The sequence below is a fragment of the Somniosus microcephalus genome, unplaced genomic scaffold (assembly GCF_052327205.1).
Source record: "Somniosus microcephalus isolate GS21.2 unplaced genomic scaffold, FLI_Smic_1.0 unresolved_chr5, whole genome shotgun sequence".
NCBI classification, from domain to species: domain Eukaryota; kingdom Metazoa; phylum Chordata; class Chondrichthyes; order Squaliformes; family Somniosidae; genus Somniosus; species Somniosus microcephalus.
Window position 1 is genome coordinate 17,764,560 of NW_028225183.1, and position 72,089 is coordinate 17,836,648.

Sequence of the window (72,089 nt, forward strand, 5' to 3'; positions counted from 1 at the left end):
AACATGGATAGAAGCAAAAGACAGGAAGGAGAAAAGCAAAGGGGGCAGTCAGAGAATTCAAGGGTTTAACTCAAACATGGCCACGGTAAATAATAACTCTAAAAGGTCTAAGAGTGTTAAAAAAACAAGCCTGAAGGCTTTGTGTCTTAATGCAAGGAGAATTCATAATAAGGTGGATGAATTAGCTGTGCAAATAGATGTAAATGGTTATTATATGTTTGGGAGTACGGAAACATGGCTCCAGGGTGACCAAGGCTTGGAACTAAACATCCAGAGGTATTCAATATTCAGGAAAGAAAGGCAAAAAGGAAAAGGTGGTGGGGTAGCATTGCTGGTTAAAGAGGAGATTAACAAAATAGTAAGGGAGGATATTAGCTCTGATGATGTGGAATCTGTATTGGTAGAGCTGAGAAATACCATGGGGCAGAAATCGTTAGTGAGAGTTGTATACAGACACTCAAACATTAATGCTGAGGTTGGTGATGGCATTAAATGGGAAACTAGAGATGCGTGCAGTAAGGACACAGCAGTTATCATGTGTGACTTTAATCTACAATTAATTTGGGCTATCCAAATTAGTAACAATATTGTGGAGGAGGAAATCCTGGAGTGCATACGGGATGGTATTCTGGACCAATATGTCGAGGAACCAACTGGAGATCAGGCCATCTTAGACTGGGTATTATGTAATGAGAAAGGATTAATTAGCAATCATGTTGTGCGAGGCCCCTTGGGGCGGAGAGATCATAATTTGATAGAATTCTTAATTAAGATGGAGAGTCAAGTATTTAACTCAGGGACTAGGGTTCTGAATTTAAATAAAGGTAACTACGGTTGTATGAGGCATGAGTTGGGTAGGATGGATTGGGGAACTTTGCTTAAAGGGTTGACGGTGGATAGGCAATGGCAAACCTTTAAAGATCGCATGGATGATTTACCGAATTTGTTCATCCCTGTTTGGCATGCAAACAAAACAAAAAAGTGCCTCAACCGTGGCTAAGAAGGGAAATTGGGATAGCATAAGATCCAAGGAGAGCACATATAAATTGGCCAGAAAAAGCAGCAACCCTGAGGATAGGGAGCAGTTTAGCATTCAGCAAAGGAGGAGAAAGGGATTAATTAAGAGGGGGATATTAGAGTATGAAAGTAAGCTTACAGGGAACATACAACGTGAATGTCAAAGCTTCTATAGATATGTGAAGAGAAAAGCATTGGTGAAGAAAAGCGTAGGTCCATTGCCGCCAGAATCAGGGGAATTACTAATGGGGAACAAAGAAATTGCATATCAATTAAATACATAATTTGGATATGTCTTCAATAAGGAGGACACAAATAACTTCCCAGAGATTTCGGGGAACATAGGGTCTAATGAGAGGGCGAAACTTATGAAATAGTATTTGTAGGAAAATGTTGTAGGGAAACTGACGGGACTGAAGGCCGATAAATCCCCAGGGCCTGATAATCTCCATCCTAGAGTACTTACAAAATTGGCCCTAGAGATAGTAAATGCATTGCTGGTCATCTTACAAAATTCTTTAGACTCTGGAACAGCTCCCATGGATTGGAGGGTAGCTAATGTCACTTCCCTATTCATAAAAGGTGGTAGAGAGAAAACGTGGAATTATAGACCGGTAAGCCTGACATCGGTAATGAGGAAAATGCTACAGTCCATTATAAAGGATGTAATCAAAGAGCACTTGGAAAACAGTGACAGGATCGGACAAAGTCAACATGGATTTACAAAAGGTAAATCGTGCTTGAATAGTCTACTGAAATTTATGGAGGATGTAACTGGTAGAATAGATAAGGGAGAACCAGTGGATGTGGTGTATTTGGACTTTCAGAAGGATATCGATAAGGTCCCGCCTAAGAGATTAGCATGTAAGTTAAAGAACATGGGATTGGGGGTAAGGTACTGACTTGGATAGAGAACTGGTTGGCAGACAGGAAGCAAAGAGTTGGAATAAATGGGTCTTTTTCCAAGTGGCAGCAAGTGACTAGTGTGGTACCGCAGGGATCGGTGCTTGGACCCCAGCTATTCACGATATATATTAATGATCTAGACGAGGGAACTTGATGTAATATGTACACGTGTGCAGACGACACAAAGCAGGGCGGGCGCGTGTGCTGTTAGGTGGATGCAGATAAACTCCAGTATGATTTGGACAGGTTGGGTGATTGGCAGATGCATGGCAGATGCAGATTAATGTTAATAAATGCGAGGTTATCCAATTTCGTGGCAAAAACAGGAAGGCAGTTTATTATCTGAACGGCATTAGATTGGTAGAAGGGGAAGTGCAACGAGACCTGGGTGTCCTTGTGCACCAGTCGCCGAAGGTATGCATGCAGGTGCAGCATTCGTTTGAGAAGGCAAATGGTATGTTGGCCTTCGTAGCGACAGAGTTTGAGTACAGGAGCAACGATGTCTTGCTGCAGTTCTACAGGGCCTTGGTGAGAGCACACCTTTAGTATTGTGTGCAGTTTTGGTCGCCTTATCTGAGGATGGATGTTCTTGCCATGGAGGGAGTGCAGCGAAGATTCACCAGACTGATACCTGGGATGGCAGTAATGACGTATGAAGAGAGATTGGGTCGATTAGGCATATATTCGCTGGAGTTTAGAAGAATGAGAGGGGATCTCATTGAAACTTCTAAAATTCTAACATGATCATACAGAATAGATACAGGAAGGATGGTCCCGATGGCGGGGGAGTCCAGAAACAGGGCTCAGAGTCTAAAGATAAGGGGTAAGCCATTTTGGACAGAGATGAGGAGGAATTTCTTCACCCAGATAGTGGTGAACCTGTGGAATTCTCTACCACAGAAGGCAGTTGAGGCCAATTCATTAAACATATTCAAGAAGGAGTTAAATATATTTCTTAAGCCTAAAGGGACCAAGGGAGATGAGGAGAATGCAGGGACAGGCTACTGAATTTTCATGATTCGCCATGATCTCATTAAATGGTGGAGCAGGCTCGAGGGGCCGAATGGCCTACTCCTGCTCCTATCTTCTATGTTTCTATGTTTCTTCCCCCACCCCAAGTATTGTACCACCCGTCTCGCCCCTCCCACCTCAGCGACCCAGCCAACATTGGAGCACCAGTTGCGGTGGGATAGGGTCGTGGTTGTGTTGGGGGTGGTGTGCTGGTGGGTGGAGGTGAAAGAGTTTACCGGAGCCTCCAGCACGAGTTTGACGATCCGGCTCAGACCCATAACAACACAAGAAATAGGAGCAGGAGTAGACAATTTAGCCCTTTGTACCTGCTCCGCCATTCAATATGTTCATGGCAAAATTCTACCTCATCTCCACTTTAATCCATTGTCCCCATATCCCTTGATTCCCTTAATATTCAAAAATCTATCGATTTCTGTCTTGAATAACTTCAACGACTGAGCCTCCACAGCCTTCTGGGGTAGAGAATTTCAATGATTCCCCTCCCTCTGAGTGAAGAGTTTTCTCCTCATCTCAGTCCTAAATTGTCAACCCCGTATTCTATGAATGTGAACCCTGGTTCTAGCCTTACGAGTCAGGGAAACAGCCTTCCTTATTCTACCCTGTCAAGCCCTATAAGAATTTGGCATGATTCAATGAGATCACCTCTCATTCTTCTGAACTCTTGAGAATATAAGCCTAGTCTGCTCAATCCCTCCTCATAGGGCAATCCCCTAATCAAAGGAACCAGTCTGGTCAACCTTCGTTGCACTATCCCTATGGCAAGTATATCCTTCCTTAGGTAAGCTGACCAAAACTGTACCCAAATACTCCAGGTGTGGGCTCAACAGGGTCCTATATAATTGCAGAAAGACGTCTTTACAGTTGCACTCAAATTCCCTTGTAATAAAGGCCAACATACCATTTGCTCTCCTAATTCCTTGCTCTACCTGCATGATAACTTTCAGTGATTCGCGTACAAGGACACCAAGGCTCCTCGGAACACCAACATTTTCCAATCTCTCACAATTTAAAAAATACTCTGCTTTTCTATTTTTTCTACCAATGTTGATAACTTCATATTTCTCCACGTTATATTCCACATGCCATGTTGATTCTCACTCACATAGCCTGTCTATATGCCCTGAAGCCTCCTTACATCCTCTTCACACCTTACATTGCCACCCAGCTTTGTGTCCTCAGTAATCTTACATATATTACATTTGTTCTCCGCCTCCAAATCATTGATATAGATTGTGAATAGCTGAGGATCAAGCACTGACTCTTGCGGTACCCCACCATTTATAGCCAGCCAACGCAAACATGACCCGTTTATTCCTACTTTCTGTTATCTCCCCGTTATGCAATCTTCAATCCACAATCCATGCTCGTATATTATCCCCAATCCAATAAGCCCTAATTTCGTTCCATAACCTCTCGTGTGGCACCTTAGCAAATGCCTTCTGAAAATCCAAATACCACATCCACTGGTAGTTACAACCTGAAAAATCTGTAACAGATTGATAAAACGCGATTTCCCTTTCATAAACCACTGTTGACTCTTCCCAATCCTATCATTATTTTGTAAGTGCTATTTTACCACGTCCTTAATAATAGATTCTCGTATTTTCCCTACTAGTGATGTCAATCTAACTGTTCTTTAATTTCCCGTTTTCTCTCTCCCTCCTTTCTTAAATAGTGGGGTCATATTTATTAACTTCCAACCTGAAGGAACCCTTCCAAAATCTATGGAATTCTTGACAAAGGCAACCACTGCATCCAGCCTCTCTATCATCACCTTTTTCACAACCCTAGGATGTAGGCCATCAGGTGCAGGTAATTTAGCGGTATTCAGTCCCATTAATTTCTCCAGTACTATTTTTTTACAAATACGGCTTTCTTTTAGTTTCTCATCTCGCCAGAGCCTTGGTTCTCAACTATTTCCGGGAAGTTTTTTGCGTCTTCTTCCTTCAAGACAAAGCATTTCTTTAATTTCTCTGCCATTTCCTTGTTCCTCATGATCATTTTTCCTATTTCAGCCTGTACGGGACCCACGTTTACTTTCACCAATTTGTTCCTTTTTACAGACCAATATAAGCATTTAGAGCCGTTTTTTATGTATCTTGCTAATTTACACTCATACTCTGTTTTCCCTTTTTTTTAACAATGTCTTGGTCATCCTTTGCTGATTTCTAAAATCCACCCAATCCGTAGGTGTACTACTCTTCTTGCTAACATTATAAGCCTCTTCCTTTGATCTAATACTATCTTTATCTTCTCTTGTTAGCCACGGTGGGACCACATTTCCTGCGTGGTTTTTGTGCCGTAATAGAATGCATATTTGCTGTAAACTGGTATTAAGTCTTTAAATGCGAGCCATTGCTTATCTGCCTTCACACCTTTTAATGTAGTTTCCCAAACTACCGTAGCCAACTAGCCTCTCATATATATATAGTTGGCGTTGTTTAGATATAAGAACCTAGTTTCGGATTTAGCAAAATCACATTAAATCTCAATATAAAATTTTATCATATTATGGTCATTCTTCCCTAAAGGCCCCTTTACAACAAAGTTATTAATTAACCCTTTCTCATTGAACAATACTAGAACTAAAATATCCTGTTTCCTAGTTGGTTTCTCAACATCGTGATCTAGAATACCATAGAGTCATAACGGCGCATAAGAAGGCCATTTGGCTCATCGAATCCATGCCGGATAACTGCAGAGCAATCCAGTCAGCTCCACTCCTCTGCTCTATCCCCGTAGCGCTGCAAGTTTATTTCCCTCAAGTGCCTATCCAGTCCCCCCTTGCAAACATTAAGTGTCATCTCTTCCACCACTTCCGCTCGCAGCCAGTTCCAGGTTCTCACCACTCGCTGCTTAAAATTTTTTCCTCACATCCCCCCTATAACTCTTGCCCAAAACCTTAAATCTGTGGCCCCTTTTCCTCGTACCATCAACTACTGGGGACAGCCTTTTTCTTTCTAGCCTATCCAACCCCGTCATTATGTTTTACACCTTTATCAAATCACCCCTCAAGCTCCTTTGCTCTAATGAAAACAAATCCTGAATATGAATAACATTTAATAAATGGAGATACCATGCCCCGAACCCCAGAAACATCTTGGTGAATCTCCTCTGCAACATCTCAAGCACCTTAACATCCTTCCAAACATTTTTTGTTGACTAGAACTGGCGCAATACTCCAGTTGTGCTCTTACCAGCGCTTTATAAATGTTTAGCATAATTTCTCTAATTTTGTACTCAATAGCTCTATTTAGGACGACCAAGATACCATATGCTTTGCTAACCACTCTCTCAATATGGCCTGCCACCTTCAGGAACCTATCCACATTGACTCCCGGGCCTCTCTGTCCCTGCACACTCTTTAGAACTGTTCCATTAAGTGTATATTGCCACTACACTGTTCCTACTGGCAAAAGGCAACACCTCACACTTTTCCATATTAAATTCCATCTGTCACTTTTCTGTCCAGTCTGCTAGCCTATCTATGTCCTGTTGCAGTCGATCGGTATCATCTTCACTGTTTGCCACGCCCACAACTTTTGGAGTCATCGGCAAATTTCGAAATTCTACTCTGAACTCCAATATCTAGGACTTTTATATATATATGACAGAAGCAGTGGCCCCAACACATACCCTTGGGGAGCAGCACTGTCTACCATCCTCTCGTCTGAATACCAGCCACTTTCTACAACTCGCTGTTTTCTGTTCTGAAGCCAATTCATTATCCAAGCTGTCACTGACCCACCTATTCCGCGAGCCTCAATTTTGTTAAGCAGCCTTCTATGTGGCACATTGTCGATCGCCTTCCGAAAATCCATGTAGACAACGTCCATTGCAATCCCTTCATCAATCATCCTTGTTAATTCATCAAAAAGTTCAAGTAGATGAGTCAAACAGTATCGTGTATACATTCCACGAATTCGCCCTCCACACTTTTGCAGCATATTTGGTTTGTACAGTCTCTACGTAGAATAAATTCCCTCATGATTACTCTATTACCCTTGTTACATGAGGCTCTAATTTCCTGATTTATACTCTGCCCTACATTACAACTAATGTTTGGAGGCCGATAAACAATTCCCAAAAATATTTTCTGCCCTTGCTCTTTCTTAGCTCCACCCAAACTGAAGCAACTTCTTGATTTTCGGAGATAAGATCCTTTCTCTCTACTGTCTTTATCACATCCGTTATTATTAGGTCTACCACTCCTCCTTTGCCATTTTGCCCATCTCTTCTAACTTTAAGTGTCCTGGAATATTTATTTCACAACCGCGGCCACATTGCAACCATGTCTCCCTAATGGCTATTAAATCACACCTCTTACGTTCTATCTGCACTCTTAGTTCATCTATTTTGTTGCAGATGAGATTTACCAGAATGGTCCCAGGGATGAGGGATTGGATATAGGTGGACGTATGGAGAAACTGGGGCTACTCTTCTGACAGCAGAGAAGGCTAAGTGGAGATATGGTAGAGGTGTTTTAAATCGTGAAGGCTTTAAGATATATTAAATAAAGCTAAACAGTTTCCAATGGCTGACGTGCCTATAACGAGAAAGCACAGATTTAATTTGTTTGGCAAAAGAAACAGATGCGAGTTGAGGAAAAATGGAACGAGTGTCTATAATTTGAAATTCACTGCCTGATAGGGTGTTGGTTAGAGATTCAATACTAGCCTTTGAATCGTCATTGGACAATAGTTGAAGTGGATAAAATGATTTGCTATGGGGAAAGAGTGGGAGTGTGGGACTAAGTGGATTGCTCGTCAAAAGAGCGGGCACAGATTCATTTGGGTGAATGGCCTCCATCTGCGATGTACTATTCTATAATTCCATGATTGATGGAGATGGCGAGTTAAAACTGGTGTCATCAGCGTACGTGTAAATGCTGCTCACATATCTGATTTAGACACCAATGGGAAGCATGTTAATGAGGAAGTGGAGAGAGCTAGGATAGATCCTTGGGAGGCATCAAAGGTAATGGGGCGGCGGGGAGGGAGAGAAGCAATTGCTGGAGATCCTCCTGCTCCAATCAAATAGTTAAACGTTAAAACAAGCAAGGGAAGTCCCACCAAAAGAGAGGCCAGTGACAGAGGTTTGAAGAGGAGACGGAGTGGAGGAGAGAACTGAGAGACTGGAGCTGATCAATGCATGATTGAGGTGTTCAGTGCCAGATCAGAGACAAGTAGTCGTCAGAGGTTACAAAGCAGCTTACTGAGCCTGTGACAACAGCCAGGGAGGGGGATGGAATAGGCGACATGGGCTTGGAGTTTGTGGTGGGGCAGATATGATGGCTTCCGTCTTCCTCATGTTTAATTGGGGCAAATCGCAGCTCATGCAGAACTGTGGCAGTCTGATAACACAGAGATAGTGGAGGGTGGGGAGATGGTGGAGAGCTGGTGCTGGGTGTTGTCAGCAGATATGTGGAAGCTGGCCCCATGTGTGTATATGATTTCATGAAGGGCAGTACGTAAATGAGGATGAGGGCGAGGAAAGGGGCAAGATTGCAAAGTTCAGAGACTCGAGAGTGAACGGTGCTGGTGTGGGAAGAGAAGCCATTGCTGGAGATGATCTGGTTACCTACAGATCGGTAACATTGCGGCCAAGAGAGGACAGTCCCAACGAAAGAAGCCAGTGTCAGATGTGCGGAGATATCACGGGTAGATTTGCTGCGGGTTTGGAGGAGAGAGTGGAGATGGCAAGGAGATAATGCCATGGATAGATTTAAACCCAAGAATCAGAATATTAAATTTAATGCTTTGGGCGTATTGAGAGCAAATTCGGGTCATTGAGGGCGAGAGTGGTTGGCGAGCAGTACTTTGGTGGACGGAAATGGAGAGCATACATTTGGAGCGGTTGACATTGATTGAAGGTGGAGGTTGGTGGACTGGCCAGGAAACAACAGGAGGAAAAGGGTCAGCAGGAGGAACAGTCCTAATTTTGCTGTACTTTATAAACTTTGTACAATAAACAGGTAAACATCTGCAGTAGAATATTGGAGAGAGGACTGTCAATGGGGCACGTTCAGTGTCCGTCCCCTAAAATCACCCACAGTAATTTCTCGGCTCCAATCCTGAACATGGCCTTTAACTTTCCCTGTGTCAGGAACTGAAACATCATAATTGCATTGGGAAACTGCAGAGACAAAGTGAAAGGTGTCTGCTTTAGTCCCTGGATTCAGCGAACACTGCGGAGATTTAGTTAAAATGTATTAATCTTTTGATAGCAGGGAAGTTGTTCAATGTAATTACATGAAAGCTGTAAAGGAAGCCGATCATTATTGTTGGGTCTGTCCTGTATGATGAGATCTTTCAGCCTTATTCCCGAGAGAGGGCTGATTAAGATGCGGTCATTGAGATGTTAATGTTTTATCGACCACATTATTCACTTCGGAATCAAAGGTCCTGATGTAATGTGTTTGTTCAAGTGACTGTAACTAATATCAATGATAATATCAAAGGCTCGAGGGGCTGACGGCCCACTCCTGCTCCTATTTCTTCTGTTCTCATTATTATTTCTGTCCCTTCTGCCTCTTTGTCCCTCTGTTCACAGGTCGATTCTTGCTATGACAGGCGCGGCATAACTCAGTTCCTCGTTAGTACAGTGGTGAGTTTCCCCACCTGTCACGTGGGAGACCGGGGTCCAATCCCCGACGAGGAGGATTTTTAACATCCCCAGTTTTAAACCTATGGATAGCTCCTCGGACCACCCTGTAAGACGTGAAACTGAGGCTCACTCTCTATGTCTATCTTTGTCTCTGTATATGATTCTGAGGGGCCTTGACAGGGTAAATGCAGGGAGGATGTTTACCATCCTGGGGGAATCTAGAACTCGTGCCTTTTGCAGCTGTTTTGAAATGCCACCAATCGAAGCACTCGTGCGAAGTAATGCTTACTCCTGATCAACCTTTGAACTTTCCACACCGCTGCTGCTGCCGATGTACAAAATTAATTTCATTGCTTTCTGTAAAATGCCTGCTGTTTCAGTCAGCAGAAAATGCCATTTGGAACTAGACACTTTAAATGTTTACATGCCCACATTTAACTGTAGCTCACAGTGACAGAACAGTCATGGTTATTATCTGTCTTCCGTGTATTTTCCTGCCGACTGCATCTCCCTAACAAACTTAGCTTATCACAGCACAGCTATCAATCAACTCATTGCCAGTGTGGAAAATGCCACATTAGCAAAGTGTGCAAGACTGGAATGAGAGAGCGCCTGGGCAGTGATAACTTATCCTGAGCAGTAAGATATTCTTTAGGCCTGAGCCCTTGCTGCGTAAGACAATCCTTCCCATACTGGTTCTTTTGCCGGTTATCTTAAATCGTTGTCCTCTGGTAACTTTCCTTCCTGTCACTGGAAAACGTTTCTCCTTATTTCCTCTAACAAAACCCCTTGTAATTTTGAAAGCCTCTATTAAATTTTCTCTTAACCTTCTGAGGAAAACAATCCCAGGTTCTGCAAACTCTCAACATAACCGAAGTCCCTTATCCCTCGGACCACTCTGTAAGACTTGATACTGAGGCTCGCTCTCTATGTCTATCTTTGTCCCTGCATATGATTCTGAGGGGGCTTGACAGGGTAGATGCAGGGAGGATGTTTCCCCTCCTGAGGGAATCTAGAATTATGGGGCAAAGATTCAGGAACACGGTCCGCCTATTTAAAACGGAAAAGAGGATGTTCTCTTCCTCAGAGGGTATTGAATCTTAGTAATCCTCTACCCCAGAGAGTTCTGGATGTGGAGTCATTGAGTATATTCAAGGTGGAAGTTGTCATATATTTGAGCTGCAGGGGAGTCAAGGGGTATGGGGAGCGGGCGGGAAGGAGGCTTTGAGTCAAAGATCTGATCAGCCATGACCTTATTGAATGGCGGGCAGGCTCGAGGGGCTGATGGCCTGCTCCTATTTCTTCTGTTCTAATTCATATTGCTGTCCCTTCTGCCTGTTTGTCCCTCTGTTCACACGCCGATTCTTGCTCTCTGACAGGCACGGTATCATTCAGTTTCTCATTAGTTTATTGTTGAGTATCCCCACCTGTCACGCGGGAGACCAGGGTTCAAAATCCTTACGGGGAGCATTTTTAACATCCTCCTTTTTAAACCTATGGCTAGCTCCTTATAATGCTCCACGGAAAAGTTAAACAGAAAAAAATGAACTAACATAATTTTAATAGATGTACTGGCATATGAAGAACTCCATAATAACTTCATGCACCAATTCCTCGTTAATATAGTGTTCTCCGTCTGTTTGCCTTTGGTGTGGGGCACTGAATATGGTTGAGAGCACAGAGAAAATGAGATAACAGCGGGAGTAAGCACGACTGCTCTTTCAAAGAGACAGCACTGACACGATTGGCCGAATGGCCTCCCACTGTGCTGCAAGCCTCCATGAATCCATGACACTCAGATGGATATCTCGTAAATAACCACACAAAGAGGGAACACACCTTTGTTTGTGTGTATGTTTGAGTCTTTGTCTCAAGCACTGCATAACCACTTCCTCTACATTGTCCTTGATATTGTAGTGGTGAGTATTCAATACCCCGACGGCTTCTCTCTGACTGAGAGTCTCTGTCAATGAGAAAAGCACAGATGGAATTAGATTTCAAGTGGATGCCTACCTGCCCTTGGTGCTGTGCTTTCGCGAACATGTACTATGTGATCTCACCTAAAAAATGCCATTTTGTACGCAAAGTTTGCCTGGCGTGAAAGTGATCTGAATTTCAAAGCAGCAAGGAGGAAAGTCTGCATTGCTCTGCTTGGTGGCAGGATGCTTTTTGCAACTTCCCTGATGGTCTAGTGGTTAGGATTTGCCGTTTTCACCACTGTGGCTCGGGATCGATTCCCGAATCAGGAAACAGTGCGTTTTGGGGCTGTTTGGAATGCCACCAATCAAAGCACCCCCGTGAAAAAATGCTTGCTGCTGATCAACCTTTAAACTTTCCACACCGCTGCTGCTGCCTTGGTACAGTGGCATAAAATTTAATTCATTGCTTTCTGTAAAATGCCTGCTGTTTCAAAGTCAGCAGAAAATGCCGTTTGGAACTAGACACTTTAAATGTTTACATGCCCACATTTAACTGTAGTTCACAGTGTCAGAACAGTCATGGTTATTATCCGTCTTCCATATATTTTCTTGCTGACTGCATCTCCCTAACAAACTTAGCTTATCACAGCATGGCTATCAATCAACTCATTGCCAGTGTGAAAAATGCCACATTAGCAACGTGTGGAGGACTGGAATGAGAGAGTGCCTGGACCGTGATAACTTATCCTGAGCAGTAAGATATTCATTAGGCCTGAGACCTTGCTGCGTAAGACAATTCTCCCCACACTGGTTCTTTTGCCGGTTATCTTAAATTGTTGTCCTCTGGTTACTTTCCCTCCTGCCACTGGAATACTTTTCTCCTTATTTCCTCTAACAAAACCTCTTGTAATTTTGAAAGCCTCTAATAAATTTCCTCTTAACCTTCTGAGGAAAACAATCCCAGGTTCTGCACACTCTCAACATTACCGAAGTCCCTTATCCCTCGGACCACTCTGTGAGATGTGAAACTGAGGCTCGCTCTCTATGTCTTTCTTTGTTTCTGTATATGATTCTGAGGGGCCTTGGCAGGGTAGATGCAGGGAGGATGTTTCCCCTCCTGGGGGAATCTAGAACAAGGGGGCAAAGTTTCAGGAACAGGGTTCGCCCATTTAAAACGGAGATGAGGAGGAATTTCTTCTCTCAGAGGGTCGTGAATCTTAGGAATCCTGTGCCCCAGAAAGCTGCGGAGGCGGAGTCATTGAATATATTCAAGGCGGAGGGAGTCATATATTTGAGCTACAGGGGAGTCAAGGTGTTTGGGGAGCGGGCAGGAAAGAGGTGTTGAGTCGAATATCTGATCAGCCATGACCTTATTGAATGGTGGGGCAGGCTCGAGGGGCTGATGGCAAAGATTCAGGAACAGGTGTCGCCCATTTGAGATGAGGAGGCATTTCTTCAAAGTAGGGCTGTGAATCTTTGGAATTCTCTACCGCAGAGGGCTGTGGGTGCTCAGTCGTTGAGTACATTCCTATCCGAGATGTACTTGGGCATTACTGGAATTAAGGTATATGTGGCTAGGTCTGTAAGTTTCAGTTGAGTTAAAGGATCAACCATGATCTTATTGAAAGGCGGAGAAGGCTCGAGGGCCGTATGGCCAAATCCTACTCCTATTTCTTATGTTCTACTGTATGGATCTTTGCCAGCGGGTTTGAGAATTGTGGCTTGTCTGGCTTGGTTCATTAAATAAGCATCGCAGTACGAAGCAGCATCAACTGGAAAATGGCTGTGCGGACGTCATGCACTTTCTTCAATGTGTTGCAAAATAATTATTTTCGATGGTTATAATTGCTTTCACGGTTTCAAGAGCAGTTAACAATGTAGTATTTCTCCCGTGGCCTAGGCCTCTCGTGATGCAGTGATGTAATAACGGGGTGAAGTGCTTCTTTTACTTTCTGCTTGAATCGTTGTTTGATTGTAGCTTTGAGTGTGTCACGGCACAGGAACAGAAAGTCAGCAGTTAAAATTAAGTAAAAACGTGTCATTTGGGACGACCTCGTCATTTCTGGAATTAGCAGGATTCGAACCACCGCGGGACAAACACACCAACGCATTTACTGGTTTACGGCCTTAACCACTCGGCCACGACGACCGAAACCGGCAGCTGGCCCCACGCAGCTTCTCATTTGCTGCAAAGATGGTGCCTCCGGTCTGAACGCTCTGGTGCATAACCACTTGGGTTCCTGTGGAATAATTCAGCTGGCAAGATTTTTGCTCGACTATATATGTGGCACAATGGGCCAGCGCTTTTAACTGTCAGTCGAAAGGTTGGTGTTTCAAGCTTGCCCGGAGATGTGAGCGATTTTTATTTTTGCCAACTGATCTATTGTATAAATTTGATTCTTTGATTCCATGAAATGAACAGTGATGAGCATCCACTGCTGCTGCCTTCCTGCTTCCAATCAGAACAATCGCTTCAGCGATCAGTCTCCTGCCAGGCAACCTAGATATACCATTTCCCTTTTACCAATATTCCAAGTGCATCGCTCTTGCCATGAAAATCCACGTGGAAAATCGCCCATCGTAGATAATCCATTCTGTAAACCATTTTCTTAGCATCCCTCAGTCTGAAATGAAGTGTAGTGTCTGATTGAAAGTGTTGCTTCATATGTCGTTTATCCTAAAAAAGGTAGTGGAGTCAGATTCGAATGCAACATCAAAAGGCAAGGGGACATGTTTTAGAAGAGAACTAAGTTGCAGTGTTTTGAAAAACACTGGGGTGGGGGATGAAATTGGACAGCTCTTTCAAAGAGCCGGCACAGGTGCGACAGGCCAAATGACCCATGTTGTGCTGCAATATTGAATGATTTTAACCGCTCCATTATGTTAAACGCCTTCCTGAGCTCCCCTCTCAGTCTACTTTTTCCTAGAGGGAAATAGCCAAATAGTTCTCCAAGTCTTCCTTCTCCATTCCCCCTTTCTCTGTTCTCGGAGTGACGAGGCCAGAATTCTTCTCTTCATCCGCAGTTGCATCAGGTGCTCTAACTTCAGCAAAGACTTGGAACACAAAGGGTGATCAGAAGGATAAGGCTACTAGTCCTTCTGTCCCACCCACCATCTCCCAGCCGCTTCCCCGGTAGCCCTTCCGAAATTCACAGTTGCAAAGTGCATCCCACCAGCACCTGTCCTCCAATCCGATCAATGTAACGACAATATATTCTCAACCTGACCTATCCAGAGAGTGAACGTTACATTAATACAAGGTTAAGAGAAGATTCATTCTCTCTAAACAGGTGGTGAGCTGCTCTCTCTGTTCAGGATGAGGAACAGATGTGGTTTTTGTTCCATTAGCCTGAGGAAACTGTGATGAGGAGGGCAATTATCCCCTTTTATTCTCTCCTCTTATACTACGGTAAATTTCAGGCTCAAAGCGGCCGGAATAATTCAGTTCAGTGAGAGCGTTTGATGTAAAATCAAATAATGAAGTCATTCGACAGAAGTTTATTACCACAATTGGCAAAATTCTCAAATATTTCCCTATGGAACGGATTATATTTCTTTCTTTCTACCGTTGTTTATTTCTTCCCTCAAGCTGGTTCACTCCACTCTCACTGACTCTCTGCCGCCGGTTCTACCACTTTAATTTGTTATCTGCTTGCAATGTTTCCGCTCATGCTCGCCTGCTCTGCTCAAACATGTATTTCCTGAGCGCCTTCCACGACCTCAACACGGCCCAAACGCTTTACAATGAACTATGTTGAAGTGTAGTTGTGGTTGTATTGTAGGAAACGCCGCAGCATTTTGCACACAGCAAGCTCCCTAAAGCAGCAATGTGATAATGACCAGATAATCTGTTTTTTCTTATAGTTGTTTAGGGATAAATATTGAATTAAATTTACAATTGGTGTGTTGCAATATACATCTATTTATTGGTGTTGCCCTGAGAACACTTATGTTCTTCTGATCTAGTGTGTTGCATTATCAGAAGAGAGTTTGCCATCACCTACTTTAATTTCCTTGGTTACCCTTCTTTTCCAATTTCAATCACCAGTCAGTAGTTCCAGACCCAAGATGTGTCTATGAATTAGCGGGGCGAACGGTTTAAGGCAGTGGGTTAACTTTACAGATATTGTGGCGTTTATAAATTTCATCTCTAAACAACAAGATTTAAAGCATGCAAGCTGGTCAGCTTTGCTGAATATCTATGTCACTTCTTAAACATTCTATACAAACATTTCTTTTCAGTTGATATTGACAGGCAGAAACGAGTCGTACAATTGTGTCTTGTCAATAACTGTCCTGAACACAGCACCTGGTCAGTACGAACTCCGTCAACCAACTGACCTGAGGCCATTCACTCACACATCTCCATACCAGTTGTGTCTCACCAACTAAGAGATACCACCACTTTTATTTATTTGTTCCTTCCATTTGTTGCAATCTATCGATTGCGCCCTCCTTGCGGCTACGTTCACAACCAACATCTCTCAGCCGCTTCCCCGTTCGCCCTGCCAAACTTACCGGTGGAACAGCACCTCCCATCTGCTCCTGCGCTCCAATCCGATTAATATAACAAGAATATATTCTCAACCTGACACAGAGGGAGGAATGGATTGGATTTTAGGCGGTGGTAATTTTCCCAGAGAGCAGTGGGCCTCTGAAATGCATTGCCGGCAGGTGTTGTGGGTGCTGACTCCCTGGTCGGCTTATGGGCCAACACATGGCAGATTAAGTTTAATGCAGAGAAGTATGACGTGATATATTTTGGTAGGACGAATGAGGAGAGGCAATATCTGAGAAATACTACAATTTTAAATGTGTGCCTGAACAGAGAGACTTGGATGTGTATGTGCACAAATCTTTGAAGGTGGTAGGACACGATCAGAATGCTGTTAAAGAAAGCATATGGATGCTTGGATTTCTCAATAGAGGAAGAGAGAAGAAAAGTAAGTAAGTTATGCTAAGCGTTCATTGTATTATCCCGTCTAAGGAATCAGGCTCATAGCGAATGCCAACCGGTTTTAAACAGCGTTCGATTGTCCTTTCCACACAGGATACCATCTGTCCTGTGCTGCACATATACCAGCACGTTATAGAAACAACAGATCAAAAGTTTGATGAATTCAACGCCACTTGGAATCCTCAAACCTCACCAGCTTAAATTCTGCATTATCCTACACAAGCTTAACTTTTTTGTTTTAATTTTTCAATTATTTTCCCTTTCTTTTAATAAGGAGGCGACCTACCTCGGAACACTTGTCTAAGGGCAACACCTACTTCTTTTGTCCTTCGGTGGAATGGGCATGTCCCATGTCTGAGCTCAGGCGATATGTGTCCAATTGCAGAGGATATAAACATGGACGCTGATTGTCTCCTCAGTGGACGTCCACTAATCAACACCTTACAACGGGGCCACTTTATGGAAGGATAGGCAGAAAGGAATAGAATGTGTGGTAGCTCTGTCGATAAAGGATGAGAACAGTACAGTAGTCAGAAATGATGTTGGCTCGGAAGAGCAAGATGTAGAATCAGTTTGGGTGGAGATAAGTAATAATAAGGGAAATAATTCACCGGTGGGTGTAGGCTGCAGGCCTCCTAACAGTAGCTACATTCTAGGACAGATTATAAATCAATACATATTGGGGGCTTGTAAGAAATGTACTACAATCAGCATGGGCGATTTTAAGTTGCATATAGATTGGACAAATCAAACTGGCAAAGGTAGCCTTGAGGGCAAGTTCATAGAATCTATTAGGGACGCTTTCTTAAAACAGTACGTTGTGGAACCAACCAGGGAACAGGCTATCACAGATCCCGTAATGTGTAATGAGACTATTTAATTAATGATCTAATCGTAACGGATCCTCTAGGGAATAGTGATCATAACCTGAAAGAATTTCATATAAATTTTGAGGCTGAGGAACTGTCATCTGAAACTAGTGTCTTAAACTTAATTAAAGGCAATTACAAAGGCATGAAGTAAACTGGGAAAATAGATTAACATGTAAGATGGTAGATAAACAGTGGTAGATATTTAAGGAGATATTTCATAACACTCAACAAAGACATATTCCAGTGAGAAAGACATTCTCTACGATAACGATGAACTATCCGTGGCTAACTAAGGCAGTTAAAGATGGCATCGAATTTAAATAAAAGGCACACAATGTTGTGAAAATCAGTGGTAGGCCAGAAGATTGGGAATTTTAGAAACCAGCAAAGGGTGACAAAAAATAAAGAGAGAGAAAATAGTTTATGAGAGTAAACTAGCAAGAAATATAAAAACAGAGAGTAGTAGCTTCTCCAAGTATAAAAAATGAAGAGAGTTGGTCGCTTAGAGGAATAGGCTGAGAATTAATAATGGGAAACAAGGTAATGCTAGAGACTTTGAACACATATTTTGTATCTGTCATCACGGTAGACAACATTAAAAGCATCCTAATAATAGTAGATCATCAAGGGGAAAAACTGAGGTAGGAAGTTAAAACACTCACTATCACTAGAGAATAAGTACGAGGCAAACTAACGGGACTAAAGGCTGACAAGTCCCCTGGACCTGATGGCCTGCATCCTAAGGTCGTAAAAGATGTGGCTGCAGAGATAGTGGATGCCATGGGTATAATGTTCCAACATTCCCTAGACTCTGGAAATGTTCCAGAGGATTGGAAAACTGCAAATGTAAATCGCCTATTCAACAAAGAAGGGAGGCTAAAATCAGGAAATTATAGGCCAGTTAGCCAGACATCTGTCATTGGGAACTTTCTGGAATCGATTATTAAGGGAATAGTAGAAGGACATTTAGAAAATCATAATGCAATCAAGCAGAGTCAACATGGTTTAAAGGAAGGGAATTCGTGTTCAACAAAATTAGTAGAGTTGTTTGAGGTTGTAATACGCATAGTGGATCAAGGGGAGCCATTAGATGTAGTGTAATGGATTCCTAGAAGGCATTCGATAAGGTGCCACATAAAAGGTTAATGCACAAGATTATATCTCCCGTGGTTGTGGGTATTAATAGCAAGCATAGAGGATTAGCTAACTAACACAAAAAGGAGATTCAGGATAAATTGATCTCTTTCAGGTTGGCAAACTGTAACGAGTGGAGTGCCACAAGAATCAGTGCAGGGGCGTCAACTATTTACAATCAGTATTAATGACTTGGCTGATGGGACCGAGTGTACTGTAACCAAATTTGCAAACGGCACAAAGAGAGTTGGGAAAGCAAGTTGTGAGGAGGAGACAGAGTGAGCAAAAGTATACAGATAGGTTAATTGGGTGGGCAAAAAATTGGCTGATGGAGTATAATGTGGGAGGGCAGAGCGGGCCTGGGTTTAATGCTGATCTGAAAGAAGGGCTCTCCGACAGAGCTGCACCCCCTCACCATTGCCCTCATGTAGGCTGGGAATATCAAAGTCTCCAAACAGTTACTGGGAGCAGTGCTGATGCCGACCATTGAGGAGATTGTCTGCTCACTGTTTACATCAATAACATTGGAGCATCTCAAAGACAGGACCAACTGCAAAAACATATGGACTGAACGTCGGAAGCAGAAAACTAATAACTGTACAAAATTCGAATTGCTGCCTTCCAACTCTCTTCAGTGGGAAAGAACTTAAATGAAACCTTCCGGCCTCTGATGAACTGCTTCCACACAGTTAGAAATGTTTCCGAAATGATGTTCATTTGGAATATGTGAATGAAGGTGTGGAAGAGAAGCTGTACAGCTCCACTCCTTAAACCTCTTTCCCTCTCCACAGCCATGCGGAACAATGTGAAACTGTGTCTGGGGGCTCACATGTCCCGAAAGGAAAGTTGTGTGGTTAGAAGCGTATAGTTAAAGAAATGCAGTTATAACCTTCACGCAGAATCAAGCGCAGTTGCACCAAGACCGAGCATTCCTTTGTGGGTTCATCAATTTCACCGCGTGAGAAACTGACTTTTAAGAAAGCCTTTTATCAAAGAGGCTGAGTTTGATATTTCTTCCTCCATTTGTTTCAGTAAAAGATCTGCTAGGACCATGTCTGGAGTGTAAAGGAACGTTAAAATTCACAGAACGAGTGAATCCCTTATACATTATCTGGCAGAATTCCTTCCCAGGAAGAAGGTCACTGAGCTTCTGAACTAAAGGTGACGCTTTACCGTTGCAGATAGAGCATCTTTCATTAGCTGTTAGTGGCGTGAGATAATCACTTAATTCAGGATCTGCATCTGATTGTGTGGGTGCCAGCGTTCACAACTGGGCTTTAGTTGATTGTCATGAGAGTTGTTTGATTGTGGTACCAATATAACTTCTCGAGATCAGAAGTTACTGTTGGGGAACAAATGTACTTTGATCAGCCATGATCTTATTAAATGGTCGAGCAGGCTCGAAGAGCCGAGTAGCCTACTCCTGCTGCAATTGCATTTAACTTATGTTATGAATATTTTTTGCTAATCGCCGCACCTCAACACCTCTACATCTGCTGTAATCTCTTTAATATGGGTCTGCACAAATTGGTACAGACAATTGTTTGAACTAGTTATTGCATTGCCATTGGTCAGTTAGTTTAAGGTTTAGTGTGTCTGTGTAGTTTGAAATAGCGACACCTCCAGTTGCTATTTTATTGCTGAAATAGTTGAACAAATGTCAGAAATGTTAAGCATGCACTGCAGATGAAGAGAGCTTATATTCATATCACTAATAAATAATACATATTACATCCTTCGTGAATTTAGCACAGATTCATTTCACAAACCTTTATAGCTAAAGCATACAACGAGCTGTCTCTCTCTATTTATTTATCTCTCTATGTAACAGTCACTCTGTGTATGCAAGAACAACAATCATATAATTCACCGATTAGCTTTGGCCAACTCAAATTTCTCTTGTAAAATATACAAGTGAAGATGAGTTACAATTTGAAAGAAGTGATACTCAAAGAAATCTTAAATACAGGCTCGTTTCCACGAACTCTAGGGACAGGGCAACCGTCTCTAAACTGGAGACGCAATATCACATCCATAAGACAGGTAGACGGCAACAATTAAACTGCATTTGATTAATTCCAAAAGTTAATGGTTTAAAAGCTTATGTTATCATTATGGATGTGCATCATAAGAGGGAAAAATTCGCTTTGTCTAACTATCACACACACACACCACAATAACCATTGATAGAAAGAGATATGGACATTTTTGTTCACACGATTGAAATCAAAATCAAGTGTTTCCGATTCGGTGTACTGTCAAACTCTGCTCCGGAAATAATGTCACTTGTATATGGCATCTTAAATATCATCTGTTTACACAGCAGTCTCTTCGCCGCCCCTTTCGACAGAATGTATTACTGCAGTAACATCACCTACCAGAAGATAAAGTAAATGGGTATCATCAAGGCTGCTCAACCAAGAGATGGACTGTCATTGATATCTTCATGACACGAATCGACCATATAATTACATGTTATTCGGGTGCAAACTTCCGGTTCACAGAACGTATTTGCAGTTCACATGATTTTCACTTGGTCATTTGTGCAAACATTTGCTGCGGCAAATTTACATGTCAACATTTCCAATTCAATTTTGCGAAATCAGCTGTCATGAGAAAATTAGAGTTGCTAGCCATGAGTTGGCGCTCTGCCATAAATTCTAAATGCCCTCGCCCGACGTTTTTCATAAATTTGCTAAACAACTTATGTTCAACAAGTGATTAAGGGCAGCGCCAATAAACATTTACACCTTTATTAAAATACTTTTGTCTGTGCGTGCATTTCCTGTACAACTTACGGCAATAATGATTTATGGGCATCCTCTTAGAACATAAGAACATAAGAAATAGGAGCATGAGTCGGCCATTTGTCCCCTTGAGCCTGCTCCACAATTCATTAAGATCATGGCTGATCTGGTCTTGGCTTCAACTCCTATTCCTAGCCCGCTCCCCATAACCCTTGGCTCCCTTATCATTGAAAAATATGTCTATCTCCAGCTTAAACATATTCAATGACCCAGCCTCCACAGCTCTCTGGGGTAGAGAATTCCAAAGATTCACGACCCTCTGAGAGAGTAAATTGCTCCTCATCTCCATTTTAATTGGGCGACATCTTATTCTGAAACTATGTCCCCTAGTTCTAGATTCCCCCACGAGGGAAAACATCCTCTCTGCATCTACCCTGTCAAGCCCCCTCAGAATCATCTACCTTTCAATAAGATCACCTCTCATTCTTCTAAACTCCAATGAGGTCAGGCACAACCTGCTCAACCTTTCTTCACATGACAACCACTTCATCTCAGGAGTTAACCTAGTGATCCTTCTCTGAACTGCCTCCAGTGCAATTAAATCCCTCCTTAATTAAGGAGACCAAAATTGTACGCAGTACTCCAGGTGTGCTCTCAGCAACGCCCTGTACAGTTGTAGCTAGACATCCCTCCTTTTATGCTCCACCCCCTTGCAATAAAGGCCAACATTCCATTAGCCTTCCAAATTATTGCTGTACCTGCATGGTAACTTTTTGTGTTTCATGTACAAGGACACCAGGTCCCTCTGCAACACAGCATTTTGTAGACTCTTTCCATTTGAAAAATAATGTTTTTTTATTTTTCTTAAAAAAGTGTAGAACCTCACATTTTCCCACATTATACTTCATCTGCCAAATATTGGCCCAATCACTTAACCTATCTATAGCCCTTTGCAGATTATTTGTGTCCTCTTCACAGCTTGCTTTCCCACCTATCATTGGATCATCGGCAAATTTGGCTACATTACACTCGTCCCTTCTTCCAAGTCATTAATATAGATTGTTTACAGCTGAGGCCCCAGCACTGATCCCTGTGGCACCCAACATGGTAGAGTTTGACAAGCTGATAATGACCCATTTATCCCGACTCTCTGTTTCCTACTGTTTAGCCAATCCTCGATGCAAGCTAACATATTACCCCAACCTCATGAGCTCTTATCTTGTGCAGTAACCTTTTAAGAGGCACCTTATCGAATGCCTTCTTGAAATATAATTACACTACATCTACTGGTTCCACTCTCAGATACACTTTCGACTCCTTGCTACCCTTACCCGAGTCAGTTAGTATTTGATTGGATAATAATGGATTCACTCCATCGATAATAGCTAATTGTAAAATGTTGTCAAATCTCTGTATTAGGAGAAAGGGATGATCATCACCGTAACAATGAATGTGTCTGTGTTGAGTCTGTTTGCGCGACGAAGATGTTATTACCTTTTAAACAGTGCATTGTGAATAACTGGTGTTCCAAATATTTAACAGGATTGAAATGAGTTTAGCATAATTTTGCAAATAGATGTAACAGGAAGCATAGAACATTCTGATTGGTGGCAATGGGGCTGAAGTTTAAGCTCTCAGAGTTCTCTCGTAGCTTGCTATTAAAACTGGTAAATATCAATAAACTGAAGGATATTTTGATATAGATATAATCGGTGTAGACAATTTAAAGGAAAATGCAAATGACCAATCTGAAAGCATTTATTTCGCTAGTTATTTACAACTCTGCCACTTTTTGTTACGTTCCCGCCAACCGTCACCTCTTTGTTGTCTTTATCGCCACTTTTCTTGCACTGTCAAAGAGTGAGTAAATAAACTGCACATTTTTGTCGAAGAGGAATACTATAAGGCCCTTGAGTTTCCGCATCACAACAAACTTTAGTAGTCGTGTCGACATTTAATAATGTTAAAGTTAATATTTATTTACAGCAAGGTGTGAAAAGCAAAATCTCTTCCTTTCTGACTTTATTCTGGAACGAAATATTGCGGGGAATCAGCAATTCTTCACACGTACCGTCATGATGTTTCTTTGCATTTATCGGTTTGCACTCTATTCTCATTATAATCAGTATCCAACACAGGATAAATGCGGCGAGGCACAAACGAATTGGGATTGAATAAGATGTTAAGGATGATCCTGGAAGATTATAGAAAGAGAGAATGATAATGGGAAATTCTCCCGTTTCCACTGCAAACACAAGTACAGGGTCATTCTATAATCCTATCTAACCTTTGCTTGGCAAGTACGGAACAATCATGATATTCTCATTCAGCATTAATGATCAGGGACAGAATCACACTGGGTTGAATGTAATCGCCCTACGTTTCCCTGTGTTATTCACCCTACCTAAACTTGAGCTCATCCAAAACTCCGCTACCCATATCGTAACTTACCCCTGTGCTCGCTGATTCCCATTTGCTCCCGTTCCAACAAAGCCCTAATTTTCAAATGCACATTCCTGGGTTCAAATCATTCCATGGCTCTCACCCCCTTCCTATCTCTGCAACCTCCACCAGCCATACAATTCTCATTGTACTCTTCAAAACACTCCATGGACCTTCCGCCCTCCAGATCTCTGTTACCTCCTCCAGCCCTACAATTCTCATTCTCGTCTTGAAATCCCTCCATGGACCTCGCCTCTCTCTCTCTCTCTGTAACGTCCTCCAGCCATAAATTCACATTCTCGTCTTGAAATCTCTGCATGGACATTGCCCCCTCCCCATCTCTGTAACCCCCTCCAGCCGTAAAATTCTCATTCTCCAGTTTAAATCGCTCCAAGGCCCTCGCCCCCTCCTTATCCATGAAAACTCCTCCAGACCTACAATTCTCATTCTCGTCTTCAAACCCCTCCATGGACCTCGCATCACCCTATCTCTGTAACCTGCTCCTTCTTCCCTCCAACCATCCGATATCTGGGCCCCCCTCCAATTCTGACGTCATTTGCATCTTTGATTTTATTCGCTGCACCATTGGGGGCCGTGCCTTCAGCAGCCTGTGCCCTAGCCTTTGGAATTCCCTCAGTAATCCTCTCTGACTCTCTTCCACTCTTTCCTCATTTTCAGACGCTGGTTAAAACCTACCTATTTGACCAGGCTGTTGGCCATCTGCCGACGTTCTCCTTATGTGGCTAAATGTTCTTCTGAACCGCCTTGGTACGTGTTACTAGTTAAAGGCCCCATATCAATACAAGTTGTTGTTGTTGAAGTCCCTGTAAGTATCTAAATTACTGGATTCTGCCTATTTGTACCGGCAATAGCCGCTGCCGATTAAGATTGATTGATTCATTACTTGTTTGATTTAACCAATTGTTAAAATCAAGTGTATGACCATGTACAGGGTGAAAGACTTTTGAACCAGGTTGGTGGATATTTCCAGCAGAACAACATCACTGGCATGCATTAAGCAGAAGAGTAATCATGGGATGAGGAAAGTTATATTCCCAAAAATGCTAGTTTATTTAACTTGATTCCTACATCTAATGAACAGGAATCTCAGGCGGAATACAGTATGGAAAGAGCAGAATGTTGTGTGCGTTTATGTGTCAGTGTTTGTGTGTGAGTTTATGTGTCTTTTTGTGAGTGTGTGTATGTGAGTGAGTGTTATTGTGTGTGAGTGTGTGTATGTGTGTGTGTGTGTGTGTGTGTGTGTGTGTGTGTGTGTGTGAGTGTTTTTGTGTATGTTTGTGAGTATGTGTATGTGTGTGACTGTGTGTATATTTGTGTGTATGCGTGATGTCTGTTTATGATTGTATTTGTGTGCCCTTGTGTGTGAGTGAGTATGTGAGTGAGAGTGTGTCTGAGTGTGTGTGAGTATCTGAGTGTTTTTGAATGTCTCTTTTAGAATGTGTGTGGGTTTGTGTGAATCTGAGTGTGTGTGAGTGAATGTGTGTGTATTTTGTGTGTGTGTGTGTGTGTGTGTGTGTGTGAGTGTGTGTGTGTGTGTGTGTGAGTGTATGGGTGCGTGTGGGTTTGAGTGTGTGTGTAAGTGTGTGTGTATGAGTGAGGGTGTGTGTATGTTGTGTGTGAGTGTGTTTGAGTGGGAATGTGTGTGTGAGAGTGAGTTATGTGTGAGTTTGCCCGTCCCTCTCTGTCTGTAATGCGAATAAACTGATCATTACAAGGGAAGGCAGAGCCGTGCATTATTTAACATTACATTGTGGATACTACGTGGTAGTTTGTGGATAGGATTGAAACATGCACAGGAGGAATCTAGTGGTACCTGCTAAATTAATTGCGTTATCGTTAGAGAGTTCTGAGTTTGGAATAATTTTGTGTCAATAGCGAGAGTGAGGACCATCTCAAATTGAGCGTTTACCTGGCGGTAATATTAAACTTGTAAAATAGCTGTAACATCCCTATCAATGTTTTCTGTGTTAACTGGATAACTGTTATGCTGTTTTTCGGCGAAATATTCCAAGAGAAATTGCAACAACAACTACCAAATTAAATGCAGAAACAATTTCCCTAATGTCACGTGTGTCTCATTTTTGCACAGTGGTTCTGGGCAAGGGAAGTTCACTTACACATACATTTAACGGCAATTTAATACACGCCCCTCTCAAGCACATTAGGAAGAAGCATCAAATCTATAGGACAAGCATCAGCCTGGTGTGTTACTGGGAAAATCGCAATGACAGGATGAGAAACATTCTTTCAATCCTGCAACTCATCATGTTATTGGATACTTCTAAAGGTAATGGCAACATAGTCATGTATGACTGATTGATTCACTAATCGCTTCATTGATCCATTGCATTCCTAACTATTTTAATCATACATTCAGTCATTCATTCAGTGATAAATTCATTTATTTCTTCTGCAATCAACAAATAAAACAACTGATTCAGCCTAAATGGAAAAGAAATAAACAGAGTGAATATGTGAATCTCACTGACCTCTTACAGTTATAAGTACCGGGTCACTCAGAGCCGACGTTAGCTGTCTCCCCTCCACACTCCCCTCATACAGGCAGCTGAAATTTCCTCCTTCGGCATGATCTATATTATTGATAGTGAAGGTGACAGAATTGCTCCCTATAGCCGCAGGCTGGACACCTGAGTAATTATTTTTTCCGTGCCTGTATAAGTAAAATGTAAAGCCAGGAATGTCCCAGGAGATTGTACAGATAAAGATAACATTTCCACCATTCACAGCAACACTGGAATCCACTGATATATTTGGTTTGGGTAGACCTGTATTTCAAAAGGAACAAGTATTAACAATCGATTCACAATGCAATACAGACTTACTTTCTGGATCCAAAATATTAATGGTCTGGACTTGTGCATACAGTGTATTATTTCAATGTTTGCAGGTCACACAAACTCGTAAAGATAGTTAGATGTGAGAATGATAAAAAAAACACATGAGCTGGGCATAGTCAGGGTTTTGAAATGGGGAGAATCATTGCAGATTAAATTTAACACAGAGAAATATGAAGTGAAGATTTTTGGTATGAATCATGAGGAGAGACAATATAAACTAAAAGGTGTAATATTAATTGGGATGGAGGAAGCGAGAGACCTATCGTCTATGTAAACAATCTTTGAAGGTAGCAGTAATGATTGAGAAGTCTGTTGAAATGCTCTATCAATAGAGGAACAGAATACAAAAGTAAGGACGTTATGATAAACCTTTCTACCTCAATGGTTAAATCCCAGCTGGAGTATTGCGTCTAATTCGGGGCATCACATATTGGGAAGGATTCCAAAGCTAAGGCAAAGGGACTGATTGGACAGCTCTTTCAGAGCAGACACAGGCACGATGGACCGAATGGCCTCCTACTGTGCCCTGTGATTCTGTGATTAATGGTGTCGCTGACAGTAAAGCGTCAGCCTGTGTGTTCAGGTTCAATGGTAAAAGACCTGAGCTGAGCGCAGACACCCTCTCTGTGAATATTAAGCAATGGTACGTTTAAAAATGGATGGTTTCTGTATATACTAAGAGAGTTGAATATACATATTCAAAATCTCTGCTCCCTTTCACTCAGCAGCTATTGTGACCGTCAATTCTAACCACTTGCTATTGATGGAGGATCTATATTGGCATTGCTACCGCTCTCCGTGGTTTGTGGTGTTAACCAAATCGCTCAGATAGTTCAGACATGTTGGGGTGAAATTGGAAATCTGGAACATAGATAGTGCAATAATACCCCACAGCCTGCAGAAAATGGTTAGGCATGTGGAGTATTCTGCACAGTTCTGGTCTCCATATTATTAAAGCGTTAGAGAGGCACAGGAGAAAGTGCAAAAATGATTTTCAAGGATGACCAAAAAATCTGAGTTTAAAACTATCAGTAAATGCTGAACGGTCTGTGGAAATTTTCACTGGAATGTAGAAGGCTGAGAGGTGACCTGATGGAGATCTTTAAGATTATGACAGGATTTGATAGGCTAGACTTAGTGAATATGTTTCCACTTGTGTGGGAGACCCAATCTGGGGGCCTTGAATATCAGATAGTCACTAGTAAATCCCAAATGGTGGCGAGAATATGGATATCGCTTCCACTTGGAGTGGTTGAGGTGAATAATATGGAAACATCTAGAAGTCACTCGATACACACATGAGGGTGAAGGGACTGGAATAATATATAGATAGGATGAGATGAATTAGTCTGGCAGCAGGCTCGTGTGGAGCTTAAGTACCGGCTTCCACCAGCTGGGCCAAATCGTCTGTTCCTGTGTGGTAAATTCTATGTCATAATATGTAATGCAACAATGCTCCATTTCCACAACAGTAAATGCCGAATGTTTACCCCATTCTTCAAAGACACTATTAATAATGGAGCGCAGGGAGCCTCTATGTGAAATATATAAACAATTATCATTTAAACTGCTTCGAATTTTTAGTAAAATACCAATATCGTTGATTAGAAATATTAACAATCTGTATTCCTCTTCACGGACCTGCTATAGTGACCGTCACTGCGTCACTGATCTGGGACCATAACCACCTGCTATTGATGGAGATTCTATATAGGCATCGGTACCGCCCTGCTTGGTTTGTCCCGTTTACCAAGAATGTTCCAATATTGTCCTTTGTGAAGATTTGAGAAGTGTTCAGCCGTTGGTTTTCTTTTTAAAAGTAGATATGACCATGATTCTCTCTGTCAACCGTGCAGGTAATGGTGACCGTCTCTCCCTCTGAGTACACCCCAGCCGGTTGATCAAGTGATATCACTGGCGGTGTTAATGGTTCTGTGGTAAAATAAATGGAATGAACAACAGAAATGGATTTCTGCATTATCTTGTGCCATGAAAGAGTGGTAACTCAGTAACGATTGTAACATATTAACGGGAAATGTTTGCATCGGCGACTGAGATTCTACAAAAGTGGAATTGTGGTTTCAAACAGAATTGGACAGAAAATAAACCAGCTGGGGGTCTAGTCCCAAAATCTTGGCTTATCACTGAAATTTCCTTCCATGATATCTGGAGAAGGGGATGGCTTTGGTTTGAAATTAACATTTCTGCTAATTTAGTCCAGCCATAACTTAGGCTCTAGGATGTGGGCGTCGCTGGCAAGGCCGGAATTTAGTGCCCAACTCCAGTTGCCATTAAGAAGATGGCGGTCGGCCGTCTTTTTGAACCCACTTTTGCTCCCACAATGCTGTTCGCTACAGACTTCCAGGAATTTGAGCGAGCGATGATGAAGGAACACGAAATATATTTCCAAGTCAGGATGGTGTGTGGCTTTAAGTGGAACTGGGAGTTGATGCTGTTCCCATGCAACTACTGTCAAAATCTTTTATGATGGTGGAGGTCACGGGTTTGTGAGGTGTAGACGAAATGCAATCCAATGACAGATATGGAAATGTAGATAATGAAAATATTTCACATATCAGGATGATTTTGAAAATCTCGTTCCACAGTTTCGGTTATCTGACTGAGAATCTTTAATCTGACAAGGCCAACCAGTCTGGCGGTGCCTTTTGAGGTGAATATACACACAGTGGAGTTAAAATTATGTAAGAATTATGCCATTTGACATTAAACATTTCCCTGCGGTAGATGCAGAGATTTAGGGAGTAAAGCTGGAAATCAGTGTCATAGATTGTCTGATGACAAGACACAGCCTTCAGTCCCCCTGTCAGAAGGTCAGGAATTCACTTTGCAAAGTTTCAGGTCTCTCAGCTCCATAACACAGCATTCCCTGAGTACTGAGTTACACTGGCAATTGTAATCTGGCACCACATTACACTCCATTCAAGACAATGGAGGGTATCATTGGCGGAGAGTAAAACGGGAAGCAGCTCCCTACCCACTTCTTTCCCTCCTGGAGGATGTGGTTAAAGTTACCCTCCAAGTGTCGCCGCAGGCTGCGAGCTCATGTTTTATCGGTGTTGATTTCACAAAATTCAGATGCAGTTGAGAATACATTCGTCTTGTACAGTAGCCTAAAACAGACGCCAACCCGCTTTACACATCGCCAGATTTTAGTTTCCATTGCCTTCAATGGAATCAGAATTAAGGCAAGTGTGAAACGGGACGCCGATTCGATTTTGCCCAATCTGCAGTACCGTCCGTGTCGCTTTTCTGCCCCTTATCTCCAGTAGCGCCCTTTGCCATTAATGGATTCACAGCGGGTGAATGCAGGGTCCAATATTACATGAATATTATCTAGAGTTGAGAAAGCGCATTCGATTTCCTCCCTCTCTCCTAACATTAAAACACTCATTTTGTTACAGTGATTAGAGCATGATTTTATTCAAAATACCGAGAGCTATGAAAAAAACATATGAAGAATCATCTGATCCCTGTCACCTACCTGCTACAGTGACCATCACAGACTCACTGCGAAGAGATTCCAACCACCTTCCATTGATGGAGGTTTCATATTGGCACTGGTACCGCCCTCCTTGTCCTTTACTGATAACCGGGAATGTACTAATGTTGTCCTTTGTGACGACTTGATTGGAGTACAGACTGTGATTATCTTTGTTAAAGTAGAAGGTTTTATCCTGATTATCTCTCGTCACGGTGCAGGTAATGGTGACCGTCTCTCCTACTATATACACCCCAGTCGGTTGATCAAGTGCTATCTCTGGTGTTGTTAGCGAATCTGTGTTAAAATAAATGGAAAGTACAATGAGAAATGGTTCTGCGGATTTTCATGTACAGTGCAAGGTTGGGAACTCAATGATGATTGTGCAGTGTTGAAGTGTAGTTTCACTTTGGATACAGAGATTCCACAAAAGGGGAGATCGGGATTTGATTACAAAGAAGGAAAAACTTGCATTTCTCTAGCTCCTTTTTGACCTCGGAGCATCCCAAAGCACTTTACCGCCAATTTTCACTTTTGAAGTAAAGTCGCTGTTGTGATGTAGGAAATTAAATGGCAGAGCCAAGGTACCTAAATCAGCTCGAGTTCTCTGTCCAAAGTCCAGTTTTAAGGCGGAGATTTTAATCTGGGATACAAGCAGAACAATGAAATGATTGCTTTGAAATGCCCAGTGCTGCTAGTTATTCCAGGTGAAGATGCGATCAGAAAGAGTGAAATTGTCCATTATACCTGCACTGCGGCCGGTACCTGTGCAAGTATGAAACCTCCGCCAAGGGAAGGCTGTTAGAAACCAACCTCAGCGAGGCTGTGATGGTCACACATTTCACATAATCGAGCTGTTTTGGTGGGCCTGCAATTATTGTTATCATTACTGTTGTGGTAGTCACTGGCATGGCCAGCAACTACTGTCCATCCTCACTTTCCCCTTCAGGATTGTATGTAACTTGGAGGGCAACTTGCAGGTGATGGTGCTCCCATGCGCCTGCTGCCCTTTCCCTTCTCGGTGGGAGAGCTCGCGGGTGTGGGAGGTGCTGCTGAACAATCCTTGGTGAGTTGCTGCAGTGCATCTTGAAAGTGGTGCACACTGCAGCCACTGAGCACCGGTGGTGGAGTGAATACATTTTTAAGGTTGTAGACGGATGCCAATGAATTGGGCTGCTTTGTCCAGGATGGTGCCAACCTTACTTAGTTGCAGCTGCTCTCATCCCTGCATGTGGAAAGTATTCCATCAACCTCCTGACTTGTGCATGTAGATGGTGGGAAGACAATGCAGAGTCAGCCGGTGATTTTTTCGTTGTAGAATTCATAGCCTCCGACCTGTTCTAGTAGCCATGGTATTTATGTGGAGCGACAGTCGGCGGGAATCGCGGGCTGGGCAGTGAGGGGTGAGTATAAAATGCTCTTGAGACCAGGTGAGGCCTCAGTGTGGAGCGAGAGTCGGCGGGAATCGCAGGCTGAGCGGTGGGCGGTGAGTTTAAAAGGCTCCAGAGACCAGGTAAGGCCTCAGTGCAGAGCGAGAGTCGGCGGGAATCGCGGGCTGAGCGGTGAGCGGTGAGTTAAAAAGGCTGCAGAGCCAGGTAAGGCTTCAGTGCGGAGCGAGAGTCGGCGGGATCGCGGGCTGAGCGGTGAGCGGTGATTATAAAAGGCTCCAGAGACCAGGTAAGGCCTCAGTGCAGAGTGCGAGTCGGCGGGATCACGAGCTGAGCGGTGAGCGGTGATTATAAAAGGCTCGAGAGAGCAGGTAAGGCCCCAGTGCAGAGCACGAGTCGGCGGGATCGTGGGCTGAGTGGAGAGCGGTGAGTATAAAAGCCTCCAGAGAGCAGGTAAGGCGTACCAGTCTCCAATCTCGGAACTCAGGGGTAAGGAGAGAAGTAAAAAGAAATCGATGTATGACGTCACCAGAAAGCAGGTAAGTGATTGGTTGGTGAGTATTTCTCTCTTTATAAACCGTAATTCTGTGGGTTATAGTCTCTAAAGTCCCTGTGGTGTAGCGGGGACTGTTTATAAACAGGGGCCCTTAAATATATCAGTTAGCTGTAAGGTAACTTCAATTCTGCGGCTTATATTTTCTAGGGTCTCTGTGGTGTAGGATGGACTTCTGCCATACAAGCGCCCTAGAGTATATATTTAATTGTTTGTAATGAATTAATTTAAATTAATTAAAGGGTTAGTCATGCCAGGACAGCCCAGCCCCGTGTTATGCTCCACCTGCGCTATGTGGGAATACAGGGACACTGCCGGTGTCCCTGGCAACCATGTGTGCCGGAAATGTATCCAGCTGCAGCTTCTAGCAGACCGCATTAAGGCGCTGGAGCTGCGGATGGATGAGTTTTGGAGCATTCACGATGCTGAGAGGATCGTGGATAACACGTTTGGTGAGTTGGTCACACCGCAGGTAAGGGCTGCACAGGCAGAAGGGAAATGGGTGACCATCAGGCGGAGCAGTAGAAGCAGGCAGGTAGTGCAGGAGACCCCTGTGGCCATTCCCCTCTCAAACAGGAATACCGATTTGGATACTGTTAAGGGGGATGACTTACCAGGGGAAGGCAGCAGCAGCCAACTTCCTGGCACTGGGGGTGCATCTGCTGCACAGGAAGGGAGGAAAAAGTGTGGGAGCGCAATAGTGGTAGGGGATTCTATCGTAAGGGGAACAGATAGGCGTTTCTGTGGCCATAGACATGACTCCAGGATGGTTTGTTGCATCACTGGTGCCAGGGTCAAGGGTGTCACTGAAAGGCTGCAGGGCATTCTGAAGGGGGAGGGTGAACAGTCAATGGTCGTGGTTCACATTGGGACCAACGACATGGGTAGGAAGAGGGATGAGGTCCTGCAGCAAGAATTTAGGGAGCTAGGTAGCAGATTAAAGAGCAGGACCTTAAAGGTTGTAATCTCTGGATTACTCCCGGTGCCACGTGCTAGTGATTATAGGAATAGGAGGATAGAGCAAATATGTAACGGCACAAGGGAGTAATGCAAGACTGGATGGCATTTATTTTAATGCAAGGAGTATTGCGAATATGGTGGATGAACTGAAGTTGTTGATGAACACATGGGAGTATGATATTGTTGCTGTCACAGAGACATGGTTGCGGGAGGGGAAAGACTGGCAGCTCAATATTCCGGGGTATAGAATCCTCAGGCGAGAGAGAGGGGTAATAAAAGAGGAGGGGGTGTCACAATATTTATTATGGTGTCAATTACTGCTGTAAGGAGGGATGATATATTAACAGGTTCCTCTAATGAGGCCATATGGGCAGAACTTAAAAACAAAAAGGGGGCAAGCACTTTGCTGGGAGTGTACTATAGGACCCAAACAGTCAGGGGGAGATAGAGGAACAGATGTGTAGGCAAATCTCAGAGAAATATGCAAATAGTAGGGTAATAATAGTGGGGGATTTCAACTTCCCCAATATTAACTGGGATAGTCAGAGTGTGAAAGATTTAGAGGGTGCAGAATTCATAAAGTGCATCCAGGAGAGATTTTTGAGCCAGCATGTAGAAAGTCCTACAAGAGAGGGGGCGGTACTGGACCTAATTCTAGGGAATGTGCCCGGGGAAGTGGTAGAAGTGTTAGTGGGTGAGCACTTTGGTGACAGTGACGATAATTCGGTGAGATAAAAGTTAGTCAGGGAAAAGGACAGAGATGGACCGGAAATAAATGTTCTAAATTGGGGAAGGCCGATTTTAATAAGATAAGGCAGGATCAGCTACTTGTAGGAAAATCCACATCAGAGCAATGGGAATCTTTCAGAAAGGAAATTGAGAGAGTACAATGGCAACATGTTCCCGTAAAGGTCAAGGGTGGGACAAACAAGCCCACGGAACATTGAATGTCAAGGGAAATACGAGAATGGATTAGGAAAATAAGGGGGGCCTAGAAATAAGGTATGGCCCCGCCAGGTCTTTTGCGTCCGAAATTTTGCGCCCGCCAGGATTCCCGTAGCGCCCGCCTAAAATTCAGTTGCGACGGGCCAAGATGGCGGCGGGCGCTATTGCAGGGTTTGGCCGCCTCACTCGGTGCGATGAATGTCACTTTCAGGCGTCCAGCTCCCGCTGCGGCACCCGATGCGGTGAGGCAGGCTGGGGTACTGCAGGCCTCCTCCTTCTCTTAAGGAGGAGCTGCCTGCAGCCGTCAGATCACCAGTGGATTCCCCCGGCAAATGAGCCCGGCACCACGGAGAAGTGCCGGGCTCGTGGGACTCAGACATCAATGCCGCAGGGGGGTGGTGCAGGAGTCCGGGGAGGGAGGTGCGGGCAGGCGGCCGCCGGGAAAGCGGCCGGCCGCCACTCCACCTTTATGCGCCGGCCTTTCGGAGCTGCAAGACCCCGTTTCACAAACGCTGTTTGCGGCTGCCACGGGCGAGGCGGCCGCAACTGAATTTGACCATCGGGCAGGAATAGCATTGCAACCGGGGCGCTGCGCACACCGATGATGTCATCGGTGCCGGCGTGGCGCTACCGGCTAACGCCGATGTTAGGGTCCATCTGAATTTCGGGCGATAAAAAACTTCAGGCGCAAACCACTTTATAGCTAATAAGTGGGCGTAAACGCGACTGAATTTCTAGGCCGGGGTCTTTTGGAAGATACAAAGGACTAAAGACAGAGGAAGCCCTAGAGGAGTATAAAAAGTGCACGGGGATATTTAAAAAGAAATTAGGAGAGCGAGGAGGTGCCATGAAATAACACTGGCGAGCAAAATAAAGGAAAATCCTAAGGTGTTTTATAAGTATATTAAGGGCAAGAGGATAACTAGGGAAAGAGTAGGGCCCATTAGGGACCAAAGTGGTAATCTGTGTGTGGAGCCAGAAGATGTAGGTGGGGTTTCAAATGAATTTTTTGCATCTGTGTTCAATATGGAGGAGGACGATGTAGATGTAGAAATCGGGCAGTGGTACTATGATATACTTCAACATATTAGCATCGAGAGGGAGGAGGTACTAGCGGTTTTGGTAGGCTTAAAAGTAGATATATCCCCAGGCCCGGACGAGATGTATCCCAGGCTGGTGTGTGAGGCAAAGGAGGAGAATGCAGTGGCTCTGACAGAAATTTTCAGAACTTCTCTGGCCACAGGGGATGTGCCAGAGGACTGGAGAACAGCTAACGTAGTACCATTATTCAAGAAGGGCAGTAGGGATAAACCAGGGAATTAGAGGCCAGTGAGCCTAACATCAGTGGTAGGGAAATTATTGGAAAAGTTCTGAGGGACAGAATTAGTCTCCACTTGGAGAGGCAAGGATTAATCAGCGATAGTAACCATGGCTTTGTCAAGGGAAGATCATGTCGGACCAATTTGATTGAATTTTTCGAAGGGGTGACTAGGTGTGTGGATGAGGGTAGTGCAGTGGATGTCGTATACATGGATTTCAGTAAGGCTTTCGATAAAGTCCCGCATAGGAGACTGGTCACGAAGGTAAGAGCCCATGGGATCCAGGGTGCCTTGGCAAATTGGACCGAAAACTGGCTTAGTGGCAGAAGGCAGAGTGTGATGATCGAAGGTTGTTTTTGTGACTGGAAGCCTGTGTCCAGTGGGGTACCACAGGGATCGGTGCTGGGTCCCTTGTTGTTTGTGGTCTACACTAATGATTTGGATGTGAATGTAAAAGGTATGATCAGTAAGTTCGCAGATGAAACGAAAATTGGTGGGGTGGTAAATAGCAAGGGGGGTAGCCTCAGTCTGCAGGACGATATAGATGGGTTGGTTAGATGGGCGGAACAGTGAGGTGATGCATTTTGGAGGGACTATCAAGGCAAGGGAATAAACAATGAATGGTAAGACCCTAGGAAAGACAAAGGATCAGAGGGACCTTGGTGTGCATGTACGTAGATTCCTGAAGGCAGCACAACATGTGGATAAGTTGGTTGAAAAGGCATATCGGGTACTTGCCTTCATTAGCCGAGGCATAGAATATAAGAGCCGGGAGGTTATGATGGAGCTGTACAAAACGCTGGTTAGGCCACAGCTGGAATACTGTCCGCAGTTCTGGTCGCCACACTATAGGAAGGATGTGATTGCATTGGAGAGGGTGCAGAGGAGATTCACCAGGATGTTACCTGGGCTGGAGTGCTTCAGCTATGAGGAAAGACTGGACAGGCTGGGGTGGTTTTCCTTGGAGCAGAGAAGGCTTAGGGGGGACCTGATTGAGGTGTACAAAATTATGAGGGGCATAGATAGGGTAGATAGAAAGGAACTTTTTCCCTTAGTAGAGGGGTCAATAACAAGGGGGCATAGATTCAAGGAAAGGGGCAGGATGTTTAGAGGGGATTTGAGGAAGAACTATTTCACCCAGAGGGTGGTTGGAATCTGGAACTCACTGCCTGAAAGGGTGGTAGAGGCAGGGACCCTCACTACATTCAAGAAGCATTTGGATGAGCACTTGAAATGCCATAGCATACAAGGCTAGGACCATATGCTGGAAAATGGGATTACATTGGGCAGGGCTTGATGGCCGGTGCGGACGCGATGGGCCAAAGGGTCTCTTTCTGTGCTGTATAATTCTATGACTCTATAACTCTAACTTGGAGTTGATCATAGAATCATAGAAATTTATAGCACAGAGAGGCCCACCTTTCCCGTGCCGGCCAACAAAGAACTATCCACCCTAATCTCACTTTCCATCACTTGGCCCGTTGCCTTGTAGGATATGGCACTTCAAGTGCATATCCAAGTACTTTTTAAAAGTGATGAGGGTCTCTGCCTCGACCATCTTTTCAGGCAGTGAGTTCCAGATCCCCAACACCCTCTGGGTGAAATACATTCTCCTCAAATCCTCTCTAAAACTCCGATCAATTACTTTAACTTAATGTCCGCTGGTTATCGACCCTTCTTCTAAGGGATAATATATTTTTCCTATCCATTCTATCTAGGCCCCATACAATTTTATACACCTCAATTGGGCCTCCCTTCAGCCTCCTCTGTTGCAATGAAAACCACTCCAGCCTATTCACTCTTTCCCCAGCTAAGGCAACATCCTCGTAACTCTCCTCTGCACCACCTCTAGTGCAATTACATCCTTCACGTAATGTGGTGAACAGAACTGCATGCAATATTCTAGCTGCGGCCTAACTAGTGTTTTATACAGGTCAAGCATAACCTCCCTCCTCTTATATTCTGTGCCTTGGCTAATAAAGGAAAGTATGCCATTTGCCTTCTTAACCACCGTATCTGCCTGTCCTGCTGCCTTCAGCGATCTGTGGACATGCACTCCATGGTCCCTCTGATCTTCTGCACTTCTGTGTCCTAACGTTTATAGTGAATTCCCTTGCTTTGTTAGCCCTTCACAAATGCACTATTTCACACTTCTGCAGATTGATTTCCATTTGCCACTGTTCTGCCCACCTGACCAGTCCATTGATATCTTCCTGCAGTCCACAGCTTCCTACTTCAGTATCATCCACACGGCCAATTTTTGTATCAGCTGCAAACTTCTTAAACATACTTCCTACATTCAAGGCCAAATCATTGATATATACCACAAAAAGCAAAGGAACCAGTACTGAGCCCTGTAGAACCCCAGTGGAAACAGCCTTGCAATCCCCAAAACACCCTTTGGCCATTATCCTTTGTTTCCTGCCTCTGATCAATTTTGGATCCAACTTGCTACTTTGCCTTGGATCCCATGGGATTTCACTTTCTTGACCAGACTGCCATGCGGGACCTTATCAAAAGCATTGCTAAAATCCATATTGACTACATGAAACGCATTAGCCTCATCGACCCTCCTTGTTACCCCCTCAAAAATGTAATCAAGTTAGTCAGACAGGACCTTCCCTTAACAAACACATGCTGACTGGCACTGATTAATCCGTGTCATTCTAAATGAAGATTTATTCTGTAAGATCAGGTAGCGGTCGCCAAATGTCAATGCACTGTAGTAGGGCAGACAAGGCTAGTATATGTACAAAATTTGCAAGATATGGACTGCCTGGAAGCATAAATGCAAGAAATATCTTCAGGCGGACTCGTTTCAGCACAAAGCCAATGTACATGTAAGAGTGGAACTTGGAGTTGATGTTGTTCCCATGCACCTGCTGCCCTTGTCCTTCTGGGTGCTGAAGTTCACGAGTTTGCGAAGTGCTGCCGAAAAGTAATGCATATAGGAATATGGACCCGCACACGGAAATTAGATTAAAATACCACGCATAACAGGATCATTTTGAAAGTCTTGGCACGCAGATTCTTTTCTCTGACAGAGAAACCTGTAATGTGTCAAGGCCAGTCAGTCTGGGGAGCTTCTTGAGGTGATGCTACACTCAGTGGAGTTAAATCCCTGGCGCCGTTCTGTACCTGTGGCACTAAACTTTGATAGTTCAAACATATAGGGGATTATTTTTTCTCAGGCGGATCCTTGAAACAAGTCGTCAATATTCGACTTTACTCAAATAAATAAATGGAGAACCTTATCAGGCGGGGCATACAATGGACGGTCGAAATGCTATCGCCCGTTTTGCGCAACCGCCCGTGACCAATTTCACTGCCTTATCTCCAATAATGCCCTTCGCTGGTAACAGATGCACAGCGGGTAAATGCAGGGCCTTGCTTTGCAGGAATCTTGTCTAGAGTTGAGCAATAATGTCAAAACTCATCCGGTTATCTTCCTCTCTCTTAATATTAAACCATTAATGTTGATACAATGATTAAAACATGATTTTGTAACTTACCAAAAGCTTGAAAAAATATGAAAATCCTCTGCTTCCTGTCGCTCACCTGCTACAATGACCGTCACACGCTCGCTGCAATGAGATTCTAACCGCCTTCCATTGACGGAGGTTCTATATCGGCACTGGTACCGCCCTCCTAGGTCTTTCCTGGTGAGCGGAAATGATCCAATGTTGTCCTTTGTGACGATTTGCTCGGAGTACAGCCGTTGATTATCTTTGTTAAAATAGAAGGATTTATCGCGATAATCTCTGGTTGTACTGCAGGTAATGGTGACCATTTCTCCTACTACATACACCCCACTCGGTTGGTCAAGAGCTATCACTGGTGTTGTTAGCGGATCTATGTTAAAATTAATAGAAATTACAATGAGAAATGGATCTGCGGATTTAAACAATGCATGGTTGGGAACTCAATGATGATTACGCTGTGTTGAAACGCAGTTTCACATCGGATACAGAGATTCCACAAAAGGGGAGTTTGGATTTCATTACAAAGAAACAAAGAAAGACTTGTATTTCTATAGCTCCTTTCATGACCACGGGCCGTCCCAATGCGCTTTACCACCAACTTCCAACTTTTGACGTGTAGTCGCTGTTGTAATGTACGAAATCAGATGGCAGAGCCAAAGAACATAAAGTAGCTCGAGTTCGCTGCCCAAAGTCTGGTTTAGGTCGGAGATTTTACTCTGGGACACGACGGGAACAAGGCAATGGTTGCTTTGATAAACCCAGTGCAGATAATTTAGCCCAGGTGAAGATGCGATCAGAAAGAGTGAAAGGCACCGGCGCCAGTGCAAGTATGAAACCTCCAACAAGTGAAGGCAGTTAGAGCCCAATCCCAGCGAGGCTGTAACTGTCACACATTTCACATAATCGAGCTGTTTTGGTGGGACCACAATTATTGTTATCATAACTGTTGTGGTAGTCGCTGGCATGGCCAGCAGCTGCTGTCCATCACTAGTTTCCCCTTCAGCAGGTGGTGGGTGGCCTTCTAATTGAACCAAAGTGAGGCCGGTGCAGTCAAAGTGCACAGCAATGCAGTGAGTTCTAAGATTTAACGATGAAGGAACAGCGATATATGTCCAAGTCAGGGTGGTATGTGACTTGGAGGGGAACATGGTGTTGGTGGTCTTCCCATTCGCCTGCTGCCCTTACACATGGAAGAGGTCGCGTGTTTAGAGGCTGCTGCTGAAGAAGATTTGGCGAGTTGCTGCAATGCATCTTGTAGATGGTACACACTGCAGCCACGGTACACCGGCGGTGGAGGAAGTGAATGTTTAATGTGGTGCATGAGGTGCCAATTAAGGGAAGCAATTTTTCTTTAGTGGCTCCTTGAAGCAGGTGGTCACGATTTAATTTACACGCATTGAAAACAAACTCATGCGGGGCATAAAACGGGCGGCCCAATCGTTATCGCCCGTGACGGTTTTCACCCCCTTATCTCCAGTAACGAGCTTTGCCGGTAATAGATTCACAGCGGGTAAATGCAGGGCTCAGTGTTACAGGCATCCTATCTAGAGTTGAGCAATAAGATCAAAACCCATTCAGTTATCTTCCTCTCCACTAATATTAAACCATTCATTTTGTTGCAGTGATTAAAGCATGTTTTTATAAAAATTCCAAGAGTGATGAAAAATACATGAAAAAATCTCTGCTCCCTGTCACTCACCTGCTATATTCACCATCACAGGCTCGCTGCGATGAGATTCTAACCACCTTCCATTGACGAAGGTTCCATATTGGCACTGGTACCGCCCTCCTTGGTCTTCATTGGTCACCGCGAGTGTTCCAAAGTTGTCCTTTATGACGGTTTGAGCTGTATACAGCGATTGATTAACTTTGTAAAAGTAGAACATTTTACTGCGATAATCTCCTGTCATGGTGCAGGTAATGGTGACCGTCTCTCCTGCTACATACACCCCAGTCGGTTGATCAAGCGATATCACTGGTGTTGTTAGTGAATCTGTGGTAAAATAAATGGAAAGTACAATGTGAAATGGTCCCGCGGATTTTCAAGTGCAGTGCAAGTTTGGAAACTCAATGATGATTGTGTGTTGTTGAAGCACAGTTTCACACCGGATACACATATTCCACAAGAGGGGAGTTCGGGATTTGATTACAAAGAAACAAGGAATGACTTTCATTTCTATAGTGCCTTTCATGACCTCGGGACGTCCGAAAGCACTTTACCACCAAATTATTGCTTTAGAAGTGTAGTCGCTGTTGTTATGTAAGAAATCAAATGGCGGAGCCAAAGAACCTAAATCAGCTCGAGTTCTCTGTCCAATGTCCGGTTTTAGGCCGGAGATTTTATTCTGGGATACGAGGGGAACAAGGAACTGGTTGCTTTCAAATCCCAGGTTCTCGTAATATCGCCCAGGTGTCGAGTTTGTGAAGTGCTGCCTAAAAGCTATGCAGAGTGAGATATGCAAACACACAATGTAATTAGATTAAAATATCACGCATAGCAGGATCATTTTAACATTTCGGCACGCAGAATCTGTTGTCTGACAGAAAGTCCTGCAATGTTTCAAGGCCAGTCAGTCTGGGGAGCTTGTTGATGTGACACTGCAGTCAGTGGAGTTAAATCCCTGGCGCCGTGCTGTCATTGTGGTGATACACTTTGATAGTTCGAACATGTGGCAGTTAAATATATTCTTCGGTGAATCCCTGAAACAGGTGGTCACGATTCAATTTTCCACACATAATTAAATGGATAACAAAATCAGGTGGGGCACAAAACGGTCAGCGTAATCGCTATCGCCCGTTTTGTTATACTGCAGGAGACACAGTTCATTCTCGTATATTGTCATTAGCTGAGGGACAAGCAATGCTATCCGATTTTCTTAGAGTGAAAGAAAATAAATCTTACCCACTACCGTTACCTCCACTGCATCACTTCGCCCTGCGGTTGGTTATCTGCCGCGCTGACACTGGCATAAATGCTGGCTTTGCCACCGACACCCAGATCACATAAGTGAACAAAAAAACAGCATTACTTAGACATTGCGGGTTTAATTTTCCCGGGCGGTAGAGCAGAACACGTGAAAGAAAGAGATTCGGACGCCCTTTTTTCTGATTTTCCTTATCAGTTGTTTATATCTGAACCCACCTGTGGAGATTTTAACCCTACTCATTCAGCAGAAACCTGGCCGCTGGGCAGTTACATTGTCTTGGCTCTTTCCAGCTCATAGCTCATGGTGAGACTTAATGGGTAATTGTGACCTAATCCACCAAACAGGAAAGAGCTGGTGGATTAGGTCACAGGAGTAATCTTCTGATCCGGTCCCCACACTGTTCGTGATGTCAATGGTGACCGCGGATTCCCATGTTTTGGCTGTGACCATTTTGATTGGAATATTTTGGCCTCCTTTGCACAAGAAGAAACTGCTCCCTGAATATGAAGACCCTGCTTCACAGGTAACTCTGACCATCTCCCCTATCACAAAAACTTTAGCCAGACGGCTAAGAGATATTGATGGTTTGTGAGGAGAACAAGGAAACACATTAATGATAAACCAATATCCCGCCAGGCGGGAGGGGGTCCGCTGTTTGCTTTTCTCCACGTACTATTTTACTCTCCTCGAAGTCAAACGAAAGTAAATTCGAAAAGGTTGTGAAACGATCATCCGATCCGAATTTATGCTGCACAAAATTCAATGGAGGGTGTAATCGGGCGGAGTGTAAAACGGGAGGCCGGCTTCAAACCAGCTCTTTCCTGTTTGGTTGATTAGGTCACAATTGCCCATCAAGTCTCACCATGTGCTGTGAGCTGGAAAGAGCCAAGACAATTTAACTGCCCAGCGGGCAGGTTTCTGCTGAAGGAGTAGGGTTAAAATCACCCCCAGTGGGATCGGATATAAACAAATGGAAAGGACAATCGGATAAAAGGGCATCCGATTCTCTTTCTTTCTCCTGTTCTGCTCTACCGCCCGAGAAAAATTACACTCACGATATCTCAGTAATGCTGCTTTCTTGTTCACTTATGGGATCCGGTTGTCGGTGGCAAAGCCAGCATTTATTGCCCTTGAGAAAGTGGTGGTGAGCCACCTTCTATAACCGCTGCAGTCCGTGTGGTGAAGGTGTTCCCACAGTGCTTTTAGGATGGGAGTTCCAGGATTTTGACCCAGCGACGGTGAAGAATCGGCTATATATTTCTAATTCAGTATAGTGTGTGACTTGGAGGGGAATTTGGAGGTGTGATGTACCCATGCGCCTGCTGCCCCTGTCGTGCTAGGAGGAAGAGGTCGGTGGTCTGGAAGGTGCTGCTGAAGAAGCCTTGGCCAGTTGCTGCAGTGCTTCTTGTAGCATTATCCCAAACGATATTTGGGTAATTAAATTCCCCCAATACCACCACACTATAGCTCTTGCACAACTTTGCGATTTCCCTGTAGATTTGCTCTCTACCTTGGTCTCACTATTTAGAGGCCTATACAATATCCGCAAAAGCTTGTGAATACAATTTCTGCTCCTCACCTCTAACCAAATGGATTCTGTCCTTGTTCCCTCACTTTCCAAAACTACAATGTCTTCCTTAAATAGCTCTACCACCCGCAGCATTTTTTCCTTCCCTATCTTTTCTAAACACCTTGTACCCTTGAATACTAATTGCAGAGTCCTCACCGTTTTAAGCCACTTTTCCGTTCTTACCACAACATCATATTTCCACAAGGCTAATGTTGCTTATAGCTTACCAACATTATTCAGCAAAGTTTGTGTATTTAAGCACATGCATTCTAAACCCATTTTTGAATTTTAATAGCCTTTCTTATTCTGCTCCTATCTAATGTGGTTCGAATACCTCCTCTAGTACTATCGTCTCTCGTACTATCCAAAACACTTACACTTTTAAGCACCTTCTTCCTCTTTTCTGCTCATATATGCTGCTGCCCATTCCCCAGCCAAGCTAGTTTAAAGCATCCCCAATAAGAACTAGCAAACCTCCCCGGGGAAATATTGTTCCCGGCACTGTTGATGTTTAGCCCACTCGGCTTGTGCAGGTTCCACATTCCCCAGAAACGTTCCCAATGCTTTCGGAAGCTAAAGCTCTTCCCCCTGCACTATCTCTCCAGCCATGCATTCATCTGTTCCATCCTCTTATTCCTGCACTCACTAGCACGGGGCACGAGGAGTAATCTGGGGAATGCCACCTTTGAGATGCTGCTTTCCAATCTCTCTCCGAGCTCTCTAAACTCTGCCTGCAGGACATCATTATTCTTCCTGCCAATGTCATTGGTACCAAAATGGAGATGGACCTCTGGCTGTTCACCTGCCCCCCACAGATTGTGCTGCCGCCCTCAGTGTCATCCTTGATCCTGGAACCAGTGAGTCAACATGCCATCCTGGAGCCAAAGCTGCTGCCGCAGAAACGTCTATCTGCTCCCCTAGCTATCGAATCCCCCACCACTATTGCTCTTCAACTCTTCTTCCTCCCCAACTGTGCAGCTGCACGAACCGTGGTGCCGTGGACTTGTCTCTGGCTGCTCTCCATGGTGGAACCACCGTCCTCACCAGTGCTCAGAACGGACTACTGGTTGGAGAGCGAGAAGCACACTGGGGACTCCTGCACTCTCTGCCTGTTCCTGCTCTTCTGACCAGCCATCACCCATTTCCTCTCTGCCTGCACACTCTTAAGCTGTGGGGTGACCACCTCCCAAAATGTGCTATCCATGCAAATCTCAGCCTCGCGAATGCACCACACGGACTCCAGCCACTGCTCAAGATCGAGATTCTGCAGCTAGTGACACCTCCTACTCATGTGGTTGTCCAGGATACACGATGTGTACAGGACATCCCACATGTCACAGGCTGTGCAGCCCACGGGAGCGAGCTGCCCTGCCATGCCTCTAGTTATTAGATAAATTAACTATCTCAGATCCCTGTGCCGGTCCCATGCAGGTCCGTCTTCTGCGGTGTCGGGTTTCCTCTCAAATGGTTCAAACAATGTGTATAAAACTGAGACGTAATGGGCAATGAGAGAGAGAAAGTGTAGAGAAATGGGAGGGGCGACCAAAATTAAAAGTAAGTGTAAAGGAGGTCTGAGAGAGAGAAAGAGAGAGATAGAATATATAACTATGGCCCCTCACTCATCACTCTGTGACGATGATTGGCTCACCGAGCTACCAACCTACCCAGTGCGAGAAGCATCTCATCAGTTGGTTCAGGATCTACTGTCAGCAGGTTGTCGGTTTAGCTGAGAGTTTGCGAGGAATTTCTTCACACAGCGAGCGTTGAGAATGTAAACTCGCTGCCTAGTGGAGTGATTGCTGCCTCTAAGTGGAGGCTAGACGCAGACCCGAGGGAGATGTGGGGGCAGGGCGGGAAGAGGTGATTAAAATGTGGAGTGTGAAAATATCAGAGGCTGGGGTAGAATGGACAGTTTCTGTGACACACTTTTAGTGTAATTCCCATTAATCAACCCACTACTGAGCGGTGCTCAGTGAATCCCGGTGCAATATTAAATCTGTAAGTATATGTTCATAATATCATAGGCTCTCACAGCACAGAAGGAGTCCATTCCACCCATCTTGCCTGTGCCAGCTTCTGCACAGAGCTATCCAAAAGATTCCAATCCCCACAACCCTGATCTTTCCTTATAAACCTGCAAATCTTTCTTTTTCAAATATGTATCCAATTCCTTTCAAAATTACAATTGAATCTGCTTCCACCGCCCTTTCAGGCAGTGCAGTCCACATCATAACAATTCGCTCGGTATCAAAATTCTCCTCTTCTCCCATTGTCTGTTGAAAATGTTGGGCCAACGCCTATTGGCTGAAATTAATGTGATATGTTACAATGCATATTTCTAAGATTACTAACACACCAGCTAATTTCCCCTGAACATCATCTCAGATATTTTGGGTCTGTCTGCTTTTTAAGTTTTTCTGAACAATAGGTAATGACAGGATTTTACCATAATATTCCCTTCGCACTGATATAAAGCAGCAAAACCATTGATGCAATATTTTGAAGTACGAACTATTTAGTTTGTGGTGCATTATTTCTAATCTTTGTCGATTTAACGTGTTTTGGTCCACAACACAAAAGGGGCACATCCTAGGTTGCTGATGGGTGCAAGTTTCGAGATTGCAGAAGCAGTGAACACATTCTTTCATTGCTCCTTGGAGATGGGAGAGGTGCAGTGAACTGGAGCATTGCAAATATTACACCGCTAGGGGAGAGGGATAAAATTGGTAACTACAGAGCAAGCAGTTTTACGTTAGTAGTGGGAAAACTACTGGAGACTATTATCAAGGAACAAATAAATCTCAACTGAAGAAACATGGGTTAATATGGGACAGCCAGCACGGATTTGTTAAAGACAAACCGTGTCTGACTAACCAGATTGAGTTATTTGATGAAGTAACAGAGAGTATTGTTAAAAATTCTGAAGTAGATGTTGTGTGTAGCGACTTTCACGAGAAAGATATGATAAATTACCGCATGATAGCCTTATTAGGTCACTAGATGCCTAGGAAATTAAAAGGTCGGTGGTAACTTAGATATGGAATTGACTCCACGATAGGAGGCGGAGAGTAATGTGAATGGATTTTTTCAGACTGCATCAACGTATGCAGTAGGGCCTCCTACGGGTTGGTATAATTATCATTGTTTCTGTTGTTCGATATTCAAGATATGGACTTGGTTATAAAGAGTAAAATTTCGAAGTTTGCGGATGACACAAAACTTGGCAACTTCTTATATAGTGAGGAGGATAGCAGTGGTACTCCGGAGCACATAGACAGACTTGTGAAATTGACAGATACATAGCAGATGCTTTTTAATGTGGATCAATGTGAAGCAATGCAATTTGTGAGCAACAACGTACATAGGCCGTAAAATAGAAAAAGATCTATTTAGAGGGGGTGCAAGAGCAGAGTGATCTGGAAGTGCTTAGTCATAAATCGTTGAGTGTTGCAGGGCAAGTGGCTGAGGCGGTTAAGAAAGCATTGGGATATTGGCTTCGTAAATAGGAGCATTGAATACAAAAAAGCAAAACATTTATCAATCTCTGGTTAGGCCTCCTCTTGAGTGTTGTATACAATTCTGTGTACCACACTTTAAGAAGCATTTACAGGCCCTGGAGTGGGTACAAATGAGGGTTAAAGAGATGATACCATAGATGAGGGACGTTAGTTATGGGGAGGGTTTGGAGACTCTAGGATTGTTCTACTTAGAACAAGAAAAGGCGGCATTGTATGTACTGTAGGTGGCAGCATAAAATTACAAAGCTATCATAATAGCATTAATGAATTGACAAAACTGAAAAATGGATTTCAATACAGGCAAGTGTGCCCTCGTTCATTTTGGGCTTTAAAAGGATTGATCAGATTAATTTCTAAATTGAGAAAAGCTAAAAACAGTGGAGGGCCAAAGAGCCGAGGCCCGGGTGAGTATATAACGTCAATTTCGCGGGCATTCTTTCAGTGCTTGGAGTCGTGAGCGGAGGGACCAGTGAGCCGAGGCCCCGGGTGAGTATAAAACCTCACTTTCGCGGGCTTTCTTTCAGTGCTTGGAGCCGGGAGCGGAGGGACCAGTGAGCCAAGGCCCGGTGTGAGTATAAAACGTCACTTTCTCGGGCTTACTTTCAGTGCTTGGAGTCGGGAGCGGAGGGACCAGTGAGCCGAGGCCTCGGGTGATTTTAAAACCTCACTTTCGCTGGCTTTGTTTCAGTGCTTGGAGTCGGGAGCGGAGGGATCAGTGAGCCGAGGTCCGGGGTGAGTACAAAACCTCACTTTCGCGGGCTTTCTTTCAGTGCTTGGAGTCGGGAGCGGAGTGACCAGTGAGCCGAGGTGGGTGAGCATAAAACCTCACTTTCGTGGGCTTTCTTACAGTGTGACGTCACCAGAAAGCAGGTAAGTGAATCGGTGGCAAGTAGTTCTCTCTTTTTAAAATTAAACTCTGTGGTTTATAGTTTGTTTGTAAACCAGAGCCCTTAAATATATCATTTAGCTTTAAGGTAACTTCAATTCTGCGGTTTACATTTTCTAGATTCTCTGTGGTGTAGCGGGGACTTCAGCCATACAAGCGCCCTAGCGTATATCTTTAATTGGTGGTATTGAATTAATTTAAATTAATTAAAGGGTAAGTCATGTCAGGGCAGCCCAGCCCTGTGTTATGCTCCAAGTGCGCTATGTGGGAATTCAGGGACGCTGCCGGTGTCCCTGGCGACCAGGTATGGTGGAATTGTATCCAGCTGCAGCTACTAGCAGACCACATTGAGGAACTGGAGCTGCGGATGGATGAGTTTTGGAGCATTCGCGATGCTGAGAAGGTCGTGGATAACACGTTTAGTGCATTGGTCACACCGCAGGTAAGGGCTGCACAGGCAGAAGGTAAATGGGTGACCATCAGGCGGAGCAGTAGAAGCAGGCAGGTAGTGCAGGGGACCCCTGTGGACATCCTGCTCCCAAACAGGTAAAGCGCTTTGGATACTGTTGAGGGGGTGACTTACCAGGGGAAGGCAGCAGCAGCCAACTTCCTGGCACCAGGGGTGCTTCTGCTGCTCAGGAAGGGAAGTAAAAGAGTGGGAGAGCAATAGTGGAAGGGAATTCTATCGTAAGGGTGACAGATAGGCGTTTCTGTGGCCATAGACGTGACTCCAGGATGGTTTGTTGCCTCCCTGGTGCCAGGGTCATGGAGGTCACTGAACGGCTGCAGGGCATTCTAAAGAGGGAGAGTGAACAGTCAGAGGTCGTGGTGCACATTGGGATCAACGACATCGGTAGGAAGAGTGATGAGGTCCTGCAGCAAGTATTTACGGAGCTTGGTAGCAGATTAAAGAGCAGGACCTCAAAGGTTGTAATCTCACGGTGCCACGTGCTAGTGAGTATAGGAATAGGAGGATAATAGGAGATGAATGCGTGGCTAAAGAGTTGGTGCAGGAGGGAGGGCTTTAGTTTCCTGGATCACTGGGCCTGCTTCTGGGGAAGGTGGGACTTGGGGAATGTGGGACTTGGACAATTCGGACGGGTTGCACCTGAACCAGAAAGGGACACATATCCTTGAGGGGACGTTTGCAAACACTGTTGGGGGGGGGGGTTTAAACTAACTTGGCAGGGCAATGGGATACAGAGTGGAGCTATAAAAGTGGGTGAGGTACAGCCAAATATAGAGGAAAGAACAAGTCAGCTTGGAAGGCAGACCAAATATGTAACGGCACAAGGGAGTAGGGCAAGGCTGGATGGCATTTATTTTAAGGCAAGGAGTCTTGCGAATAAAGTGGATGAACTGAAGGTGTTGATGAACACATGGGAGTATGATATAGTTGTAATCACGGAGACATGGCTGAGGGAGGTGCAAGACTGGCAGCTATATATTCTGGGGTATAGAATCTTCAGGCGAGGCAGAGGTGGTTAAAAGAGGAGGGGGTGTCGCAATATTCATTAAGGAGTCAATTACTGCTGTAAGGAGGGATGATATATTAACAGGTTCCTCTAATGAGGCCATATGGATAGAACATAAAAACGAAAAGGGGGCAAGCACTTTGCTGGGAGTGTACCAAAAGCCCCCAAACAGTCAGGGGGAGATAGAGGAACAGATATATAGGCAAATCTCAGAGAAGTGTGCAAATAATAGCGTATAATAGTGGGGGATTTCAACTTCCCCAATATTAACGGGGGTAGTCAGAGTGTGAAAGGCTTAGAGGGTGCAGAATTCTTAAAGTGCATGCAGGAGAGCGTTTTGAGCCAGCATGTAGAAAGTCCTACAAGAGAGGGGGCGGTACTGGACCTAATTCTAGGGATTGTGGCCGGGCAAGTGGTAGAAGTGTTAATAGGTGAGCACTTTGGTGACAGAGACCATAACTCGGTGAGATTGAAGGTAGTCATGGAAAAGGACAGAGATGGACCGGAAATAAAGGTTCTAAATTGGGGGAAGGCCGATTTTAATATGATAAGACAGGATCTGGCCAAAGTGGACTGGGATCACCTACTTGTTGGAAAATCCACATCGGAGCAATAGGAGTCTTTCAGAAAGGAAATTGAGAGAGTACAATGGCAACATTTTCCGGTAAAGGTCAAGGGTGGGACCAACAAACCCAGGGAACCTTGGATGTCAAGGGATATACGAGAATGTATCAGAAAAAAGGGGGGCTTTTGGCAGATACAGAGGACTAAAGACAGAGGAAGCCCTAGAGGAGTATAAAAAGTGCAGGGGATAATTAAGAAAGAAATTAGGAGAGTGAGGAGGGGCCATGAAATAACACTGGTGAGCAAAATAAAGGAAAATCCTAAGGTGTTTTATATATATATTAAGGGCAAGAGGATAACTAGGGAAATGTAGGGCCCATTAGGGACCAAAGTGGCAATCTGCGTGTGGAGCCAGAAGATGTAGGTGGGGTTTAAATGAAGTTTTTGCATCTGTGTTCACTATGGAGAAGGACGATGTAGACATAGAAATCGGGCAGGGGGACTGTGATATACGTGAACATATTAGCATCGAGAGGGAGGAGGTACTAGCGGTTTTAGCAGGCTTAAAGGTGGATAAATCCCCAGGCCCGGACGAGATGTATCCCAGGCTGCTGTGTGAGGCAAAGGAGGAGATTGCAGGGGCTCTGACACAAATTTTCAGAAGCTCTCTGGCCACAGGGGATGTGCCAGAGGACTGGAGAACAGCTAACGTAGTAACATTATTCAAGGAGGGTAGTAGGGATAAACAAGGGAATTACAGGCCAGTGAGCCTAACATCAGTGGTATTGAAATTATTGGAAAATGTTCTGAGGGACAGAATTAGTCTCCACTTGGAGACGCAAGGATTAATCAGGGTTAGTCAGCATGGCTTTGTCAATGGAAGATCATGTCTGACCAATTTGATTGAATTTTTCGAGGGGATGACTAGGTGTGTGGATGAGGGTAGTGCAGTGGATGTGGTATGCATGGATTTCAGCAAGGCTTTCGATAAAGTACCGCATAGGTGACTGGTCAAGAAGGCAAGTGCCCATGGGATCCCGGGTGCCTTGGCACATTGGATCCAAAACTGGCTTTGTGGCACAAGGCAGAGGGTGATGGTCGAAGGTTGTTTTTGTGACTGGAAGCATTTGCCCAGTGGGGTAATGCAGGGATCGGTGCTGGGGCCCTTGCTGTTTGTGGTCTACATTAATGATTTGGATGTGAATGTAAAAGGTATGATCAGTAAGTTCGCAGATGAAACGAAAATTGGTGGGGTGGTAAATAGCGAGGAGGGTAGCCTCAGTCTGCAAGATGATATAGATGGGTTGGTCAGATTCGCATAAGAGTGGCAAATGGAATTTAACCCTGAAAAGTGTGAGGTCATGCATTTTGGAACGACTAACAAGGCAAAGGAATACACAATGAATGGTAGGACCCTAGGAAGGACAGAGGATCAGATGGACCTGGTGTGCATGTACATAGATCCCTGAAGGCAGCAGAACAGGTGGATAAGGTGGTTAAAAAGGCATATGGGATACTTGCCTTCATTAGCCGAGGCATAGAATATAAGAGCAGGGAGGTTATGATGGAGCTGTACAAAACAGTAGTTAGGCCACAGCTGGAATGCTGTGTGCAGTTCTGGTGGCCACACTACAGGAGGGATGTGATTGCGTTGGATAGGGTGCAGAGGAGACTCACCAGGATGTTACCTGGGCTGGAGCGCTTCAGCTATGAAGAAAGACTGGACAGGCTGGGGTTGTTTTCCTTGGAGCAGAGAAAGCTGAGGGGGGACCTGATTGAGGTGTACAAAATTATGAGGGGCATAGATAGTGTAGATAGAAAGGAACTTTTCCCTTAGTAAAGGGGTCAATAACACGGGGGCATAGATTCAAGGTAAGGGGGCAGGAGGTTTAGAGGGGATTTGAGGAAGAACTTTTTCACCCAGAGGGTGGTTGGAATCTGGAACTCACTACCTGAAAGGGTGGTAGAGGCAGGAACCCTCACAACATTCAAGAAGCATTTGGATGAGCACTTGAAATGCCACAGCATACACGGCTACGGACCAAATGCTGGAAAATGGGATTAGATTAGACAGGGCTTGATGGCCGGCACAGACGCGATGGGCCACAGGGCTTCTTTCTGTGCTGTATAACACTGTAACTCTATGACTTAAGTGTTCATATACATAGGCCATTAAAAGGTCAGGGACAGGTACAAAAATTATTTAAAAGTACTAATGGAATGCTGGACTTTAGTTCAAGTGGACGCGAATACAAGGGGTTGTAAGTCATGATACAGCTATACAAAGCCCAGGTTAGAACACACATGAAATACTGTGCTCAGTTCTGGGCAGCACAACTTAGGAAGGATATATAGGCTTTGGGCGGAGTGCAGTGTAGCTTTACTAGAATGACACCTGAACTCCAAGGGTTACTTTATTTCCAATAGATAAAATATTTCCACTGATTAGGGAGTCTGGGACGAGGGTACACAGACTAAAAATAGAGCCAGACCTTTCAGGATTGAAGTTAAGAAACACTTCTACACATAAAGGTTGGTAGCAGTGTGGAACTCTCATATACAATCGGCAGTTGATGCTAGGTCAATAGTTAATCTTAAATCTGGAATTGATCGTTTCCTGTTAACCATAGATATTAAGGAATATGGGGTAAAGGCAGATATATGGAGTGAGGTCACAGAGCAGCAATGATCTCAATGAACGGCGGAATAGGCTCCATGCGCTAAATGGCCTCCAGCTGTTCTTATGTTCCTGGAGTGAAAACGCTAAGCGTTGACTTAAGAGAGACATTCAACATTATGAAGGGTTTTGATGGAGCAATTTGGGACCCTCTGCCAAGTGGGTGAGTAAACAGAGGTCACTGATTTAAGTTACTTTGCCAACGAAGTAGAGAGGAAAGGTGGAGCAATATTTTAAGAGTAACTTTAACATCTGTAACACAGAACCTGAGAGGATGGTGGGAGTAGATTACATCCAAACTTTCACAACGCGAATTTGAAGATGAATAATTTGCACGATTGAGGGGAAAAGATGGGCGTTGTGATTACATTGGACAGCTGTCTCAAAGAGCTGGCCCAGGCACAACCGGCCGAATGGCCCCTTCTGTGCTGTACGATTTTCTGTTTGTATGATTCTGTCATCAAGCGAAATAAAAAAAGGATTGATATGGATGCTCTGCATTTTCCCGCCAACAGATGACGCTAATGCACATGTTTGGCATCTAAAGTTGCAACCAAATGCTGGGATATCTCGTCAAAATGATTGGAAAGGCAGCTCTGTTATTTTACTCTTTGTGTCATGCGATCATCAGTGCAGTAAAGAAAAGAAATGTGTTAACCTTGGCTCACTGGGATTCAGTCTCTCGTCTCTGAGTCAGGCGATTGTCCTATCGAGCCCCATTCTTAACAGTGTATTTCATAATCTAGGCCGACATCCCAGTGCAATGCTGAGGGAGTTCAGCACTGTGTGAGATACCATCCTTGGATGAGATGTTCAACCGGAGTCCTTTCTGCCCTCACCGAACAATGTAAAGATTCCTTGGTCGTTTCGGAAGTGCAAAGAAGATTCTAGGATGTGATATAATGAGTGTCACAGAGCTACCACAGTGGTTTTGGTGGGACAGCTGGTGCAATGTGTAGGCATGTCGGGAGGATTCAGCGTGGTTCAAGATGCTGCCATTGTGAGCCAAGCCTCAGGCACTAACAAAGAGCGGGACATCCACGTGGTTGATTGTGGGCTGCGTTGATCGATTGACATTGATATAGAATTCACACTTTATACATATACACATCTGTAATGTGAGCCTTCATTCGGGATGGAAATTGGTAGAGCTGCTGGTTGATTCATTGCAGAATCCAAGGGTATATTGGGGGATTATTTGACTGGAATGGATATATCGATTGTTAGATTAGGCCTCAGCAGGAACGATGCGTGGGGATCAGTAACAGAGTAGAAGCGGGAGTTGTTGTTGCTGCTTGTATGAAACGATTGACAGAGCTCGCGATGGGCTTTTAGGAGACTGCTAGGAGAGGCACAGAGGGTCACTATGGACCTATTCACGAATAATTCAAGCTTGGAAATGCAGGAGAGTGGGAGGCCAGAGAATTAGTGAAGTGTTGGGTTAATGGCAGTTGAAGGTGCAGGGTTAAGTACCAAAGAGGGAAATACAGAAAAGAGAGAATCAGTAAAAGAGATATGGGCCTGGTGGAATATTGATTATTGATCAAATCCAGCCTATATCTGACTCATGCCAGATGTTGGGATTTGGGTTGTCAACAGAAGGACCCATTGGTTAGATCCAAATAAGTTATCGTGATATTAAGTGGAGCTTTTGTCCAGTAAAGCATTTGGAATTAAAGGCAAGCTATTGACTTTGCTAGAGAATTGATTACAATTCAGGACATAGAGAGGAGGGATAATGGGCATGAAATCCAAATGGCAGGATATGACAAGTGGTGTCCCCAGAATTCTGCAGTGCGGCCTCATGTTTAAGCTGCATTGATCTGTACGTTACAGGAATGGATAAAGACCCAGGATTCCAAGTTTAGTGATGCCACTGAGTTCAGAGGCACTATAAATTCTGGAGATAGCAGCAGAATGTTGCGAATGTTAACTGCGATGTTAAGCGAGTTGGGGGAAATCTCTGGTTGATTGAGTTCAGTGTCATCCAATAAGCACCTTAACAGGATATCTTTTCCACCTGGAATGATGTGCGCACTATTGTATCACAAAGCAGCATAAAGACATAGAATGAAACGAATAGCAATAGGCCATTCAGCCCCACGAGCATGTTCCTGCATTCAATTCGATCCTGCATGATCAGTGTCCTAACTCCATCTAGCCATCTTGGTTCCTGAAATCTTAACACCCATGCTTAACAAAAATAGATCAATCTCAGTTTTGCAATTTTTAATTGACCGAGTCCCAACTGATTTGGGGGAGGAGTTCAAGCTTTCCACTAGCCTTTGTGTAAGGAAGTGCTTCTGGATATAAACCTTGAAGGGGCTTGCTCTAATTTTAAGGTTATGCTTTATTGCCCTGGATTCTCTTGTCAGAGCAAATATCCTTTCTGCCTGCCAGATAAAATACTTGAATCAGCTTAAACAACTCAATTATGTCACCTCTGAATCTTCTATGCTCAATGGAATTTCTGCCTCGTCTATGGAGCCTGTCATCATAATTTAACCCTTTTAGCTCCTGTATCATTCTGCTGAATCTGCGCTGCTCCCCCTCCAAGGCCAATATAACCTTCCTGAGGTGCGATGCACAGAACGGAATACAGTTTCTCCAGACAAGGTCTAACCAGAGCCCTGTACGGCTGCAACTTAACTTCCATCGCTTTGTATTCCAGCTCTTTTTAATCAAGGCGAACAATCAATTAAAACTTTTAATCATATTCCGAAATGCACACGAGATTTTAGACATTTCTCTACTTTGACCTGTAAATCACTCCACTCATTCACTTTTCCTAACTTGTCACCAATGAGAAAATAAACGGATCTACTTTTTTGTGTCCAAAGTGGAAGAGCTCACACTTGTTCACTTTAAATTCAATCTGCTGGAGTTTTCACTCTCCCCACAATCTATTAATGTTCCTTTACAACTTTGTGCTCACATGTGCATTATTTACTGTGCCAAGTAACTTCGTTTCGCCAGCTAACTTAGATATACGGCTCCGCATTCCTGCATCCAAGTCAGTTATAATTATAATGAAAAGCTAAGACCTCAGTACAGAGGCCCGGGGGACACCATTAGTCATATGCTGCCAATTTGAGTGCAATGCCATTATCCCTACAAATGTCTCCAACAAAATAACCATTTCCCATGCAAGTCAATAAGTTTCCTTCTGTTGCATGCACAAGCCATTCCAATGCCTTCTGAAAGTCCAGAAAATTAACATGCATAGACAATCATTTATCGACCACGTCAGGTTCCTCCTCAAGTAGAGCAACTAATTTCGTTAGACGTGACTTACCATTTACAAATCCATGCTGGATCTCTCTGCTCAGTTCATGTCTTTTCAAATGCCCAGTCACTCTGTCCATAATAATAGATTGTAGTGCATTGCCACAACTGAAGGCAGACCAAGGAGTTTAATATTTCCTAGTTTAACGTTCCTTCCCCTTTAAATAATGTAGTGACCCTGGCAAGATTTCAATCGAATGGGCCAATTCCGCAATAGAAAGTGTTTTGGAAGATCCTGAATAACATCAGCAATGTCTTCTCCTATTATTTCAAACACCTCGTGTGGCATCCATCGATTCCTGGAAATTTGTCTATTTTTATATCATTAGCTTCTCCATCACAATTTACTTTACTTACATTGAATCTAGATCTTTCTCCTAAATTTATTTTAGTTTTCCTTGTATCTCTGACAGAAATTTCAGAAAACAGCAGTATCTGTTACCGTAGCTTCGAATTGACAGCTGCTGTGATGCAGACCTGTATTACCGCTATCTCTTTCACAACACGATTGGGTAGAGCAGTCAATTCAATTTACATACACATTTATTCAGCAGTTTGAAAATTAGTTGTTCAATTTCGTTATTTTAGAGAAAAAGGTAGACACTCACCTTGAGAAACGATCCGCCGAACCCCAGTAATCACTAATAAGAGAAGATATGTATTAGTTATTCAAACGCCAACACATTTTAATGTTGAATATACAGACTCACTGCCGTGCATTGTTCCATTGACCTTTCACAGTGTGATTGAGTTGGTGAAATTCTGGCCCGTTTTATTCATCTCCTAATCCAGAAGATGAACAAATAATGTAGGCAGACACTAAATACAGAAAGTTAGAGAATTGCTCTATATTTTGTGTTTAAGTACTTCATAATTTCTTTCAAAATTATCTGGCACCAATTTTAATATCCTGCTCCATTGTTATGAATTCACCCTCCATAACTGAATAAATTCTCCTTTAAGACTCTCCTTAAAACCTATCTCTCCCAGACAAGCTTTTGCTCACCTGCCCTAATACCACCTTGTATGGCTCCGTGAAAATGTTGATTTTTTATAACACTGCTGTGACGTGCCTTGGGACATTTTACAATGTTATAGGCGCTATATAAATATAAGTTGCTGTTGTTGTTCTTGTAGATAGTGACAGAATATGTTTATAAAGGAAACACGTGGTTTTAGCGCAACAACACTTCACCGTGGGTAAACAGGAAGTTAACCCTTGAAAGTAATAAAAGTGCGTCAGAACCAAGAATCTCTTCAAACATATTGAATGAAAATACATTGCGGCAGTCTTTCTGATACATTGAAATGGCATAATTAATTCAAATCTCAAATCCCACCACAATTACATTCATAAAGCTACTGATTTGGTCAGTACAGGAGGAGGTTATTCAGCCATCGTTCCTTTGCTGGCTTATAGAAGGTGCTATACAATTAGTCTCTCCCATCTGCTTTTTCTTCATAGCCCTGTATTTTTTCATTTTCAAGTATTTGTCCGGTTCCCTTTAGAAAGTTTCAATTAGAGATGCAGCAACAGACTGATTCTGAGGCGTTTAGTTGTTAATAAAATTGAATACAATTCACTACAAATATAGGGAGAGGAAAAGGAATTTACATTCAGTGAAGAATGTTAAGAGAAGATCTGATGGAGGAGATCAAAATTATGCTGGGTTTTATTCAGGTATATTGTTCTAGTGGTTGGTGAGGCGGTAAATGGAGGACTGAAATATTAACCAAAATAACAAAGGCAGAAGTTGTGAGAGTGTGTAATGCAGCAATAAAATAGGACCTGGCTTTCCTTCATGGAATCCATGATTTAAGGGAAATAGAAACGAACCATTAAATAAAGGTGGGTAGATATTTGTGGAAAGGGGGATTGTTAGATGTTTGATATTTAATGCAGAAAAGTATGAAGTGGTGCATTTTGAAAGGAATAAGGAGGATAGGCAATATGAGCTTCAAGATCAAATTGCACAGCGGATGCATGAGCAGAGCCCTGGCGGTTCACATACACAATTGTCCAAAGGTCTTCGTTGAAGATTAAGGTTTAAATGCTGAGAACAACGAGCATCTGCAGCACTATCATTATTGAAGGACATTAGTCTCCAACCACTGTGGAGATCTATATATCAGTGATATGGAAAACTCGAACACACTGAAGGAGCAAATGCAATCTAACTTATTAATACCGAATGGTGTTTGAATTCACTAGGCACCGGGGCTGTTTCAATTTTTTTTAGCAGAGTCTCATATACCATGATGCAGCTGTCATCTGGATGGAAGAAGGAAGAGAAATCAAAACTGATTAAAAAGTATCTAAAAATATCTCAGGCTGCAGTTAACATTGAAAGCAAATGCTATAATGCATGCCTGTGGTTTCATCTCAGAAAGTCATGGTAACCATTTGCAAATCTCTGGGTGGGCCTCAGCTGGAGTCTTGTGTCCCAATTCAGACATTACACTTTAGGAAGGATGCCAAGGCCTTTGGAATGGTAAAGATACCAGGATGATACTATGGGTCACGGACTTCGATTCTGGGGAGAGAAGAGAATGTTAAGAGGATCTGTAATAGTGGTGTTATAAATCATGAGGTGTTTTGATACAGTAATTCGCTACAGAGAATTACATAGAATATACAGCACTGAAATATGACATTCGGTCCATCGATTTGGTCTGGTGTTTACACGCCACATGAGTCAGGTCCCATTCCGTCTATTTCATATCAGCTTGTCAGCCTATTTTCTATTGCTTTTTCTCTAATGTAACCGTCCAATTTCCTTTTGAAGGCATCTCAGCTCAAGTCAGTGGTAACCGGATGTGAACAATTTAAAAGAATTGGCAAAAACACGAGAAGCGAAACGAGGAGACTTATTTTACACAAAGGATTGTTAAGATCTGGAATGCACAATTGACTGTGAGCTGGATTCAGATTCCACAGGAGGTTCAAAAGGTAACTGTACATGTATTGAAAAGTAATCATTAACAGGGTTGTGACTAAAATGCTCGGGTGTGGGACTACGTTGAGCAGCTCTTTAGAATTGCCTGTACAGGCATGATGGGCCAAATGGAGTCCTTCAGTGGTCTAAGCATCTATTAATTAGTTAAATGAGTTCTTTTGGCTTGTCCGTTTGCAAATAAATGCAATAATCCACGGCAAGTTTCAAGATGTGCCCTTGCACGGAGTGACAAAAGAACTCGTGAAAATATGGTCAAATTCAGAAAAGATCAATTTTTGACTAAATAAATCCATTACTGTAACAAAAGTAAAGCAGCAGAGTGGAGTGTGTGTGCAAACACTGAAAATCTTTGCTGGTAACCACCTGCTGTCATGCCATGAAACAGAAAGGCAATGCAAGCGGCGGAGCTCCATTTTGGAATGGCTGGAGGCATTAATGGTGGGATTGAGATTGAACATGACGTGTTCTTTGATGGTCATTAGTCCCCGCCTATTTAAATGGCGGGTTTCTCTGACATTGCCAAACCTAGTTTACTGAATGAGGAAGTGGAGTTAAAGTAATGTCCTAGATCTGAACGCTGCCTGAATTCCTTACCAGAGTGGTTTAGTGGTACAGACAGTGCACACAGGCTCAGACATATCACAAAGCGACTGAAATTGCAATTCAAACTTGGAAACTGACAGAAAAGTACGCAAAACACTGAAAATGGCCAGTATTGAAGAGAACAGTAACAGCAGTTTCATAAAGGATGCGACCGGTTTAAATTCGAAGGAGCTTCACTTAAACAAAGAGGAACTTAGCTGCTAACAGAAAGAACAGTTTCTCAGAACCAACGGACTAGCTATAAATATATTTACTAAAATGTACACTGGCTGTGTTACAAATGTTCTCATCCAGTTTCTCTCTCCAAATCTCCTGAAGATGCTGATTTTCGAATGCAGCTCTCCAATAGCCCAATGCATTATCTGTTCATGTTTGAGTGCAGATACTGAGTGGTTTGCTTGACATGAGGGCTGTTGCCCTGCTGCAGGCTATGCGAGATAATACCAGTGTTTAACCCCGATTTATTTCCCCTCTTTTCCTTTTGGGTATTGTGCCGGTTTCAATTGCATACAATCCAAACAGTACAGCCGAAATGGCTTGGTTCTGAGTCCGACTGAACGGCGCCCTCATATTGCGCATCCTCACTTACTAGCATGCAACAGATATCAAAGAGCTATTTCATGATAATTGACCGAGGGGTCCTTCAGTGGCCTCGGAGCACTGAGCTGAACGGTAGTGCCAGTACCTCAGCAAGGAGCGGATGTTGATCATTCGGTCTTCCTTTGATGTACTGTTTAGCTGTGCACTGCAGGCACTAACTGAGCGATCAGGAGACCAATATACTCCACTATACTCCTGATTAAATGCACTATTCTCGAAATCCAGTACAGTAACATAATTAACAGAGCGTTTCTAATCGGAGAGACGATCATTTAGTTCAACTTATCCAATCAGAAATTGAGGAGGCACTTCTTTACCAAGAGAGTGGTCAGAAAATGGAACACGCTTTCACGTGGAGCAGTTGAGGCTGATAACGTAGAAGCATTTAAGTTGAAACTAGCTGGTAACATGAAGGAGAAAGGAGTTGGAGGATATTCTGATAGTGTCAGATGCATTTGCGTGGGAGAAGGCTGATCCAGAGTGTAAACAACGGCATAGACCTGTTGGGGTTAATGGCCTGCTTCTGTTTTGTAAATTCCATTTCATTCTATTGAAGTTCAGGCTGAAGTTCACAGTGACAGCAAATACTTTAAACTGGAGCGTATGGTTTCAGCTCAGAATCACTTCACCTCGGACAGAGGGTAATTTAACCCTGTTAGTAAGAATAGTGCATCAGAACCAAGAATGTGTTTAGCCACATTGAAGGAAATACATTGTGGCAATTTTTCCTATACACTTTCAACCAAACAATTAATTATTTCGTGGATAAACCAGCATCATGTGTGGTGCTGTAGCAGACTGAAACTCCGTATTTTCATTTATTAGATGGTCAGCTGTTTACTCAGAATAAGTTCAAGGCCAAAGTGGTGCGTTTCACAGGACATTAAAAGCGGAAAAGCATATGTGGGGATAGGAGAGATATTGGGGAAAGACACAGTATCAGATCTCGGAGAGGGAGGAGCCTCAGAGGAGTTTGAACATTGTGACCTGGAGAATTCTGGAATGTAGCAGAGGCATCTTTACGGATAGTTCTACTCTTAGTGAATTCGGTTATGCTGAGAGAATAGAGATGCTGGCATTGTTGTCTTTAGAGCATTGAGGTTTAAGCAGAGAGTCGCCAGATTGGTTCCAGGGCTGAACAACTTCAGATATGTGGAGAATCTGGAGAAACAATGATTTTTTTCTCCTTAGAGCAGAGAAGGTTAAGGGCTGAGTTCCTTTAATATACTGGGAATGAGTGACACCAGTTACGTGGAGAGACTAGAGAAGATGCAATTGCTCTCCTTGGAGCAGAGACGGTTAAGCGGAGATTCGCCAGTAATATACCGGGGAAGGGACTTCAGCTATGAGGAGAGATGAGGAAAGCTGTGGTTGTTCAGGTGCAATCTGCATGGAACAACGAAGATAATTCATATAGCGATAAGCAAAGAATGTGAAAAAAGTTCAGGCTGAAGTTACCATAGACAGAAAATGCTTACAATGGAAACCTGTGGTTTCAGCTCAGAATCGCTTCCCCTCTTACAATGAGGAATTTACACCTGACAGTAAGAGCAGGGCATCAGAACCAAGAAAGACTGAGGCTAAAAATATTGAATTAAACTGCATTGTGGAAATCTCTCTGATAAGTGTTAAGCCGTACAATTAATTCATTATTTGAATATCACAACAGTTAGAATCATAACATTATGGAACCTTAGAGCAGAGAAGGAGGCCCCTGGGTCCAACCTGCCTGTGGCGGCTCTTTCAAAGACTAATCCAATTAAGACCTTTCATCGGTTTTTTCCACATAGACCAGTAAGTTCTTTCTGTTCAAGCATTTACCCAATTTCCTTTAGACAGTTAGAATTAGAGCTGCAATATCAGATTGATTCTCAGACATTCATTTATTAATATATAATTGGATTCAATCTCTTAAAATACATGAGATACTAATATACTAGATTCCACCTAGCATCTCCTAAACTACAAATTAGGGGCGTGCTCACACACACAATGTGAGAAAAGGAGCATACAAACAACCACTTAGCCTAGGATTGTGCTGCAAATGTAACTGTGCCTTGAAATCAATGCCGTTTGTTTCAGAGATATAAAAATAAATTGTGTAAACGTCATTGAAACTACAACTTTAATGCCCCTTTGCTGGAAAATGAAACCCATGTGTTTTAAATTTCTTTTATCTGAACAGCAAGTCTGCTTAGAGCACGGTTGGAAATGTAGTAAACTTGAAATTGTAGTAATCAGTGACGAGGATAGTAGCCGACTTCAGGTCTGAGCCAGGCTGGTGAAATGGGCAGACACATGTCTGGTGACATTTAAAGCAGAAAACTGTAAAGTGATGATCTTTGGGAAGACGAATGAGAAGAGAAAATATTAAAAAAATTATAAAATATTACAGGTCATTCAGGAACAGAGTGCACATAAGAAAGAGACCTTGGTCGTTAGGTTTAAACACACTTTAAGATCTGTGGCATTTAAAGTAGAAGCAGAAAGTACAAAAGGAAAGAGCTTTGCTATATCTTTCTAGACTCAGCTGGAACATTGTGTCCCATTCTGGGCACCACACTTTAGGAAGGATGTCAGGGCCTTGTAAAGAGTGCCAAGGAAATTTACCAGAATGGTACAAGTGATGAGGGAATCCAGGTATGTAGAAAGACTAGAGATGCTGCGATAGTTCCCTTATGGCAGAGAAGTGTAAGATTTACCATATTGATTCCAGAGATGGTGAACCTCAGTTATGTGGAGCGACTGGAGAAGCTGGGTTTGTTTTCTTTGGTAGAAACAAAACATGTGCCGATAAGGATGAAAAATGGGGCTTCAGCAGCTAGAGTGCCTGGCTGACAAAGGGAATAGATGTTAAACTAAACAGAAACAGGAAACTTATGACAAATATCAAGTGCAGAACACAGCAGAACACATGGAAGAATCCGCAGATTGCAGGCACAAATTGCAAAGAATATGAGTAGGGTAACGAGAGTTCCTGAAAACAGATTAGTCGGTCACATGACAGGGAGTACAACGATCTTTTACAAATAGAAACTGAAAGGATAGTTAATGCAAAAATCTTTTTTGTGGAGACAGAGAGCATTACTGAGGTACTGGATGAGTATTTTGCATCTGTCTTCACAGAAGAAGAGGTTGAAGTTAATTGCACAGAAATTGGCGCCGGGGGCTTCCCGCGGGTGCAAGGCCCCGACCTACACTTACTTAGCGCGCCGACAGTTGAAGCCTGGCCCTGCGCGGAATTCCTGTCAGTGGCCCGGTTCAGCTCCCGGTGCGCTGTGCTTGCGTGATCAAGTGGCGTAGTTAGTTCGATGGGCCGGCTGGGATCACGTGAGCACTGGGCAACCAATCGGAGGTTGCAAAAGTTCATTCATGAGTTTGATGTTAAGAATTGTCAAACTCATGAAAACTCCAGGCGCTCAAAACAGTACTTAAACTTCAAATAATAGTTAAAAAAAATCCCACTAATAAAATGAACTATTAATAAGTGTAAAAATCTATTTTAACTAATTATTCAAATTTTTGAAAAAAATAATACACTTAACTTACTGGAAATTCTTTAAAAATAAAAAAACTGTGGGAAAACATTTCTAACTTTAATTAATAGACATATACCTTTTAAAACTAAGTCCTTACATTTTTTTTCCCGCGTAAAAACCGGAGGCCTTCATGCACAGGCAAAGCTTTAAAAAAGAAGGAATTTCAGCGCGCACGCGCAGGCTCCTGCGCACACATGTTCGACCTCTGAACCCCTTGGTTCAGAGGAAAGGAAATGCCGGTTTTCCATGCATGCGCTGTGCATGCTGAAAACCGGCACTTCCATTGGGCCCACGCATGAGTACCCCGTCCGGACCTGAATTACTGGGCCATTGTTGCAGTTGAGGAGCGGGTGTTTATATATAGAATAGTATAAAAATAGATAGAAAGGAGGTGCTAAATATTCTGGAAACACACAAAGATAACAAGTCACCCGGCCCTTATGGGATGCATCCTACATTGCTGAGGGAAGCTATGGTGAAGATAGCAGAAGTCGTGACCATAATCTTGCCATCCTCCTTGGGAATGGGAGTGTTGCCAGAGGAATGAATGATTGCAAATATAAAAATTCTGTTCAATAACGGGGAGAGCGATAAACCTGGTAACTCCAGGCTAATCAATCTACCTTCGGTAGTGGGAAAACTTTTGGAAAACACAATCATTGACAACATTATTTCTCAATTAGAAGAAGATGATTTAATACAGGATAGGCAGCTGTCCCTTATTGAAGTATGCTATTCAAGTATAATCGTGGTTCCCTGACCTGATTGAGTTATTTGATGAAGCCTAAATGAGTGTAGAAGAATGTAGTGCAGTATATGTTCTATACCTGGAATTTCAATAATGTATCACATAACAGACTCACTAGAAAAGCAGAAACACGTCGTATTAAAGGCACAGTGTGGAATTGTGTTATTGAATGCCTAAGGGATAGGAGGCAGAGAGTAGCGGTGAACAGATGTCGTTCTGACCATGTGGAACTACGCAGTGGTGTACACTTGTGGTCGGTGGTAAGACCATTAATCTGCCTGTTATGCAAAAATTACCTCGACTTGTAGATAAGGGGTAAAATTTCGAATATTGCGTTTGATGCTGAATTTGGCATGGTTGTAAGTAGTGAGCAGGATTGCAATGACTTCAGGCGGGCATATTCAGTGTGGTGGAATGGGCAGACCTGTGCCAGATGCAATTTACTGTGGCTAACTGTGTAGTAAATTGGGAGAAACACCATGGAGAGGCACTATAATTTAAGTGAGACTATTTTCAGGGAGCAAAACAGCAGATGGAACTTGGGGTACATACTCTCAAATCATTGAAGGTGATAGGGCAAGTTGTTACTGCAATGAAAATGTGTATTGCATGATTGGCTTCGAAAAAAGAGGCACCAAATACATGATCAAGGAAATAATTATAAATATTTAAAAATCGCTGCTTTGACCTCAGCTGGAGTATTGTGTACAATTATAAGCACCACACCTTAGGAACGTTGTCAACTCCTTTGGGCGGGTACAGAGAAGATGTCCCGGATGTTATTGGGATGGGGGACATCAATTGGAGAAGCAGCAATTGGACTTCTTACAACATAACATGCTAATCGCAGACCAAATCGAGGTATCCCCATTAATGTGGGGTTTTGATAGAGCAACTGGCGATAAGCTGTTTTCTGTTGCACGTTGCTCGGCAACCAAAGATCTAAGATTTCAAAATGGCAGAGGGTAGATGCGGTGAAATAATTTGACACAGAGGGTTGTTAAGATCTGGAACACACCACCTGAAAGGGTGTTGCAATCAGATTCCATCAGAGCTTTCATAAGGCCATTGGACATATACTTGAAGGGCACCAATTTGCTTGGTTATGGGTTGAAAGCTCGAGACTGGGGCTAAATTGGAACGCTCTTTCAAAGAGCCGACACAGCCACGAGGGGCCGAGTGGCCTCCTTCTGCACTTTAAAATTCCATGATTCTCATTAAATAGGGTGTATTGAGCTGGCCGTTTATAAACAATTCCAATAATCCATCTGTAATAGCAATATACTGCAGATGCTGGAAACATGGAATAACAACAGAAAATGCTGGAAATACTTAGCAAGCCAGGCAGCATCCGTGGAGAGAGAAACAGAGTTAACGTTTCAGGTCTGGGACCCTTCATCAAAACTGGAAAAAGCTGAAAATGTAACAGATATTAAGCAGGTGCAGAGATTGGGGGGCGGGATTAGGAGGGGAGGAAGGAATTGAAAGAACATATTGTGAAAATGTTGCAAATGGGAATGGCAATTTCATAATGCATGAAAAATGGGGCAGGCATTATTATCTGAAATTGTTGAACTCGATATTGAGTCCAGAATGCCGTAAAGTGCCTAATCGAAAGACGAGGTGCTGTTCCTCGAGCTTACGTATAGCTTCATTGGAACAATGTAATAGGCCGAGGACAGAGAGATCAGAGTTGGAGCGAAGTAGAGAATTAAAGTGACAGGCGGCCAGAAGCTCAGGGTCATCCTTATGGACTGAATGGAGGTGTTCCACAAAATGGACGCCCAATCTGCACTTGTTCTCCCCAGTGTAGAGGAGACCACATCGAGAGCAGCGACTACAGTGTATTAAATTGCAAGAAATACAAGTAAATCGCTGCTTCACCTGGAAGGGGTGTTTGGGGCCCTGGACAGTGGGAAGGAAGGAGGTAAAAGTGCATGTGTTGCATCTCCTGTGCTTGCACGGGAAGGTGCCAGGTGAGGGAGAATGGCTGTTGGGGCTGAATGAGGAGTGGACCATTTCCTGGTCGGTTCGCCAAACAACAACAGCACCACCCTTATCAGGAGGCAAACACCCCTTCCAGGTGAAACAGCGATTTACTTGTACTTCTTGCAATTTAATATACTGTATTCGCTTCACATGATGCGATCTCCTCTACATTGGGGAGACCAAACGTAGATTGGGCGATCACTTTGCGGAACACCTCCGATCAGTCTGTAAGGGTGACCCTGATCTTCCGGTTGCCTGTCACTTTAATTCTCCGCTTCACTCCCACTCTGATCTCTCTGTCCTCGGCCTATTACATTGTTCCAATGAAGCTCAACGTAAGCTCGAGGAAAAGCACCTCATCTTTCGATTAGGCACTTTACAGCATTCCGGACTCAATATTGTGCACAACAATTTCAGATAATATACCCTGCCCCCATTTTTCATGCAGCATGATTTTGCCATTCCCATTTGCAACATTTTCACTGTATGCTCTTTCAATTCTTTCCTCCCCTCCTAACCCCACCCCCCCCCATCTCTGCACCTGTTTAATAGCTGTTACATTTCCAGCTTTTTCCAGTTCTGATGAAGGGTTCCAGAACAGAAAAATTAACTCTGTTTCTCTCTCCATGGATGCTGCCTGGCCTGCTGAGAATTTCCAGCATGTTCTGTTGTTCTTTCGAATAATCCATCGCAAGTTATAAAATGTACCTTGGGCCTAATGACACAAACCAGCATTAAGTGATACTCTGAAACAAATAAGAGCCATTTTGTGACTGACTGAACCCATCACTGAAAGATAAAGGAAATAATCATGATAGGGGTTGTGTGCAAAAATTGAACATCTTTACAGATCTCCACATGAGACCATAGCACGGAACGGATTGGCAACGCAAGCAGCAGAGCTTAGTTATTGAATAAATTGAGGCATTAATGGTGGGAGCTTAAGAGATAAATTTTGAGCACAAAAGGCAGCTGCAGCACTGTGTTTGTAGGAGGACATTAGTCTCCGCCCACAGTGCAGATCTATATCTCAGTGAGATGCCCAGCTCTAGTGTACTGAATGAGATAGTGGGCATAAAAATATTCCCAAATCTGAAAGCTGCCTGAAATATTCAGGAGAAATGTTTAGTGATATAGACAGTACACACAGGCTCACAAATTACTCAAAGCGCCTGAAATTGAAATGCAAGCTGGTACAGAGAAAGAACATTCCGGACATAAACTGAAAAAGATCAGTATTGAAGAGAACAGCAACAGCAGTTCGCTGTTACAGAGGAAGCGAGCCGTTTCAGTTCAACGGAGCTTCAGTTGAAAGAAAGAGGAACTAAGCTGCTAAAAGAAAGAGGTTTCAGAGAACCAACGGAATAGCTAAAAAATGTTGACTTGAATGTACATGGACTGTTCTAAAACTGTTCTCGTCCAGTTTCACTCTCCAAATCTCCTGAAGATGCTGATTTGCAAATGCCACCCTCCAATATCCCACCGCATTATCTGTTCATGTTTGAGTGCAGACACTGAGTGGGTTGCTTGACTTGAGTTTTTTTGCCCTGCCGGAGGCTATTCGAGTTAATGCAAGTGTCTAGCCGCGAATTAATTCCCTTCTTTTCCCCATGGCAATTGTGAAGGCTTCTATTGCACCCAATCCAATCAGTACAACTGAAATGACTGGGTGGTGAGCCCGTCTGTAATTCACCCTGCTATAACGCATCCTCACTTCCCAGCATGCAACCGATATCAAAGAGCTATATCACGACATTTGACCGAGGCTTCCTTCAGAGGCCTCGGAGCACTGAGCTGAATGGTAGCACCAGTACCTCCCCTTGATGGAGATCAGGGAACTCAGCAATGAGCGGATGTTGTTCATTGGCTCTTATATTTATGTACATCTTAGCTCTGCAATGCAGGCACTAACTGAGCTATCGGGAAACCAATGTGCTCCACTATTCTTCTGATAAAAAACACTATTCTCCAAATCCAGTCCAGTAACATATTTATCTTGGCGTTTTAAATTTGAGACATGATCATTAAGTTCAACTTATCCAATCAGGAATTGAGGAGGTACTCCTTCACCAAGAGAGTGGTCAGGAATTGGAACATGGGAACACGTGGAGTAATTGAGGCTTATAACATAGAAGTAGTTAAGGTTAAACTCGTTGGTAACATGGGGTAGAAAGGAGTAGGAGGATATGCTGATAATGTCAGATGAATTAGAGTGGGAGAAGGCTGGTCTGGTGTATACACAACGGCATAGACATGCTGGGGCGCATGGCCTGTTTGGGTTCTGTAAATTATATGTAATTCTATTGAAGTTCAGGCTGAAGTTCACAGTAACAGCAAATGCATTAAACCGGAGACTGTGGATTCCGCTCAGAAAAACATCACCTTGGACAGAGGGTAATTTAACCCTGATAGTTAGAATAGTGCATCAGAACCAAGAATGTGTTTACACACATTGAAAGAAATACATTGTGGCACCTTTCCTCTATACTTTTAACCGTTTAATTAATTAATCTCCGTACTTTCATTCATTCGATGGTCAGCTGTTCATTAATAATAAAGTCAAGGCCAAGGCAGTGGGTTTCATATGCAAACTAAACATGAGAAGCGCATGTGTGGGGATAGGAGAGATATTGGGGAAAGACTCAGAATCAGAGCTCGGAGAGGGCGGAGCCTCAGAGGAGTTTGAACGATGTGACCAGGGGAATTCTGGGATGTAGCAGAGACATCTGAACAGATGGTCTTAATCTAAGTGACTTCGGTTATGTGGAGAGAAGCTGGGATTGTACTCCTTAGAGCAAAGAAATGTAAGCAGAGATTCGCCAAAATGTTACCAGGGCTGAACAACGTCAGATATGTGGAGAATCTAGAGAAGCAGGAATGTTTTTCTCCTTAGATCAGAGAAGGTTACGGGGTGAGTTGCCTTTAATATACCGGGAATGAGTGACATCAGTTAGGGGAGAGACTGGGGAAGCTGAGATTGTTCGCCTTGGAGCAGAGAAAGTTAACTGGAGATTTACCAGTAATATACCGGGGAAAGGGACTTCAGCTATGAGGGGAGATGAGAGAAGTTGCGGCTGTTCGGGTGCAATCTGCATGGAACAAAGAAAATAATTTAAACAGCGATAAGCAAAGAATGTGAAAATATTTCAGGCTGAAGTTACCATAGACAGAAAATGCTGACAACCGAAACCTGTGGTTTCAGCTCAGAATCGCTTCACCTCAGACAATGAGGAATTTAATCCCTGACAGTAAGAGCAGGGCATCAGGACCAGGACTGAAGATAAACATATTGTGGAAATCTCTCTGATAAATGTTAAGCCGTACAAATAATTAATTATTTGAATATCACAACAGTTAGAATCGTAAAATTATAGAACCTTAGAGCAGAGAAGGAGACCCCTGGGTCCACCCTGCCTGTAGCGGCTCTTTGAAAGGCCAATCCTTTTATCACCTTTCATCGGCTTTTTCTACATAGCCCTGCAAGATTTTCTGTTGAAGCATTTACCCAATTCCTTTTTATCATTTACAATTAGAGGTGCAATAACAGATTGATAATCAGACATTCGTTTATTAATATATTTGAACTCATGTCTCTTAAAATACATGAGTGATAAGATTCCACCTAGATCTCCTAAACCATAAATTAGGGGCGTGTTCACTCACACAATGGGAGAAAAGGAGCACACAAACAGCCTCTTAACCCTGCATTGTGCTGCAAATCTAACTGTGCCTTTAAATGAACGTAGTTTGCTTCAGAGTACAAGAAAATAAAATGTGTAACGGTCATTGAGCCTAGAAGCTTTATAGCCTCTTTGCAAGAAAATGGAAAATATGTGTTTTACATTTACTTTATTTGAAAAGCAAGTCTGTTTAGAGCACGGTTGGAAATGTAGTAAACTTGAAATCGGAGTAAGCAGTTAGCAGGATAGTAGCCGACTTCTATAGGCTTGAGACAAGCTGGTGAAATGTGCAGACACGTGGCAGTTAGATTTAAAGCAGAGAACTGTGAAGTGATTATCTTTGGGAAGACTGATGGGAAACGACAATATTAATGAAATTATAATATGTTACAGGGCATTAAGGAACAGAGTGCACATAAGCAAGAGTACGTGGCCAATATGTGAAGAAATATTTTAAGATCTGTGGCATTAAACCTAGAGGCATAAAGTACAATATGAACGAGCTTTGTTAAACCGTTCCAGCCTCAGCTGGAGCACTGTGTCCCATTCTGGGCATGACAGTTTAGGTAGGACGTCACAACTGTGTAAAGGGTGCCGAGGAAATTTACCAGAATGGTTCCTTGAATGGGGGAATTATGTAGAATAACTAGAGAAGCTGTGGTTGTTCCCTTATGTTAGAGAGGTCTAAGGGAGATATTCCATGCTGGTTCCAGGGATGCTGGACTTCAGTTATATGGAGAGACTGGAGAATCTGTAGTTGTTCTCATTGGTACAATCCAAACTAGTGCCCATAAGGTGGAAAGATGGGCTTCAGCAGCAAGAGTGTCTGGATAAGAAAGGGAATAGTGGTTAAACTGAACAGAAAAAGGAGGTTTATGACAAATGTCAAGTGCAGAATACAGCAGAGTACCACGTAAAATCCGGAAATTGCAGGTGCCAAACTATACGAATGACAAATTGAGTTTATGGAAACAGATTAGCAGATAACATTAACAGGAATACAACACATTTTTACATATAAAAATTGAAAGGACAGTTAAAGGAATGGTGGGGCCAATTAGGGTCAAAAAGGAAATATTCTTGTAGAGGTTGATGGCTTGATTAAGGTACTGAATGAGTATTTTGCCTTATCTACACAAATGAAGAGGATGAAGTTGCAGTGGAAGATGCAGAGTAAACATATAATTTGGATAGGATAAAAAAGATAGAAAGGAGGTGCTAAATAGGTTGGAATCGCTCACAGATAACAAGTCACCCGATCCATATGGGATGCATGCTACGTTGCTGAGGGAAGATATGGTTGAGACGGCAGATGTTCTGACCACAATCTTCTCATCCTCCTTGGAAAAGGGAGTGTTGCAAGAGGACTGAAGGATTGTAAATATCACATGCCTGTTCAAAAACGGGGACAGCGATAAACCTGGTAACTACATGCAAATCAGTCCACCTTCGGTAGTGGGAAAACTACTGGAAATCACAGTCATTAACAACATTATTTCTTATTTAGAGAAGCATGGTTTAATAAGGGAGAGCCAACTTGTAATTGTTCAAGTAACATCGTGTTTGACTGAACTGATTGACTTTTTTGATTAAGCACCAAAGAGGGTTGATGAAGGTAGTGCAGTAGATGTTGTGTATCTGGAAATTCAATAGCGTATCACATAACAGACTCAGTAGAAATGTAGAAGCACGTGGTATTAAAGGAACGGTGATGAATTGTGTTCTAATTGGCTTAGTGATAAGAGCCAGCGAGTGGTGGGGAACCGATGTTCTGACCATGTCGAATTATGCACTGGCATTCCCCAGGGGTCGATGGTAAAACCATTGCTTTTCCTGTTATATGTAAATGAGATGGACCTGTGTATAAGGGATAGCATTCCGAATATTGCTTTTGATGCTAAATTTGGCAAGGTTGTAAATAGTGAGCAGGATAGCAGGAGACTTCAGGGGGATATAGTCAGAGTGCTGAAATGGGCAAACATAAGCCAGATGCAATTTATTGCGGTTAACTGTTCAGTGAAGCACTTTGGGAGATAAACCATGGAGAGGAAGTATAATGTAAATGACACTATTTTCAAGGGGGAAAGAGAAGTCAGAACCTGGGGTAGCAGCTCACAAATCATAGAAGGTGGCAGGGCAAGTTGATAATGCAGTAAAGAACGTGCATGGCAGAACTGGCTTTGAAAAAGGAGGCATTGAATACAAGAGCAAGGAAGTAATGCTAAACATTTACAAATCACTGCTTAGGCCACAGCTGCAGTATTGTGTACAAGTGTAAGCAGCACACTTTAGGAACAATTTCAAGTTCTTTGCGAGGGTACAGAGAAGGTTTCCAGGATGATACTAGGTATGAGGGACTTCAATTGGAGAAGCTGGAAATGCTCTCATTACAACAGAACCAGCAAATAGGAGAC

General features: G+C 43.4%; 1 pseudogene; it reads right to left on the reverse strand.

Moving 5' to 3' along the window:
* Nucleotides 1–4,833: 4,833 nt before the first annotated feature.
* Nucleotides 4,834–41,879, reverse strand: LOC147087636 (Fc receptor-like protein 5; annotated as a pseudogene).
* Between the last annotated feature and the right edge of the window lie 30,210 nt (nt 41,880–72,089).